Raw genomic sequence first — 72089 nt, 5'->3', positions numbered from 1 at the left:
CGGCCGGGTTGGAGATTTTCTCCGCTCGGGGACTGGGTGTTGTGTTGTCCTCATCATCTTTTCATCCTCATCACCGGCGCGCAGGTCGCCCAATGTGGCGTCGAATGAAATAAGACTTGCATTTGGCGGCCGAACTTCCCCGAATAGGGGCCTTCCGGTCAGCGATGCCATACGCCCATTTCCATTTTTGTTGCTTGAACGTTCACGCCATATGATCAGCTATCGACTGACATATTTATAAATAGATGAAGCTGTCACCGTGGAGGACCGATTTCAACATAACGGGGTCCAAATATCACTTACAGTCTAGAAAGGATCGCTGCGGAGGTAACAACCACCTACCTATCAAAGGGGTGGGACTATAAAGACAGTGTAGTCCTCAACACGACTGTACCCATACTTTATTCATCCAGTATTTGAGAATGAGAGCACTTAGTGACTTGCAACAAAAATTAAACATAACTTTGAAACCCTTACGATACTCTTTCTCTCTGACAAGCCCTTCAAACTAATGAAAGGAAAAAAAGCTAATCTCCTCCCACATTCTCGATGTTCAGGCAGTAAAACTGTCACACGAAGCACGACGCTTTAATTTCTTAATTCTTTACTACTAACTCTATTCGCAACACATTTCTTAGACATTATCGACATACACTATGTGATCAAAAGTATCCGCACGCCTCCAAAAACATATGTTTTTCATATCAGGCGCATTGTACTGCCACCTACTGCCAGGTACTCCATATCAGCGACATCAGCGGTCATTAGACATCGTGAGGGAGCATAGTGGGGCGCTCCGCGGAACTCACGGACTTCGGATGTGGTAAGGTGATTGGGTGTCACTTGTGTCATATGTCTGCACACAAGATTTACACATTCCTAAACACCCCTAGGTTCACTGGTTCCAATGTGATAGTGAAGTGGAAACGTGAAGGGACAAAAGCGTACAGGCCGACCTCGTCTGTTGACTGACAGAGCCTGCTGACAGTTGAAGAGGGTCGTAATGTGTAATAGGCAGACATCTATCGAGGCCATAACACAGGAATTTCAAACTGGATCAAGATACACTGCAGCTGCTATAACAGTTAGGAGGGCGGTGACAAAACTTGGATTTCATGGTTAAGCGGCTGCTCATAAGCCGCACATCACGCAGGTAAACGCCAAACGACGCCTCGCTTGGTGTAGGGAGCGTAAACATTGGACGATTGAACGGCGAAAAAAAACGTTATGTGGAGTGGCGAATCACGATACACAATGTTGCGATCCGATGGCAGGGAGTGGATATGGCGAATGCCCGGTGAACGTCATCTCCCAGCGTGTGTATTGCCAACAGTAAAATTCGGAGGCGGTGGTGTTATTGTGTGGTCGTATTCTTCATGGAGGGGGCTTGCACCCCATGTTGTTTTGCGTGGCACTACCACACTACAGGCCTACATTGATGTTTTGAGCATCTTCTTGCTTCCCACTGTTGAAGAGCAATTCAGGGATGGTGATTACATCTTTCAGCGCTATCGAGCACCTGTTCATAATGCACAGCCTGTGGCGGAGTGGTTACACGACAATAACATCCCTGTAATGGACTGACCTGCACCGAGTCCTGACCTGAATCGTATAAAACACCTTTGGGGTGTTTTGGAACGGCGACATCGTGCCAGGCCTCACCGACCGACATCGATACCTCTGCTCAGAGCAACACTCCGTGGAGAATGGGTTGCCATTCCCGAGGAACTATCCAGCACCTGATTGAATGTTTGCCTGCGAGGTGGAAGCTGTCATCAAGTCTAGGGTGGGCCAACACCACATTGCATTCCAGCGTTACCGATGGAGGGGGTCAAGGACTTGTAAGTCATTTTCAGCCAGGTGTCCGATTACTTTTGATCACTCAGTGTAAGTCGCTGAATGTAGCTACAAAAATATGTTGTACGACACTTATTTCACGAGATACGACCTCATAAACAATGAGCTGCGTGAAAATGAAACCATAGGTCGAAACTCCCTAGAGATACATGTAAAATGTTGTTGTTGTGGTCTTCAGTCCAGAGACTGGTTTGTTGCAGCTCTCCATGCTCCTCTATCCTGTGCAAGCTTCTTCATCTCCCAGTACCTAATGCAACCTACTTCCTTCTGAATCTGCTTAGTATATTCATCACTAGGCCTCTCTCTGCGATTTTTACCCTCCACGCTGCCCTCCTATACTAAATTGGTGATCCCATGATGCCTCACAATATGTCCTACCAAGCGATCCCTTCTTCTAGTCAAGTTGTGCCACAAATTTCCCTTCTCCCCATTTCTGTTCAATACCTATTCATTAGTTATGTGATCTACCCATCTAATCTTCAGCATTCTTCTGTAGCACCACATTTCGAAAGCTTCAATTCTCTTCTTGTCCAAACTATAAACGTCCACGTTTCAATTCCATACATGGCCACACTCAGTGCAAATTCTTTCAGAAACGACTTCCTTACGCTTAAATCTATACACGATGTTAACAAATTTCTCTTCTTCAGAAACGCTTTTCTTCCCATTGCTAGTCTACATTTTATGTCCTCTCTACTTCGACCATCATCAGTTATTTTGCTCCCCAAATAGCAAAGCTCATTTACCACTTTAAGCGTCTCATTTCCTAATCTAATACCCTCAGCATCACCCGATTTAATTCGACTACATTCCATTATTCTTGTTTTGCTTTTGTTGACGTTCATCTTATATCAACCTTTCAAGACACTGTCCATTCCGTTCAACTGCTCTTCCAAGTCCTTTGCTGTCTCTGACAGAATTACAATGTCATCGGCGAACCTCAAAGCCTTTATTTCTTCTCCACGGATTTTAATTCCGACTCCGATTTTTTCTTTTGTTTCCTTTACTGCATGCTCAATATACAGATCTAATAATATCGGGGATAGGCTACAACCCTGTCTCACTCCATCTCAACTACTTCCTTTTCATGCCCCTCAACTCTTATAACTGCCATCTGGTTTCTGTACAAACTATAAATAGCTTTTCGCTCCCTCTATTTTACTCCTGCCAGCTTCAGAATTTGAGAGAGAGTATTCCAGTCAGAGTTGTCAAAAGCTTTCACTAAGTCTGCAAATGCTAGAAATGTTGGTTTGCCTTTCCTTAATCTATTTTCTAAGATACGTCGTAGGGTCAGTATTGCCTCACGTGTTTCAACACTTCTACGGAATCGAAACCGATCTTCCCCGAGGTCGGCTTCTACCAATTTTTCCATTCGTCTGTAAAGAATTCGTATTAGTACACTACTGGCCATTAAAATTGCTACACCACGAAGATGACGTGCTGCAGACGCGAAATTTAACCGACAGGAAGAAGATTCTGTGATATGCAAATGATTAGCTTTTCAGAGCGTTCACACAAGGTTGGCACCTGTGGCGACATCTACAACGTGCTGACATGAGGAAAGTTTCCAACCGATTTCTCATACACAAACAGCAGTTGACCGGCGTTGCCTGGTGAAACGTTGTTGTGATGCCTTGTGTAAGGAGGAGAAATGCGTACGACCACGTTTCCGACTTTGATAAAGGTTGGATCGTAGCCTATCGCGATTGCGGTTTATCGTATCGCGACATTGCTGCTCGCGTTGGTCGAGATCCAATAACTGTTAGCAGAATATGGAATCGGTGGGTTCAGGAGAGTAATACCGAACGCCGTGCTGGATCCCAACGGCATCGTATCGCTAGCAGTCGAGATGACAGGCATCTTATCCGCCTGGCGGTAACGGATCGTGCAGCCACGTCTCGATCCCTGAGTCAACAGATGGAGACGTTTGCAAGACAACAACCTCTGCACGAACAGTTCGACGACGTTTGCAGCAGCATGGACTATCGGCTCGGAGACCATGGCTGCGGTTACCCTTGACGCTGCATCACAGACAGGAGCGCCTGCATCGGTGTACGACTGGGTGCACGAATGGGTAAACGTCATTTTTTCGGATGAATCCAGGTTCTGTTTACAGCATCATGATGGTCGCATCCGTGTTTTTGGCGACATTGCGGTGAGTGCACATTGGAAGCGTGTATTCGTTATCGCCATATTGGCGTGTCACCCGGCTTGATGGTATGGGGTGCCATTGGTTACACGTCTCGGTCACCTCTTGTTCGCATTGACGGCACTTTGAACAGTGGACGTTACATTTCAGATGTGTGACGACCTGTGGCTCTACCTTTCATTCGATCCCTGCAAAACCCTACATTTCAGCAGGATAATACACGACCGCATGTTGCAGGTCCTGCACGGGCCTTTCTGGATACAGAAAATGTTCGACTGATCTCCTGACCAGCACATTCTTCTGATCTCTCACCAATTTAAAACGTCTGGTCAATGGTGGCCGAGCAACTGGCTCGTCACAATACGCCAGTCACTACTCGTGATGAACTGTGGTATCGTGTTGAAGCTGCATGGGCAGGTGTACCTGTACACGCCATCCAAGCTCTGTTTGACTCAATGCCGAGGCGTATCAAGGCCGTAATTACGGCCAGAGGTGGTTGTTCTGGGTACTGATGTCTCAGGATCTATGCACCCAAATTGCGTGCAAATGTAATCACATGTCAGTTCTAGTATAATACAGGGTGATTCAAAAAGAATACCAAAACTTTAGGAATTTAAAACTCTGTAACGACAAAAGGCAGAGCTAAGCACTATCTGTCGGCGAATTAAGGGAGCTATAGAGTTTTTGGTCCCTTTTTCTTCGAAGGTGCTACGGTAACTGGGCTACAGTATCTGGAGATGTTAGAGAATTGGCTGTTCCCTCAGCTCGAACAAGAAGCACAACAATTCATATTTCAGCAGGATGGAGCGCCACCACATTGGCACTTATCTGTCCGTAACTACCTGAACGTCAACTACCCGAGGCGATGGATCGGCCGCCAGGCAGCCCATGACAGAGCACTTCATCACTGGCCTCCAAGAAGCCCTGATCTTACCCCCTGCGATTTTTTCTTATGGGGGTATGTTAAGGATATGGTGTTTCGGCCACCTCTCCCAGCCACCATTGATGATTTGTAACGAGAAATAACAGCAGCTATCCAAACTGTTACGCCTGATATGCTACAGAGAGTGTGGAACGAGTTGGAGTATCGGGTTGATATTGCTCGTGTGTCTGGAGGGGGCCATATTGAACATCTCTGAACTTGTTTTTGAGTGAAAGAAAACCTTTTTAAATACTCTTTGTAATGATGTATAACAGAAGGTTATATTATGTTTCTTTCATTAAATACACATTTTTAAAGTTGTGGTATTCTTTTTGAATCACCCTGTATATTTGTCCGATGAATAGCCGTTTATCATCTGCATTTCTTCTTGGTGTAGCAATTTTAATGGCCAGTAGTTTATTTTGCAGCCGTGGCTTATTAAACTGATAGTAATTTTCACATCTGTCGACCCCTGCTTTCTTTGGGATTGGAATTATTATATTCTTCTTGAAGTCTGAGGGCATTTCTCCTGTCTCATACATCTTGCTCTCCAGATGGTTGAGTTTTGTCACGACTGGCTCTCCCAAGGCTATCAGTAGTTCTAATGGAATGTTGTCTACTCCCGGGGCCTTGTTTCGGCTTAGGTCTTTCAGTGCTCTGTCAAACTCTTCACGCAGTATCATACCTCCCATTTCTCTTCATCTACATCCTCTTCCATTTCCATAATGTTGCCCTCAAGTACATCACCCTTGTACAGACTCTCTATATACTCCTTCCACAATTCTTTGCTGAGAACTGGGTTTCCATCTGAGCTCTTGATATTCATACAAGTGGTTCTCTTTTCTCCAAAAGTCTCTTTAATTTTTCTGTAGGCCGTATCTATCTCACCCCTAGTGAGATATGCCTCTACATCCTTACATTTGCCCTCTAACCATCCTTGCTTAGGCATTTTGCACTTCCTGTCGATCTCATTTTTGAGACGCTTGTATTCCTTTTTGCCTGCCTCATTTACTGCATTTTTATATTTTCTCTTTTCATCAATTTGATTCAATATATATTCTGTTACCCACGGATTTCTACTAGCCCTCGTCTTTTTACCTACATGATCCTCTGCTGCCTTCACTATTTCATCCCTCAAAGCTACCCATTCTTCTTCTACTGTATTTCTTTTCCCCATTCCTGTTAATTGTTCCCTAATGCCCTCCCTCACACTCTCTACAGTCTCTGGTTCTTTCAGTTTATCCAGATCCCATCTCCTTAAATTCCCACCTTTTTGCAGTTTCTTCAGTTTTAATCTACAGTTCATTACCAATAGATTGTGGTCAGAGTCCACATCTGCCCATGGAAATGTCTTACAATTTAAAATCTAGTTTCTAAATCTCTGTCTTACCATTATATAATTATCTGAAACCTTCGAGTATCTCCAAGCCTCTTGCATGTAACAACCTTCTTTTATGATTCTTGAACCAAGTGTTAGCTATGATTAAGTTATGCTCTGTGCAAAATTCTACCAGGCTGCTTCCTCTTTCATTTCTTGCCCCCATTCCATATTCACCTACTACGTTTGCTTCTCCTTTTCCTACTATCGATTTGCAGTCACCTATGACTATTAAATTTTCGTCTCCCTTCACTATCTGAATAATTTCTTTTATTTTATCATACATTTCATCAATCTCTTCGTCATCTGGGGACCTAGTTGGCATATAAAATTGTACTACCGTAGTAGGAGTGGGCTTCGTGTCTATCTTGGCCACAATAATGCGTTCGCTATGCTGTTTGTAGTAACTTAAGCGCACTCTTATTTTTTTATTCATTATTATACCTACTCCTGCATTACCCCTATTTGATTTTGTATTTATAACCCTGTACTCGCCTAGCCAGAAGACTTGTTCCTCCTGCCACCGAACTTCACTAATTCATACTGTATCTAATTTTATCCCATCCATTTCCCTTTTTAAATTTTCTAACCTACCTGCACGATTAAGGGACCTGACATTCCACGCTCCCATCCATAGAACCCCAGTTTTCTTTCTTCCGATAACGATGTCCTCTTCAGTAGTCCCCGCCCAGAGATCCGAATGGGTGATTATTTTACCTCCGGAATATTTTATCCAAGAGGACGCCATCATCATTTAACCATACAGTAAAGCTGCATGCCCTCAGGAAAAATTACGGCTGTAGTTTCCCCTTGCTTTCAGCCCTTCGCAGAACCAGCACTGAAAGGCCGTTTTGGTTATTGTTACAAGGCCAGATCACTCAATCATCCATACTGTTGCCCGTGCAACTGTTGAAAAGGCTGCTGCCCCTCTTCAGGAACCACACGTTTATCTGGCCTCTCAACAGATACCCCTCCGTTGTGGTTGCACCTACGGTACGGCTATCTGTATCGCTGAGGCACGCAAGCCTCCTAAGCAACGGCAAGGTCCATGGTTCATGGGGGGGACATGTAAAATATGTGTGCAAATATCTATGAAATATTTTAAATATATACGTGAAATAAATTCACTTGTGCATACGCGGCGAAGCATCGGGTGAAACGTTCATCCCAAACCCCTGGAACGACTTGAGTCAAGTTTGATACACGGATTGGTTACGATCTGCAAAGAAACACTGTTTGTGTAAGAACCACCAGCCTCCTATTGATGGGGGCGATAACAGAGAGAGAGAACAGAGAGGAGGAAATTGTCAGAGATGGACAAGATTCACACAGATATGTGGAGGAGGAGATGAACAAAGAGAGGGCAGGAGAAAATGGACAGAGAAAGGAAGGAGAAAAGAATGAGAGAAGAGGGGAGAAGGAGATGAACAGTAAAAGGAAAAAGGAAAGAGGAGGAGCCGGGCATACAGAGGAGTGACGAGGAGGTGAACAGTGAGAGGCGGGAGGAGGAGACGACAGGGACGGGAGAACGAGGAGATAGATTGGGAGGGGGGAGAAGGAGTTGACAAAGACACGGGGATGGGGAGTTGGAATTAGAGGAAGTGGGGAAATGGATAGAGGGGGAAGGAGCGGATTGACAAGGGGAGTGGGAGGGGGGGGGAGAGCAGACAGACAGACAGACAGGTGGACTAATAGAAGAGAATAATAAGTATATACTCGGGCAACGCCTGGTACTCAGCTAGTATGAAAAAAAAACCTCTGTTGTATACATGTAAACGCCTTAAAATACAAGTTTCTCCATTGATTATGTAACGACGTGTTTCGGTTTTATTTCGGATGTTGTTTGTTTCATACTTGCATTAACGATAACGACACTGTTATCGTGGAGTACTTACTAAGGTAATCTGAGGACACTTCATCTTCTCCGTCGTAGCTGCGTCAAGTTTTTCCTGCTGTTTCTGCGGTTCTGAGAATTGATAAATATACTTCTCGCGAGTGTACGTCCATTAGTTACAGATAAGGATATCGCAGAAGATAACAGTTCTCGATTTCTTGCAGTGAGGCACCTTCTGGGTAATAAAACGAGAAAACGCCCCACAGTCTCCATCCGTTTCACTACCGAGACTAGGGGGAAGGAGGAGTAGGAATTACCGTCGCTTCGACGATGAGAAACGACGCAGAAGCTCGGGTTGCGGAAGAAAATCAGTATATCATTAGCGAAGGAAACGTCCCGACATTCAACTTAATCGAATAGGAAAACTACGGTAAACATTGTATCAGTATGGTCAGAAGAGGATCGGAACCGCTGTCCTCCAGAATGCTAGTCTAAATTCTTATCACTATGTTGTTTCCCCCGACCTTTATCGAAGACTAATAACTTTCCCATTTACAAATAAAATCACACACGTCATTTCTAGCAGAGCAATGGACGAACATGCCACTAACACACTGTTCGGCTTTTGCAGTAGTGACAGAATGAAGCCTACAAAGGGAGCAACGTTTATGTGTAGTGTACCGTCAACTATATTGTCATTAGAGACAAATTAACGCACGATTTGGACCAAAAAATGTGGAAGTAATTGGCTGTGAGTTTTGTCTGTCCCAATTAATTTAGGAAACCCACGGAAAATCTAAAACAGAGCCACTATCCAAGAATTTTAGTTGCTCACTCCAACACACTTTCGGTCTATGCTCCTTGTCCCACTATCCAAGAATTTTAGTTGCTCACTCCAACACAATTTCGGTCTATGTTCCTTGTCCTCAATGGGGTCCGGCTAAAAGATGTCATATCAGAAATAAGACAACGCACGCTCTTTCTGGTCCACATACGACTATTTTTGCCAGCAGGTCCATTCAGCTTGACTACTTTTAGTTTTAATCTGTGTGCAGGTAATTGTCTGTTATTGCAACATCTGCTAATATACTGATACTACTTGCGGAGTTATTCACGATTGTTTGAGATCATGTTAAGTTTGCGGCTTCACACTGTTACGCAACATTTCTTCTTGCTTCCACGCAATTGTTGTTGTTGTGTACCGGGTTTCGTTGAATTCGGCTCATTGGGTTAGGAGGAGATGTGGAATGAACACACACACACACACACACACACACACACACACACACACAGACACACTCACACATCCATCCCGGCTGGGCTTATCAGAATATAATTACTTTGTTTACAAGCACCGATGTAATATTTTGTATGATTAGTGTGTGTGTGTGTGTGTGTGTGTGTGTGTGTGTGTGTGTATCTGTGTGTTACTGTATAAGAGGCGATTAAAAAGTTTACGTTCGGAGACCGTACAGTCCCCTTGGCTACATGTCGGTGCTAGTATACCCGAATCGCACTCAAACGGCAGCTTTTTAATCGCTTCTTACATATGTCGTTTGATTTGTAGCATTTCTTGTATCAAAGGCCGGCTGAATGTATCATTTGCGAAGGCTGCAAAAGAAAGGAAAGGTATGTGTACCATTCTTTATATTGTGAATTAGTGAGAAAAGTCTGATAAGATATACGAAACGGACTGAAGACCGTAAACTTGTCTGATGAAATCTATGTTATTGTAAATCCTAAACAAACCATTCTTTCTGTACTGGGTGAAACAATCGACACAGAAAATTTATTTAAATGATAGTATTAACTTTCAATATGTAATTGTATAGCATAGGTGCAGACCTGAAAATAATTGCTAAGCCATTGATTGAAGCTGTTCTGTTTGCGTGGGAATGCCGTGTTTGAGAAATATAGCTTAGTAAAGGAGGAGTCTCACTGAGGACGAAAACATTTCGTTAGATAAATTGTTTTTGTTCATTTTCTATAGTTTATTAGATATTCCAGTATCTCTGAGTTCACACTGATTGAATGTTCATTTATAATTTATGGCAGTGTCCAATAATTGTGGCTATTGGTGGTGCGTAACATGTGATACACCTCTTGATGTGTCCTGCGCGCGCTACATGTAAAATCAGTCTTCTACTCAGTGTGTACTTGAAGAAAAAAGTCTTAATGTTAAAACATTCTAAAATGTTTTATTGTCGTTTTTTATTAGTAAGTGCTTGTTGTATCTGGTGTAGACCAGAAAGTAATACAGATTTTTTACGTCTTTATCCAAGCTCCAATCGGAGAAACAGACACAACTGTACAGGTCTAACAAGGAACGGGATCACCTACAGGGTGTTCGGAAATTCCCGTTACAAACTTCTAGGCCTTGTAGAGAGGATTGATTTAACAATATTTTTAATGGGAACCTATATCCGATTCTGCAGCCGTTTGGAAACACGTTTGCAACAGGGTAGTTACGGTGAGGGATGCTTACGTCGGATCGGCTTATGTCATTTGACGTCTGTCCTACCTCTCTGACCTAGTTCGAACTTCATTCACTGTGTACGTGAATGTTAGAGCAACGCGGTTGAGTACACGTTTGTAGAACACACCGACATGACGCTTCTGTATGTCGAAGCTGACTGTAATGGAAGAGCTGCTCATTGCCTTCAACAAGGTCGTTATCTACAACGTCCGACCCGATCGCATAACCTTTCCGCCATAATTACGCAACGGCTTTGAGAAAGCGGTAACTTCACCTTCAGTAGGCGTGACTGAGGCTCTCCAAGGAGAGGCCGCACACCCGAATCGCACGAGGCCGTACTCTAAAACAAAAGTGTTTCTGACAACTGATTAAATTTCAGTTTGTTTCCTTCGGTTGTTAACGAGTGGCATTGTAGAAAGAGTGATGTACTGGGTCATGCTTAAGAAATATTTGTAAGAGTAGTCGCGTTACCAGCACATTTTCAAATGGCTGTAGTCCTGTTTCGGACATGTGTTCCACTTTAAAAACTGTATCTACTCAGTCCTCGAATTTGTAACGAGAATTTCCGAACACCCTGTGTAAATCGGGACTGACACTTAAGAGGAGTTTTAGTCTACCTCGAAGGCACGTAACACAGCACTTACCGCAGCGGAGTGATGTATTTTTTATGGATTCCTCTTTATTGCGTCCGTTTTAATTCTTCATTTGATTCTATTTACATTGCTGCCCAACTAGATTTACGTACTCCTCCCTAAATTCACCCAGGTTAACGAAACTGTAATGGCGAGGCTTATATTTGTCTGTGTATTACAGTTTGAGAACTGTAATGGGGTGTGTGTATCACAAGTGGATGGGCAGGATAGCGAATTTCGTCCCACAGTGATCTCAAATTGGAAGCAGGAAGGCGTACGTCTGGTCCACGCCCAGGAGTTTGCCAGTGGTCAGCCGGTTCGGGGATGTTCACTGGATGTGCGTAGCGTAGAGCGTGTAGTACTGGCTGGGCACGGTCCCGTGCACGGGGGCCGGCCGCTCGTAGAAGCAGATGCACGGCTGCGTGGGCACCGGCTCCGAGCACGAGAGGCACGTGCAGCGCTCTGGCTGGGCGGCCCGCGGCGGCAGCGACGCCGGCGACTCGTCCTCGTCGTACAGCCTGCGGTAGCCCTGGCCGCTGCCACTGGGAGCTTTTGCCGGCTGGCGCTGCAGCTGCTGGTAGGCGGGCAGGCTGGCCACGTGCCGGAAGGCCCTGTCCAGCGTGTCGCGCGGGCCCTGCGCCGCCTTTGTCGCAGACCGCCGCCGCACCACCAGCACGGTCGCCCAGTACGCCAGCGCCGCCGTCAGGCACGCGGTGCAGCCCAGCACCACCGAGTACAGCACCAGCTTCCAGGACGGGTGGCCCACCCAGCGCGGGGGCACTTCCACCTGTGAGGCACCTGCGGGCAGGCAGCAGCAGCGAATAAGACAGGTCGTCTTTTCACCCTTGGTGTTAGGGGTGGTTTTTACTATTGACTGAGGACTGAGCACTGACATTACATCGGAATTTACTTCATTTGCAAACTAAAAACTATAGCTACTAGGAGTAGTATGTTTTTAAGTTCATTAGTATCTCCAGGTACGAGGTTTGTCCGGAAAATACGTATAAAAGTTGAATAATGTCTTTATGTTACAAGTTGCAGTCACCACCAGGTGGGACTACCGCTGTAATCAATCCCGTCAACGCTCAGTTCGAGTCAGAGCACTCTGCGTGAAGGCAGCTTGTTGACAGTTACCCTTTTTCACCTGCCGTCGGCATGGAGCTCTCTCTGATTGAGGAACAGCGCGTCAACATCAAGTTTCTTGCAAAGCTAGGCAAGAATGGCTGTGAGATTTTTGAGTGTTTGAAACACGTTTACGGAGGCAATTCTCTGTAGGAACTTACCGTGAACAAGCGGTTAAAAAGATTCCGGGATGGCCGAGAAGAAGTGAACGATGACCCTCCCCCAGGACGCCCGTCGACATCGAGTTCCGATGCAAATGTTGAACGAATTCGAGCTTGTGTTCTTAAAGACCGTAGATTGACAGTCAGTATGATTGCTGACGAGCTGTCAATCCCCAAAACAATCGTTCACGAAATGCTGACACAAAAACTTGAAATGAAGAAATTGTGTGCGAAAATCGTACCGACGCTCTTGACGCCAGAACAGAAAGTAAAGAGGGTTGAGTGCTGTGAGGATTGGTTGGAAGCAGAGGAACGAGGGGACTTTCTCAACCGAGTCATCACTGGAGACGAGTCCTGATTTTACGAATTCGATGTGGAGCTCAAATCTCAAAGCAAGGAATGGAAACTAGCAGGAGAACCGAGAACAAAAAAGTAGCGAAAATCAAGGTCCAATGTGAAGACAATGTTGATTGTTTCTTTGATTCTAGGGGCATTGTTCAGAAGAAATTTGTCCCTCCCGGCCAGAGAGTGAATGGAAATTTGTACGTTGAAGTTCTGACACGTCTCAGAGCTCGTGTGGCTCGAGTTCGACCAGAGTTGGCAAAAGGGGGCAGGTGGATCCTTCATCACGACAATGCGGCCGCTCACACGTCGGTCGTTGTGCGCGAGTTTTTGGCCCGAAGCTCAATCACCGTGACAGACCACCCGCCTTATTCACCCGATTTAGCCCCGTGTGACTTCTTCATGTTGCCGAAATGCAAAATGGTACTTCGGGGGCGGCACTTGGGAGATGTGGAAGCCATCAAGGCGGAAACGACACGGCAACTGAACAACATCACAACTGAAGACTTTCAGCAATGTTATCAACAGTGGAAACGGCGTTGGCAGAAGTGTATCGCGTCTCACGGCGAGTATTTTGAAGGAGACCATATTGTAATACCTGAATAATTGTAAAATAAAGCTATTATTCAACTTTTATACGTATTTTCCGAACAAACCTCGTACAAGTGGCAAGAGCAAGCCGTTAATGCTTATTTTCCCCTGGTCATGTTGACAGGTACTGAAGTGTAGGTGCGTGGACGCAAAGCGGTTAGCCTAACCTGACCAACGCGCTCCACTTGGTGGTGCAGTTACGACCGTGCAGGAATCAGCATGCGTTTCGAAAAAGACGATCGTGTTCAAAAATGGTTCAAATGGCTCTGAGCACTATGGGACTCAACATCTTAGGTCATAAGTCCCCTAGAACTTAGAACTACTTAAACCTAACTTAAGGACATCACACACACCCATGCCCGAGGCAGGATTCGAACCTGCGACCGTAGGAGTCCTGCGGTTCCGGACTGCAGCGCCAGAACCGCTAGACCACCGCGGCCGGCCGCACGATCGTGTGAAACCCAGCTCGCGCTATTCGTCCACGAGACTCAGAGGACCATAGACACGGGTTCCCAGGTACATGCCGTGTTTCTTGGCTTCCGCAAGGCATTCGATGCAATTCCCCACAGTCGTTTAATGAGCAAAGTAAGAACATATGGACTATCAGAGCGATTGTGTGATTGGATTGAAGAGTTCCTAGATAACAGAACGCAACATGTCATTCTCAATGGAGAGAAGTCTTCCGAAGTAAGAGTGATTTCAGGTGTGCCACAGGGGAGTGTCGTAGGACCGTTGCTATTCACGATATACATAAATGACCTTGTTGATAACATCGGAAGTTCACCGAGGCTTTCTGCGGATGATTCTGTAGTATATCGAGAGGTTGTAACGACGGAAAATTGTACTGAAATGCGGGAGGATCTGCAACGAATTGACGCATGGTGCAGGCAATGGCAATAGAATCTCAAAGTAGACAAGTGTAATGTGATGCGAATACATAGAAAGAAAGATGCTTTATCGTTTAGATACAATGTAGCAGGTCAGCAACAGGAAGCAGTTAATTCCATAAATTATATGAGAGTAGGCATTAGGAGTGATTTAAAATGGAATGACCATATAAAATTAATCGTCGGTATAGCAGATGCGCCGGCCATAGTGGCCGAGCGGTTCTAGGCGCTTCAGCCTGGAACCGCGCGACTGCTACCTTCGCAGGTTCGAATCCTACCTCGGGCAAGGATGTGTGTGATGTCCTTAGGTTAGTTAGGTTTAAGCAGTTCTAAGTTCTAGGCGACTGATGACCTGAGATGTTAAGTCCCATAGTGCTCAGAGCCATTTGAGCCATTTGAACCTTAGCATATACATAATATACATTGAGGTGACAAAAGTAATAGGACACCTAATATCGTGTCGGACCTCGTTTTGCCCGACGTAGTACACCAACTCGATGTCTCACGGACACAGCAAGTCGTTAGAAGCCCCCTGCAGAAATTTTGAGCCATGCTGCCTCTATAGCAGTCCATAATCGGGAAAGTGTTGCCGGTACAGGATTTTGTGCATTAACTGACCTCTCGATTATGTCTCATAAATGTTCGATCAGACTAACGTTGGGAGGTCTTTGTGGCCATATCAAACGCTCGAATTGTCCAGAATATTCTTCAAAAGAAATGGACAGTGTCTTGAAAGGAGGATATAAGATGAACATCAACAAAAGCAAAACGAGGATAATGGAATGTAGTCGTATTAAATCGGATGATGCTGAGGGAATTAGATTAGGAAATGAGACGCTTAAAGTAGTAAATGAGTTATGCTATTTGGGGAGTAAAATAACTCATGATGGTCGAAGTAGAGAGGATTTAAAATGTAGACTGGCAATGGCAAGGAAAGCGTTTCTGAACAAGAGAAATTTGTTAACATCGGGTATAGATTTAAGTGTCAGGAAGTCGTTTCTGAAAGAAGTATTTGTATGGAGTATAGACATGTATGAAAGTGAAACGTGGACTATAAATAGTTTAGACAAGAAGCGAATAGAAGCTTTCGAAATGTGGTGCTAAAGAAGAATGCTGAAGGTTAGATGGATAGATCACATAACTAATGTGGAGGTATTGAATAGAATTGGGGAGAAGAGAAATTTGTGGCGCAACTTGACTAGAAGAAGGGATCGCTTGGTAGGACATATTCTCAGGCATCAAGGGATCACCAATTTAGTATTGGAGGGCAGCGTGGAGGGTAAAAATCGTAGAGGGAGACCAAAAGATGAATATACTGAACAGATTCAGAAGGATGTAGGTTGCAGTAGGTACTGAGAGATGAAGAAGCTTGCACAGGATAGAGCAGCATGGAGAGCTGCATCATACCAGCCTCTGGACTGAAGACCAGAACAACAAACATTCTTCAAACCAGTCACGAATAATTCTGGAGCAATGACACGGCGCATTGTTATCCACAAAAATTCTATCGTTGTTTAGGAACATGGAGTCTATGAACGGTTGCAAATGGTCTCCAAGAGGCCGAACATAACCGTTTCGTCAATGATCGGTTCAGTTTGACCAGAGGACGCAGTCCGTTCCATGCAGACGCAATTACGGGGCTGCCACCGGCTTGTGCAGTACCTTGTTGACAACTTGGGTCGATGCTTTCGTGAGGTCAGTCAGTGCCACATAAGAAGCCTACCATCAGCTCTTATCAACTAAAATCGGGACTCGTTTGACCAGGCCACGGTTTTCTAGTCGTCTAGGGTCCAGTCGATATGGTCACGGGCGCAGGAGAGGCGCTGCAGGCGATGTGTTGTTAGCGAAGACACTCGCCACGCTCCTCTACTGCCATCGCCTATTAAAGCCAAATTTCACTGCACTGTCCTACCGCATATATTCATCGCACTTGCCACATTGATTTCTGCAGTTTTTTTTTCGCGCAGTATTGCTTGTCTGTTAGCACTGACCACTGTACGATACGCCTCTGCTCTCGGTCGTTAAGTGAAGGTCGTCGACCAGTGCGTTGTCCGTAGTGAGAAGTAATGCCCGAAATTTGGTATTCTCGATACACTCTTGACGCTATTGATCTCGGAATACTGAATTCCCTAACGATATCCGAAATGGAATGTTCCATGGGTCTAGCTCCAACTACCATTCCGCGTTCAAAGTCTGTTAATTCCCTTCGTGCGGCTATAATCACGTGGGAAACCTTTGCACATGAATCACCTGAGTACAAATGACAACTTCGCTAACGTGCTGCCCTTTTATACCTCGTGTACATGATATTACCGCTATCTGTATATGTGCATATCGCTATCCCTAGACTTACCTCGCCGCAGTGTAAAGCTCACTTAATATCCTATCATTGCCGCGCGGGATTAGCCGAGCGGTCTTAAGGCGCTCCAGTCATGGACTGTGCGGCTGGTCCCAGCGGAGGTTCGAGTCCTCCCTTGGGCATGGGTGTGTGTGTTTGTCCTTAGGATAATTTAGGTTAAGTCCTATGTAAGCTTAGGGCTTGATGACCTTGGCAGTTAAGTCCCATAACATTTCACACACATTTGAACATTTTTGTATCCTATCATTCTAAAGAAGTTAAACAATGACGCACTTTTAAACCTTATTGAGCTTAAATGTAGTCAGGAAATAGAAAACCTTTAAATTAACAATATATATATGTGATAATAAGATAAATATAACATGACAGGAAAGAGTTTAGATTTATAGAATGCCACCATCGACTATCTAACTAAGCCTCTCTCTTCTGAGCAGCCACTGCCTGATATGTTACTGCTATCTGTCGTATCTGGCTGTCAGAATAGAGGGAGGAAAAAGTGCTGTTTTACACTAGTTCCCAGTTGTAAATAGGGTATCTCACTGTGTATAGTCATAGCGAGTAATATCTGATATTTTCAGTTTGATAGAATATAGTGAGGAACAACTGCTTTCTCGCTCTTGTCTCCAGTTGTGGTTAACGCGTTTGACTGTGTGTTGTTGGAACGAGTTACAGAACACTCTTCTCTGTTAGCCAAAGACAGGATGCAGGAATCGTGTGATGCTGGAAAGGAAAACAATCTAGTGCTAGGGAATAGTAGCTGATTCGCAAGGATTAACAGCTACTGTAGCACACCTCTGGTAAGAAGCTTAAACTATTGGGAAAATAAATGGGTTATGAGTTTAATTTTGAAGTGACTGCACCCTTAGTCACTTCCTAAAATCACAACTTCTCCTCTTCGTTCCAGAGTGATCTCTGTTAAGTGTCTTAGGATACTTTCTCCTCCTCACCCTGATGAAGTTTACTTAGTAGTCCCCACCTGAGCTAAAAGCATTGTCGTCAACGTCCTAATTACGCCTTACAGGCCACACATTTACCCAAGCAGTGATAGGCTCTGTACTGGGCCGCGACACGATATCTGTCTGACACAGAATCTGTCTGTCTTCTCTCTCGCTGTCGTCTTATCTGCTAGCAGTAAGAGTGTCATCTGTATCTGTGTAGTAATGTCTGTGGCTTGGTTTGTCTTCTGTTCTCGCTGCCGCCTTTTACTTTCGTTGCTTCAAGTACTCGTTATGCAGCGCAGAAGAGACTCTTCCTGCACACTTGTAATCCGTCTACAAAGTGATTGTATTATGTCGTCGTGTGACGATGTAAGTCGTCTCTCCTGCGGCCAACGGTCACAGTACAGAGGTGAGTGCTCTCAGGCCTCTCTCTCTCCACAGGCACAAGCAGCCATCTGACTAAAGTTTGCACGGAGCAAAACCGTTAAGAAGTGAGCTATGCCCCGGCTGGGATTGACATGTTTCAGCCTCAGTCACTCGCTGATGGAATATGTATACCCTGCGGTCCTTTACACAGTTGCCCCACTCTCTTTGCCAATAATTTATTTTCCAGGTTTTTAGTTCTCTCAAGGTCTCTATTTCCTCCCCTAAGAGGTCTCTCAGTGTGTCTGGTCTGCTCGTTTTCAGTCAATATGTTGCCGCACCTTACTTAATAGTTATATCTATCATGTCCCTTCCTTCTCCCGGTGGTAACCATCGAACTACAGCACGCCTAGCGCGAGTCGGGGAACAATACCAAGCAATAACAAAAGAATGTAGCGACTACAAATGACTATATTTACGATGGTGTGCTGCAAAATAATTCCTCTGAATTTTCTATGTGGAAACTATTGAAGTTTTTTAAATAAAACAAACGTTATTAACATTCTACATCTTTATTCTTCTAATCTGAATACTGATTTCTCGACGTAGCCACTCTGGTGACCAACACATTTCTCCCAACAACTGACCAGTTGGTTGATACTGTCACTGTACAATGATTTTGTTGACGGAGCCACAGCTACATCTTTGTTTACACCGCTTCATCACCGCTATAGTCAAACCCTCGAAGGTGATCAGTGACAGTGGAAACAAGGCGTCGGATTGTTGCAGCTCTCGCGGCACTCGCCTGTGTTCTGGCCTTCTCTTGCTGAAGCAGAGGGTGCTCTGTGTGTGGACTAACTCTTTGAATTCAAAACTCGATTACAGAACGCTGTTTCCCACACGCCGCACGGCGATATATCAGTAATAATTACAGAATGCATAAAAGAAACTACAAACTTTAGATCGTCGCGCAAAGGCAGCGAATCGGAAGCCGGTGCATGCGTCGTCATGTGTAAGTGAAAGGTTTTGTGTCATAAGCGAATATGGTGACCCCATGCAGTAGACAGTTTGTGTTCGAGTCCTCCCTCGGGCATGGGTGTGCGTGTTTGTCCTTAGGATAATTTAGTTTAAGTAGTGTGTAAGCATAGGGACTGATGACCTCAGCAGTCAAGTCCCATAAGATTTCACACACTTTTGAACATTTTGTGTATTAGAATTTAGCTATGGTCGATCTGTCATCATAGTGTGGAGAAGATTTCGTCGGTGATATAATCAAGCACCTGTATATGCCAGCAAGGTTGACCGATACCGAGGGAGGTAACGTAGTGGTTAGCACCCTGGACTAGCATTCGGGAGGACAACGGTTCAGAATCCGCGTCCAGCCATCCTGATTTAGGGTTTCCGTGATTTCCCTAAATTACCAGGTAAATACCAGGATGGTTCCTTTGAAAGGGAACAGCCGACTTCTTCCTCCATCCTTCCCTAAACCGATGGGACCGAAGACCTCGCTGTTTAGATCCCTCCACCAAATCAACCAACAAGGGTTTCCAGATGACATCGGCAGTTCGAAGAAACAAAGGTTGTACAGTTCGTTTTTGTTTACTGAGCTCTGTGTAAACAAACATTTATATGGACGTGCTTGAGCAATGGCTGGCAACATAGCTTAATGTGAATTCTACAGATTACGTGGTTCAGCAAAATGGTGCCCCGTCTCATTGGGGTATTGAGGTTCGCACATTTTAAAATCAACATCTTCTAAGTCGTTGTGTCGGTTGTACTGGACTTGACGACGCTGCCTTCTGCTCTTGGCAACCGAGATCTCCTGACCTCACACCCACTGCCAGAAACAATGCTAGGACATAAGGTGCGTTTTTATGCTTTCGCATCGGTGACTCCACTTATGCTTGAGAATGTGTGTCGCGAAATGGATTATCGCTTAGATGCTATCCATGTAGCAAAGGGGAATCATACAAGGCACCTTTAAAATGCGTATAACAATTTCAAGTTTCGTTTGTATTCCCTATAATTCTTGTCGATGTATTGCTATCCATGAAATAGTTACAGCCGTTTTTAATCGCTGCAATCATTTAGAGCTGGCCTGTGGTGTGGCTTAGGAATGCGAAGCATGCGGTTGCGTCGAAGTACGCAACCCGGCAAGTGATTGTCTGGAGTACGTTTGATATACTCATATATGACACGAGTGCAATAAGTCGCGAGTATTTTTTATAATCATTTGATCTTCATTGGAAGTTTATATTATGATGACATCAGGTATATCAAAATTCGTGATACCGCAACCTATTAAACATGGACGGAGTTTCTCTGGGTTTCCCGCCTCCATGGCTGAGTGATGAGCGCAGTAGAATGCTATGCGAAGGGTCCGGGTTCGATTCCCGGACTAAAACTACTAAAATCCGCCCGAACAGGCCACGAAGGCTCAACGGTACTGACCGGCCGCCGTGTCATCCTCAGCCCACAGGCGTCATTGGATGCGGATATAGATGTGATCAGCACACCGCTCCCCTGCCCGTATGTCAGTTTACGAGACCGGAACCGCTACTTTTGAATCAAGTAGCTCCTCAGTTTGGCTCACAATGGCTGAGTGCACCCCGCTTGCCAACAACGCTCGGCAGACCGGATGGTCACCCATCCAAGTGCTAGCCCAGCCCAGCAGCGCTTAACTTCGGTGGACGGGTCGGCAATTTTTCCGCTCGGTGACAGGGTGTTGTGTTATCTTCGTCATCATTTCATCCTCATCGACGCGAAAATCGCTGAAGAGCGTCAACTACAAAGACTTGCACCAGACGACCGGTCTATCCGACGGAAGGCCTCAGCCAAATGCGCATTTCTTTTATTTTCTGTGGGTTTAATTGAAATTTCTCATCGACGTGTGCACGCTTACCATGTCTGTTCAGCGACTCTTTGAGGTATTTAAATTCTGAGTATAAAGTTGTGCGACTGCAAATGACAGAAGCGGCGAACTTAACTCGCACTAGCCGGCCGCGGTGGCCGAGCGGTTCTAGACCCTTCAGTCCGGAACCGCGCGACTGCTACTGTCGCAGGTTAGAATCCTGCCTCGGGCATGGATGTGTGTGATGTCCTTAGGTTAGTTAGGTTTAAGTAGTTCTAAGTTCTAGGGGGACTGATGACCCCAGGTGTTAAGTCCCATAGTCCTCAGAGCCATTTGAACCATTTAACTAACACTAAATTAACTTTGAGAGAGCCATAGCTCAACTAATGGACTACTCAGGTACAAAGGTAGAGAGATCGAAACGTTTGATTAATGGACTACTGAGACAGAAAGATAGAAATGCGTAACAGTACAAATCAAAGTGTGTGATTTCAAGCGGACGAAACCAAAGAAAAAACTGGAAAGGCAATCAAACTTTATGAAGGAAAAAATAAAAAGTCTGATGATTATCGAAGACAGTTATTCAGTCAGAAATGGCAAAGGACTTGGAAGAGTTGTTGAACGGACTGTATAGTATCTTGAAAAGGGTTATGAATCTGTCAGAGACAGTACATGAATATAGTCGAATTAAATCAGCCGATCTGAAAGAATTAAATTAGAGAATGAGATGCTAAAAATAGTTGATGTGTGTTATTACGTGCATTGAAAAATAACTGACGATGGCAGAAGCAGAGACAATATAAACTGCAGACTGCCAATAGCAAACAAGGTGTTTCTGAAAAATTGAATCGTTAGGAATCTTTTGTCTGGATGTAGCATTGTCCAAGTGAGATGTAGACGATACACAGCTCAGACAAAAATAGAAGAGAAGCTTATGAAGTTTGTTATAAAAGGATGTTGAAGATTACATGGCCAGATCGGATAACTAGGTTGAGGTTGTGAACGGAATTGGAGAAAAAAGAAACTTATGGCACAGTTTGACTAAAAGAAAGGATTTGTCACTAGGATATACTCTGAGGCCTCAAAAAATCATTTTCGTACTAGAGAGAAGTGTGGCGCCAAGGTCTAAATATAGTACGCACGTTAAAATGGATGTATCTTGCAGTAGTTACGTAGAGATGAAGAGATTTTCAAAGAGTAGATAGAGTAGCTTGGAGAGCTACATGAAATCAATACTCGGACTGAAGGCCACGACAACGACTTATAGATAACGGGAGCACAACCACTACAGCCGCCTAGGTCTACCCCGTCCAGTGAGCTAGAGCAACACGCCTTTCTGGTTTCTTATGTCGTGGGGGGCTGTCTTCTGGCAAACTCGTGGTCGAGACGAAAGTGCTGCCACTTGAAACTGGTCAAACTCTGGACAGACCGAAGCACCTAGTCCGATGTACCATTAGGAGGAACATGACGCCTGAATTGCTCAGTTAACCCCTGGCAACGAGAAGTGCTTACCCGTTTGTAGCTGATCTGCAACCCACTGGGTCTGGCTATCTGAATCATAGGCGACGTCGACGTTCTTCAGCACCGCATAATCCTCGCCAATGCCGTCATCGTCGTAAGGGTAGTCCTTGTCCAGGAGGGCCAGGTACCTCGCTGTACACACAAAATAGCAAATACTTTTTATCTGTATTCGGCGTCGCTTCTGTGATCGGTAAGTAAATTAATAGCGAAGGAGACATTTAAGCCGAGTGACGAGTATGTCACTCGCCAGGAATTCGCATCAAGACAGCGCTGTAACTCAAAAGATTTAAATATTTTCCAATGTAAATACATTTAGTAGTAAACTAGTGAACCCGGTAATGCTTAGCATGTATGGGCATGGGATACACATCCCAACCTCCTTCTCTTCCCTCTCTCAGTTCTTCATCTCCTTGCCCCCTCTCAGTTCACCTACTCCTCCTCCTCCTTATGCCTTACCGCCTCCTCCCCCCTCATTCTCCACGTCTACAAGGTGAAGCGTCGCTTAGCAGTGACTGCAGAAGTGCGTGGCTTATGAGGCTCTTCTCGACCACTGTAAACCACTCTTAACTCTCCACGCACAATCACTACGCTAGTTAGGTTGCTGGTAGCACTTTAGACCTAAAGAGTGATTCCTTCTGCTGATTTCATACGATTTTGCACGACCACTCTCTGCAGTGACCAGCGGTCGTTAACCGTCAGTAGGTGAGGTCTGCCTGATCTTGTTTTTTCTGTGCTTGTCCCTTCGCGTTTCCAATTCAGTCACACCACCAACAGCCGACCAGGGCAGCTGTAGAAGGCTTTAGGTGTCCCTCATGGATTTTTTACCCAGGTGACACCCAATTACTACCGGTAGTCCACGTTCGAAGTCACTGAGTTCTCGTGACTGACCCGTACTGCTGTTATTCCTTCTCCGCTGATAACAAAATACTCCCCACTTTTTTTTTTATACTGGCAGGTTCGCCGCTCGTGACGTCTGGTGGTCGGTTCCGCTTTACATAGCAATGTCTCAGAGCTTTTGATCAAATACACTACTGGCCATTAAAATTGCTACACCAAGAGGAAATGCAGATGATGAACGGGTGTACATTGGACAACTAATTATACTAGAACTGACAAGTGATTACATTTTCACGCAATTTGGGTGCATAGATCCTGAGAAATCCGTACCCAGAACAACCACCTCTAGCCGTAATAACGTCCTTGATACGCCTGGGCATTGAGTCAAACAGAGCCTGGATGGCGTGTACAAGTACAGCTGCCCATGCAGCTTCAACACGATACCACAGTTCATCAAGAGAAGTGACTGGCGTATTATGACGAGCCAGTTGCTTGGCCACCATTGACCAGACGATTTCAATTGATGAGAGATCTGGAGAATGTGCTGGCCTGGGCAGCAGTCGAACATTTTCTGTATCCAGAAAGGCCCGTGCAGGACCTGCAACATGCGGTCGTGCATTATTCTGCTGAAATGTAGGGTTTTGCAGGGATCGAATGAAGGGCAGAGGCACGGGTCGTAACACATCTGAAATGTAACGTCACTTTTCAAAGTGCCGTCAATGCGAACAAGAGGTGACCGAGACGTGTAACTAATGGCACCCCATACCATCACGCCGGGTGATACGCCAATATGGCGATGACGAATAGACGCTTCCAATGTGCGTTCACCGCGATGTCGCCAAACACGGATGCGACCATCATGATGCTGTAAACAGAACCTGGATTCATCCGAAAAAATGACGTTTCGCCATTCGTGCACCCACGTTCGTCGTTGAGTACACCATCGCAGGCGCTTCTGTCTGTAATGCAGCGTCAAGGGTAACCGCAGCTATGGTCTCCGAGCTGATAGTCCATGCTGATGCAAACGCCCTCGAACTGTTCGTGAAGATGGTTGTTGGCTTGCAAACGTCCCCATCTGTTGACTCAGGGATCGAGACGTCGCTGCAGGATACGTTACAGCCATGCGGATAAGATGCCTGTCATCTCCACTGCTAGTGATACGAGGCCGTTGGGATCCAGCACGGCGTTCCGTATTACCCTCCTGAACGCACCGATTCCATATTCTGCTAACAGTCATTGGATCTCGACCAACGCGAGCAGCAATGTCGCGATACGATAAACCGCAATCGCGATAGGTTGCAATCCGACCTTTATCAAAGTCGGACACGTGATGGTACGCATTTCTCCTCCTTACACGAGGCATTACAACGTTTCACCAGGCAACGCCAGTCAACTGCTGCTTGTGTATGAGAAATCGGTTGGAAACTTTCCTTATGCCAACACGTTGTAGGTGTCGCCACCGGCACCAACATTGTGTGAATGCTCTGAAAAGCTAATTATTTGCATATCACAGCATCTTCTTCATGTCGGTTAACTTTCGCGTCTGTAGCACGTCATCTTCGTGGTGTAGCAATTTTAATGGCCAGTAGTGTAGTGTGCGCACGCAAGAAGATACGATTTTAAATCCACTCAGGAGCCGTGTTGGCGATAGCATCTCTGCCACAATGGCTAGTACAGTAATTCGGTTTGTCACATGACTGACAAGCCAGCAGGACTTGTACTGGCCCCAGGAGTGGCAGTCGAACAAAGTCTATGCAATGCGTGCGATGCTGGTGTACTGTATTCATTGAGTGAGTTCGACTAATTGCTGGGAGCACTGCAATTATGAGGACAGCAGTCACTGGCTTTTTCCATTTCGCCATTTCAATGGTGTCCTACGAATAACTCGTTGAAATTGCCTACTAAATTCCCTCTACCTTGACACATTGATTATATGAGTCTACCACAGCGGATTACAACAGCAAATAGAAGGGCCACAGTGCAGCAGACAGGTAGCCGAACTGTAATGAGTAGCCAAAAGTCACAGGAACGACTGTCCCATTTGAAGATGTGGCGTATATGATATTCGAATTTCGTGGTTAGAGCGTAATATGGTTTGTCCACGGTTAACAGACTGTGAGGTGGATATTTAATATTCCATAGACGATATTTCCGCAAGCGTAGATTGTCGTACGGGACGACCATAAGTGTTTGACGAGAGGACGTTACATCGCCTCTGAAGATCCGTACTGGCGATCGACGGTCTGCTTTTGATTAGAAAGCGCACAGTTTGAATCTGGGGCGTGAGGAACCTGTTTCTATCAAGGCAACGCATCGACTTTGGCAACTGACGACCGATCACGCATCCAGTGACATCCGATGACTACCCAATCTTGGGAGAGCCAGCCACGAAAAAGCCCTTGCATCTGGTGAACAAGATGTATGGGACGGGGGAAATACCCTCAGACTTCAAGAAAAATATCATAATCTCAATTCCAAAGAAAGTAAGTGCTGACAAGTGTGAAAATTACTGAACTATCAGCTTAATAAGCCACGACTGCAAAATGTTAACACGAATTCCTTACTGACAAATGGAAAACTGGTAGACGTCGACCTAGGGGAAGCTCAGTTTGCATTCCAGAGAAATATAGAAACACATGAGGCAATACTGATTCTACGATTTCTCCTAGAAGGTAGGTTAAGAAAGGCACCCACACGTTTATAGCATTTGTAGATCTAGAGAAAATTTTTGACAAGGTTGATTGGAATACCCTCTTTCAAATTTTAATGGTGGCAGGGGTAAAATAAACGGAGAGAAAGGCTATTTACAATTTGTACAGAAACCAGATGTCAGTTATAAGAGTTGATGGGCGCGAAAGGGAAGCAATGGTTGGAAAGGGAATTAGACAGGGTTGTAGCCTATCCCCGATGGTATTCAGTTTGTATATTGAGCAAGCAGTAAAGGAAACAAAAGAAAAATTTGGAGCAGGTATTAAAGTCCAGGGATGATAAATAAAAACTATGATGTTTGCGATGACATTGTAATTCAGTGACAGCGAAGGACTCTGAACGGCAGTTGAACAGAATGTACGGTGTAAGATAAACATCAACAAAAGCAAAACAAGGAAATTAGTATGTACTCGAATTAAATCAGGTGACGCTGAAGGAATTAGATTAGAAAATGAGATGTTTAAAGTAGTAGATGAGTTTTGCTATATGATAAGCAAAATAACTGTCGATCGTCGAAGTAGAGAGGATACAAAACGTAGGCAAGGCATCGTAAGCTTTTCTGAAGAAGAGAATTTTTTTAACACTGAGTTTAGATTGATGTGTCATGAAGCCTTTTCTGAAAGTATTTGTTTGGAGTGTAACCACGTATGGAAGTGAACCATAGACGATAAACAGTTTAGGCAAAAAGAGAATAGAAGCTTTTGAAATGAGGAGCTACAGAAGAATGCTGAAGATTAGATTGACGGATCACGTAACTCATGAGGAGCTACTGAACAGAATATGGAAGGAAAGAAATTTGTGGCACAACCTGACTGGAAGAAGTGATCAGTTTGTAGGACACATTCTGAGACGTCAAGGGATCACCAATTTAGTACTGGAGGGAGGCATGGGGGGGGGGGGGGAAATATCGTAGAGGGAGACCAAGAGATGAATATAGTATATAGTAAGCAGATTCAGAAGAATGTAGATTGCAATAGATACTTGGAGATGAAGAGGCTTGCACAGAATAGAGCAGCTTGGAGAGCTGCGTCGAACCACTCTTTGGACTGAAGACAACAACAACAACAACAACAACAACAACAGCAACATGTAATACTGGAAAATAACAACCGATGCCCTCATCTGTGACCGGCCAGTAGATGCAGAAACCCACTGTCCGCGTTCTCTTACAGCAGTCCTCCACGGGATCTGTTTCTTCAGAAAGGTATGCACCACTCTACCGCTTCTGAACTGGGTCAGCATGGGTTTACTGAACTGTGCAGGGATCAGGGTGCTTCAGTGGGTCTCAGGTCTCTAATGTTCGTGTTAGGGACATCGTGGAACAACTTGTGGATCAAACTTCCTCAAAGATGCATGACATTTGAGTGGTGATTGTAGGCTCGTTGATCAGGATTGTTTCCCGTTCAAAGACGTCTCCAGCGAGAGACAAGATAGCACCTGCCCTATATCACCGCTTAAAAAAGTTGGAAATCAGTATCGCCTCCTACTAGCTAGACAGACATGTCAGTTCACTATTAATTTCAAGAAAGCCGAGAACTGTAACGAAATTGTCTCTGTACAAGTGTACTCAAAGTCAGAGCCATTTCTCGTCAAATCTCAAAACTATTCCGTGATTCATCGTGGAAGTAACACGAGTTGCTACCCTTCCCTCTTCCATTCCCCCACCCCATCCATCGAAATCGCCGCATTTGTTAGGGTGACAGTTTCGTACATGCTACTACCTGGTTGTCTCTAACTGAAGTGTTCATAAGTGCATGTATATTTACATTAAAGCATGACAAAGCAGTTTGAGCCTTAACTAGTATTAGTATACGTCACAGATCATTATGTCTATCATTTGCGAAACATTATAACACACAAGACAAAAGATTATTCGCCGCCTTAGAAGAACACGCTAGTATCGTTGGAGGGCTATAAACTGTATAGGACAACAACCAGATGGCCATGGGACCATCTGGTCCTGCATACGTACTCACAACGGAGTTTTCTGTATGTGCTAGTCGGTTGTATGGAATTAGTGAAGTAATACGGCTCGACTTGGAGGCCTGACAGAATAGCCAAAATAGACTACCGTGTTTGGACGTGTCCAAGACCACCCCTGGAATGAAGCTGCCCGATTTGTTGGTGTACCAACCTGGATTGTCCAAAGTGTCTACAAGGAATGCTATACCACTCGCAATCGTGAAATATGGCGTAATAACGCTGGTTGTAAAAAGAACCTAGTCGACAGCGTTCAGAGACAAGTGACTCACCTTGTCGGTGACTATCGGTTCCAAAACCGGCCCAAATTGCTGCTGTCAGTGAATGTAGGCCCATCTCAACCAGTTTTCGAGTGAATACTGCGAAGGCAACTGCATGTAATAGGCATTCGTGGTAGGGCTCCTAGCAAAAGGACACTGCTTACAGTGGCAAAAACAATCTGCACGTCTTCAATGAGAGAAACATTACAGAAACTTTTCAAAATCTGGCTTGAGGCGTGTAGTGTGGTCTTACGAGTCGCAGTTTTGCCTCTTTTCAGGTAAAGCAAGGCGCCGAGTGCATTGGCGGCCCAATGAGGTGTTAAATATACAGTGTGCGGGTGGTTTAGTTCGTGCCAGATATGTTTCTGTAACGTTTTGGCATTGGTTTTATTGCCGTGATTTGGGTCCATTCATTCGGGCAACCGTAAACAAGAACGAAAATAATTTCAGTGTTCTTCAAGTGTTGTCATTTCTTCTACATCTTCACGATAACTATGCTATGGATGCTCCAGTCTTCCAAGACGATGATGGCTGTTTTCATAGGCCATAGTGTACTAGCTTGGACAATATTTAGGCTTTCATTCGCATTTCGGCTCACCAGTTAATCACCGTAACTTAATCGTAAGGAAATATCTGGGGCTGCCTGGTGCAGCGGGTGCAGCGTAGGTGTGTCAGTCCGTGTTAGTGTGATATTTCATTTGGATGACTAATTTTTTGTCCCACAGGCCCATATCGTTAACGTCGATATGCAGTAGGATTTTAGAACATATATTGTGTTCGAACATAATGAATTACCTCGAAGAAAACGGTCTATTGACACACAGTCAACATGGGATTAGAAAACATCGTTCTTGTGAAACACAACTAGCCCTTTATTGACATGAAGTGCTGAGTGCTATTGAGAAGGGATTTCAGATCGAGTACGTATTTCTGGATTTCCGGAAGGCTTTTGACACTGTTCCACACAAGCAGCTCGTAGTAAAATTGCGTGCTTATGGAATATCGTCTCAGCTATGTGACTGGATCTATGATTTCCTGCCAGAGAGGTCACAGTTCGTAGTAATTGACGGAAAGCCATCAAGTAAAACAGAAGTGATTTCTGGCGTTCCCCAAGGTAGTGTTATAGGCCCTTTGCTGCTCCTTATCTATATAAACGATTTGGGAGACAATCTGAGCAGCCGTCTTCAGTTGTTTGCAGATGACGCTGTCGCTTAACGACTAATAAAGTCATCAGAAGATCAAAACAAACTGCAAAACGATTTAGAAAAGATATCGGAATGGTGAGAAAAGTGGCAGTTGACCTTAAATAACGAAAAGTGTGAGGTCATCCACATGAGCGCCAAAAGGAACTCGTTAAACTTCGGTTACACGATAAATCAGTCTAATCTAAAAGCCGTAAATTCAACTAAATACCTGGGTATTATAATTACGAACTACTTAAATTGGAAGGAACATATAGAAAATGTTGTGGGGACGGCAAATCGAAGACTGCGTTTTATTTCCAGGACACTTAGAAAATGTAACAGGCCTACTAAGGAGACTGCCTACGCTACGCTTGTACGTCCTCTTTTAGAATACTGCTGCGCGGTGTGGGATCCTCACCAGATAGGACTGACGGAGTACACCTAAAAAGTTCAAAGAAAGTCAGCATGTTTTGTATTATCGCGAGATATGGGCGAGAGTGTCACAGAAACGATACAGGATTTGGGATGGAAATCATTAAAAGAAAGGCGTTTTTCGTTGCGACGGAATCTTCTCACGAAATTTCAATCACCAACTTTCTCCTCCAAATGCGGAAATATTTTGTTGACACCGACTTAATAGGGAGGAACGATCACCAAAATAAAATAAGGGAAATCAGAGCTCGTACGGAAAGATATAGGTGTTCATTCTTTCCGCGCGCTATACGAGAATGGAATAATAGAGAATTGTGAAGGTGGTTCGATGAACCCTCTGCCAGGCACTTACATGTGATTTGTAGAGTATGCATGTAGATGTAGATGTAGATGTGGATGTAGACGTGTATAGTTGTGTGATGTTCTACACTTTGCAGAGCTCTAAAGACATGGTATGCATCAGGACATGTGCTTACCTCCTCCGCCGTCATCCTGCTGTTCAGGCGGCGTAATGTCTCCTGTGCTGTTCATTAATTCGAACACATCTACTTCGACGCCGTTGGCTTGCAGGAAGGCCAGGGCGTCCTCGGAGAGAGCGTCGGCGTCCACGCTGAGCCAGCTGAGGTTGGCGAAGGGCTGCACGTCCTCCAGCGACAGCTGCGAGAAGGAGTTGAAGGAGATATCGAGGCTCCGCAGCGACGGCAGCTGCGTGAAGCTGTCCGGCGTGAAGCGGCGCAGGCTGCACACGGCGAGGTTCAGCTCGCGCAGAGACGAGGAGCGCAGGAACGGCCCGATGGAGGGCAGCACCAGCGGGTTGCTGGAGAGGTCCAGCGCCTCCAGCGCGGCGTTGGCTGCGATCGAGTTCGGCAGCAGGAACGTCAGCTCGTTGTTGGAAAGGCTCAGGGAGCGCAGCCGCGGCAGCGTCGACAAAGCGTCCTCCGCAACCTGTACGCGAGTAAAAGTGTGGCGCTGTTTACACAGAAAGGCCCCTTTTTCCTTGAAACAGCTTTATCAGGTAATGACCAGCTCCTTACCGCTTCCCTGGGTACTTAACAGGGTGACAGTTATTGAACTATATGAAATAAAATCGACGTAACTTCTGAACGGTTAGGACGTTCAGATTGCACAGTTTGTCGCAGGACGGGCGGGATTTAGTATCCGCATGCATTGTTTGGCTTAGCGACGAACCCCCCTTTCATTTGGATGGGTTCCTCAAAAAACAAAATCGGCGACAGAGAATCCGCATTTCTCGATCGAGAAGACTCTTCGTCCTCAACGGATGACTGTGTGGTGTGCAATGTCCAATCATGGAATAACTAGTGTGAATTCTTTGATGGTACAGTGACTATCAAACGGTACCGCAAGTCTCTAGAGGAACGGAAGGTTCCAAATGATTGGAAAAGAGCACAGGTAGTCCCAGTGTTCAAGAAGGGTCGTCGAGCAGATGCGAAAAACTATAGGCCTATATCCCTGACGTCGATCTGATGTAGAATTTTAGAACATGTTTTTTGCTCGCGTATCATGTCGTTTCTGGAAACCCAGAATCTACTCTGTAGGAATCAACATGGATTCCGGAAACAGCGATCGTGTGAGACCCAACTCCCTTTATTTGTTCATGAGACCCAGAAAATATTAGATACAGGCTCCCAGGTAGATGTCATTTTCCTTGACTTCCGGAAGGCGTTCGGTACAGTTCCGCACTGTCGCCTGATAAACAAAGTAAGAGCCTACGGAATATCAGACCAGCTGTGTGGCTGGATTGAAGAGTTTTTAGCAAACAGAACACAGCATGTTGTTCTCAATGGAGAGACGTCTACAGACGTAAAAGTAACCTGTGGCGTGCCACGGGGAATGTTATGGGACCATTGCTTTTCACAATATATATAAATGACCTAGTAGATAGTCTCGCAAGTTCCATGTGGCTTTTCGCGAATGATGCTGTAGTATACAGAGAAGTTGCAGCATTAGAAAACTGTAGCGAAATGCAGGAAGATCTGCAGCGGATAGGCACTTGGTGCAGGGAGTGGCAACTGACCCTTAACATAGACAAATGTAATGTATTGCGAATACATAGAAAGAAGGATCTTTTATTGTATGATTATATGATAGCGGAACAAACACTGGTAGCAGTTACTTCTGTAAAATATCTGGGAGTATGCGTACGGAACGATTTGAAGTGGAATGATCATATAAAATTACTTATTGGTAAGGCGGGTAACTGGTTGAGATTCATTGGGAGAGTCCGTAGAAAATGTAGTACATCAACAAAGGAGGTGGCTTACAAAACACTCGTTCGACCTATACTTGAGTATTGCTCATCAGTGTGGGATCCGTACCAGATCGGGTAGACGGATGAGATAGAGAAGATCCAAAGAAGAGTAGCGCGTTTCGTCACAGGGTTATATGGTAAGCGTGATAGCTTTACGGAGATGTTTAGCAAACTCAAGTGGCAGACTCTGCAAGAGAGGCGCTCTGCATCGCGGTGTAGCTTGCTGTACAGGTTTCGAGAGGATGAGGTATCTAATATATTGCTTCCCCCTACTTACACCTTCCGAGGAGATCACGAATGTAAAATTAGAGAGATTAGAGCGCGCACGGAGGCTTTCCGGCAGTCGTTCGTCCCGCGAACCATACGCGACTGGAACAGGAAAGGGAAGTAATGACAGTGGCACGTAAAGTGCCCTCCGCCACACACCGTTGGGTGGCTTGCGGAGTATAAATGTAGATGTAGATGGAGATGTAGATTTTGGAAGATCATTTCATCCCTATTATCCAAAGTGATTTCGACAAGATGTGGTTCAAGCAAGATGGAGCTCGATCCCACCGAAGCAAGAGAGTGTTTGATGTCCTGGAAGAGCACTTTTGGGACCACATTCTGACTCCGGGGTGCCCAGAGGCCACTGGCAAGGATTTTTGTTGGCCACCATATTCTCCAGTTGTGAACACATGTGACTCGTTTTTGTGGGGTATAGTAAAGACAAAGTGTACAGCAGTAACCCCAAAACCATTTCTGAGCTGAAAACAGCCATTCAGAAGGTCAGCGATAGCATCGATGTTCCGACACTTCAGTGGGTCACGCAGAACTTCGCTATTCGTTTTCACATCATCGCCACTGATGGAAGGCATATGGAACATGTCATAACTTAAATCCGAATATCTGTAGTGACATTTACATGTTGAATAAAGTGTGTGCACGCCATAGTTTGTGTCTAATTTACGTCTTTTTCACTTAGTTCAGTAACAGTTTGTCACCCTGTACAAATGAATTCCCCTCCCTGAACATGAAGTCATTTCTGAGATCCACCCATCCTATCAACTATAAACTACCGTATTTCTTTCATTCCAGACTATAAACCAACATTTATAACTGCAGCATCCTGTCACCTATATGCACTTTCTCGATCCTTCCCAGTATTACTCCCAAATCCTTTCTCCTTATCACCTCAGTCCCATTTATACTGATAAGTCAAGACATTATGACCACTGCCCACAGCGACGCTGGATGCGGCCTGTTGGAGTTGAGGGCACAAGACGCGGTAACAGTAGTATGCAAGCGGAGCAAATACGTACATGAGATCACTCTAGCGAAGATATGGGTTGCATATGAGGAAATCCATTGATGTGAGGGACTTTGCCGAAGGTGAGATTATTCTTATGCCGAACCTGTGAACGAATATCTCGAAAACTCGAAGCTGGTCGGATTTTCACGTGCTACTGTCGTGAGCATTTGTGAAAAGAGGTAGAAGGACAGTGAAACTATCACTAGGCGCTAAATGGTTGGACGTCCATAACTCTTCACAGAACGTGGGGTTCGGAGGCTTGTCTGCTCGATAAAGTAGGATAGATGGCGATCTGTGACATCTCTGCCGAAAGAGCACAATGCTGGTGCCCGCACAAGTTTTTAGGAGCACACCGTTAATTGTACATTGTTGACCATGGAGCTCCGCAGCAGACCACCCCTGTGTGTTCACATGTTGAGCCGATGACATCGTCAATTATGATTGCAGTGGGTACGGGTCCATCAGGATTCGACCTTCGATCAGTGGAAACGAGTCGGCTCTTCAGGTGAGTCACATTTCTGCTACACTAGGTCGACGATCTTCTCCACAAATGCCGTCAACGAGGTGAGTGGCGGATCGAAAGGTGCCGCGCGACTGACTCAGACTGATGGGAGAAGTATTATGCTATGGGAGTGACCCATCTGCCCTTCCATGGGGCCTGCGGTAGTAATCGAAGGCGCGACACCTGAGGTGATGTAAACGGCGGTGCCAATGGACGATGGATGACGTGAATCGAGTAGTTTGGAATAATGAATCACGCTATACCCTTCGGAAAACCGAAGGAAGTGGATTGGTTTGGCAAATTCTTGGATAGAGAATGTTACGTGCAATAATCTGTAGTGCCAACAGTGAAGTACGCAGCAGGTGGTATCGTGTGGGATGTTTTCTGCAGAACAGTTCGTAGACGATGACTGTATCAGCATAGCAATGCACTCTCTCAGACACTAACATCTTTGAGGCAGTGGTTTGTGGACAACAACATTCCTGAAGTGGTCTGGTTGCCCAGAGTCACGACCTGAGCCAAATGGAACGCCTTTGGGATGGGTTAGTACGTCGAATTCGCTGCAGGCCCCAGCGTCCAACATCAGTACTTCCTCTGGTTTCAGCTCCTGAGGAAGAATCTACTGTGTTTCTTCTTCAGACATGCACAGACCTCGATGAAAGCGTCCCCAGCAGAGTTCAAGTCATCGTACAAGCGAAGGGCTGCTGCGCCACATGTTAGTGTCCACGAACAGGTGTCCCGATCCTTACGATCATATACTGCAGGGTGCTGCCAACTCTTGTAAAAACAGTGCTTCTAATCTAGCTGGTGTCGAGTAGAACTGAGCTCAGGTGACATGTGTGGTCACGTCATTCCAGCTACTTCAACTCTATGTCACGAGTTCGTCAACCATAGAGCCTGCGAGTGGTGGTGTGCCATCTCTCGGCAATCCACGGCCAGATGTTTTCAATGGGTGACAGATCTGGAGAATGGGCTGGCCAGTGTATCGGTTGCACATCCTCTGCATCGAGATAGGTCAGGACAACATGGCGTCTTTTGTTAGCTAGTAGAAAGATAATGTCATGAAAAGATCCTATGAGCATGTGTCCAGAAATGGCCAACAAATTGTCCTGGAATACAGTACAAAACTAAGTGTTCTAAGTGACCTTCGTCCGCAGCTCGTGGTCGTGTGGTAGCGTTCTCGCTTCCCGCGCCCGGGTTCCCGGGTTCGATTCCCGGCGGGGTAGGGTTTTTCTGTGCCTCGTGATGACTGGGTGTTGTGTGATGTCCTTAGGTTAGTTAGGTTCAAGTAGTTCTAAGTGCTAGGGGACTGATGACCATAGATGTTAAGTCCCATAGTACTCAGAACCATTTGAACCATTTTTGAAATGACCTTCACTGGATGCCATGCACATTGCATCGTAGATTGCCGCACTCTTTCGCACGTTTCAGCCTTTCTCCGAATAGCGTCAGAAGCGTCGTGAACACGCTGCTGAAGGGTCTGCACATCAGGAACTGGTTCAGCCTACACAACGCTTTCCAAACCCCCTGTAGATAAAAATCAAAAGGGTTTAAGTGCGATAATCTAGCATTCCATGGTAAAGGGCCTTCGCGTTCTATCGAGCGTCCGGGAAAGATGGTGTTGAGGTGTCGGCGAACTGTAATGTGGAAGTGGGGTGGTGCTCATGTAGTATTGCCAAAGGTACATTCTCAACTAGCCCAGGTAGCGTATTTCACAGAGAGTCCAGGTACGTTCCACCGTCGAGGGGCTGTGGAATAATAACGGGTGCAAGTATGTGGTCGCCAAGAATCCCTGCCCACACTTTGATGCTGGAGAGACACCTCAACTACTACCCGAGGACTGTCTGTTGCCCATAGATAACGATTATGCAGCTTGATGAAGCCAGTTCTATTAAACGTAATGACGACGGATGACAGAATTTTCCTAACTGTGATGGTCTGGTGCAAAAACTATCGACAAAACCCTTCCAGCTGAGGGAAATCCGGCTGGCCGATATGGCCGAGCGGTTCTAGGTGCTTCAGTCTGTAACCGCTCGACTGCTACGGTGCCTCGGGCATGGATGTGTGTTATGTCCTTAGGTTAGTTAGGTTTAAGTAGTTCTGAGTTCTAGGGGACTGATGACATCAGATGTGAAGTCCCATAGTGCTCAGAGCCAGTTGAACCATTTTTTGAACGAAAACTGATGCACCACAAAGGAATTAGCCGAAGGAGTCGATAGATGTGATATACAAGTACAGAAAAACAGATGATTATAATTTCAGAAAAATTGGATGAGTTGTTCGATAGAAACTAAGCAGGTCATCTATCTCTGGCCCTTACGCAAGCAGTTATTTGGCTTGGTATTGATTGGTAATGTTGTTGGATATCGTCCTGTCCAATTCGGGAATTAGATCGTCATTGTCCTGAGCTGGTTGGAGGGCCCTGCGCATAATGCTCCAAATGTTCTCAACTGAGGAAATATCCGACAACATTGCTGGCCAAGGTTGGGCATGGCAATTACGAAGACAAGCAGTAGAGACACTCGTCGTATACGGGCAGGCATTGTCTTTCCTAAGTGTAAGCCCAGGATGGCTTGCCATGAAGAGTAACAAAACGGGGCATAGGATACGGCCGCTGTACCGCTGTACCGCTGTACCGTAAGCGTGCCATGGATGACAATCAAAGGGGTCGTGCTATGAAATAAAGAGCCACGCCAGACCATCAGTCCTGGTTGTCGGGCCGTATGACGGGTGGCAGCCTGGTTGGTATTTCACCGCTGTAAGGAGAGTCTCCAGAGACGTCTTCGGCCTGGAATCTGATTGACGAGTACAATTACCTTCAGTGATGACTCCTGCTTCGAACTGAGTTTGAATCATACACTCCTGGAAATTGAAATAAGAACACTGTGAATTCATTGTCCCAGATAGGGGAAACTTTATTGACACATTCCTGGGGTCAGATACATCACATGATCACATTGACAGAACCACAGGCACATAGACACAGGCAACAGAGCATGCACAATGTCGGCACTAGTACAGTGTATATCCACCTTTCGCAGCAATGCAGGCTGCTATTCTCCCATGGAGACGATCGTAGAGATGCTGGATGTAGTCCTGTGGAACGGCTTGCCATGCCATTTCCACCTGGCGCCTCAGTTGGACCAGCGTTCGTGCTGGACGTGCAGACCGCGTGAGACGACGCTTCATCCAGTCCCAAACATGCTCAATGGGGGACAGATCCGGAGATCTTGCTGGCCAGGGTAGTTGACGTACACCTTCTAGAGCACGTTGGGTGGCACGGGATACATGTGGATGTGCATTGTCCTGCTGGAACAGCAAGTTCTCTTGCCGGTCTAGGAATGGTAGAACGATGGGTTCGATGACGGTTTGGATGTACCGTGCACTATTCAGTGTCCCCTCGACGATCACCAGTGGTGTACGGCCAGTGTAGGAGATCGCTCCCCACACCATGATGCCGGGTGTTGGCCCTGTGTGCCTCGGTCGTATGCAGTCCTGATTGTGGCGCTCACCTGCACGGCGCCAAACACGCATACGACCATCATTGGCACCAAGGCAGAAGCGACTCTCATCGCTGAAGACGACACGTCTCCATTCGTCCCTCCATTCACGCCTGTCGCGACACCACTGGAGGCGGGCTGCACGATGTTGGGGCGTGAGCGGAAGACGGCCTAACGGTGTGCGGGACCGTAGCCCAGCTTCATGGAGACGGTTGCGAATGGTCCTCGCCGATACCCCAGGAGCAACAGTGTCCCTAATTTGCTGGGAAGTGGCGGTGCGGTCCCCTACGGCACTGCGTAGGATCCTACGGTCTTGGCGTGCATCCGTGCGTCGCTGCGGTCCGGTCCCAGGTCGACGGGCACGTGCACCTTCCGCCGACCACTGGCGACAACATCGATGTACTGTGGAGACCTCACGCCCCACGTGTTGAGCAATTCGGCGGTACGTCCACCCGGCCTCCCGCATGCCCACTATACGCCCTCGCTCAAAGTCCGTCAACTGCACATACGGTTCACGTCCACGCTGTCGCGGCATGCTACCAGTGTTAAAGACTACGATGGAGCTCCGTATGCCACGGCAAACTGGCTGACACTGACGGCGGCGGTGCACAAATGCTGCGCAGCTAGCGCCATTCGACGGCCAACACCGCGGTTCCTGGTGTGTCCGCTGTGACGTGCGTGTGATCATTGCTTGTACAGCCCTCTCGCAGTGTCCGGAGCAAGTATGGTGGGTCTGACACACCGGTGTCAATGTGTTCTTTTTTCCATTTCCAGGAGTGTATATGTGGCGCGAAAAGAATTCACAGAAAACATGCTTGTTGCACCTAAAACCCGAATGAGGCTAGATTTTTGAAAGTGAATTTTCAATTCTGTCGTAACAATGCGCGGCGAGATTTTCTACTGCTTGCACTTCTGTTAGCCAAGCCCTACCTTGGTTAGCAAAGTCGCCGGATCTCTCCCCATGTGGATACATTTGGAACATTATGTGCAGGACCAGCAGTGAAGGAAACAAAAGAAAAATTCGGAGTAGGTATTAAAATCCATGGAGAAGAAATAAAAACTTTGAGGTTCGCCGATGACATTGCAATTCTGTCAGAGACAGCAAAGGACTTGGAAGAGCAGTCGAATGGAATGGACACTGTCTTGAAAGGAGAATATAAGATGAACATCAACAAAAGCAAAACGAGGATAATGGAATGTAGTCGAATTAAGTCGGGTGATGCTGAGGGAATTAGATTAGGAAATGAGACACTTAAAGTAGTAAAGGAGTTTTGCTATTTGGGAGCAAAATAACTAATGATGGCCGCAGTAGAGAGGATATAAAATGTAGACTGGCAATGGCAAGGAAAGCGTTTCTGAAGAAGAGAAATTTGTTAACATCGAGTATAGATTTAGCCGGCCGCGGTGGCCGAGCGGATCTAGGCGCTTCAGTCCGGAACCGGGCGACTGCTACGGTCGCAAGTTCGAATCTTGCCTCGGGCATGGACGTGTGTGATGTCCTTAGGTTAGTTAGGTTTAAGTAGTTCTGAGTACTAGGGGATTGATGACCTCAAATGTTATGTCCCATAGTGCTCAGAGCCATTTGAACCATTTTTTGAGTATAGATTTAAGTGTCAGGAAGTCGTTTCTGAAAGTATTTGTTGGAGTGTAGCCATGTATGGAAGTGAAACGTGGACGATAAATAGTTTGGACAAGAAGAGAAATGTGGTGCTACAGAAGAATGGTTAGATCACATAACTAATGAGGAGGTATTGAACAGGACTAGAAGAAGTGATCGGTTGATAGGACATGTTCTGTTCTAAGGCCTCAAGGGATCACCAATTTAGTATCGGAGGGCGGCGTGGAGGGTAAAAATCGCAGAGGAAGGCCAAGAGATGAATACACTAAGCAGATTCAGAAGGATGTAGCTTGCAGTAGGTACTGGGAGATGAAGAAGCTTGCACAGGATAGAGCAGCATGGAGAGCTGCATCAAACCAATCTCAGGACTGAAGACCATAACAACAACATGTGCAGGACCCTCCAGCCAGCTAGCGATTTTGACGATCTGACACACCAGCTGGACAGAATTTGGCAGGCAGTCCCTCTGGAGGAAATTCGATAACTTTACCAAAAAATACCGTAAGAGTTCGGGCAATACGTGTCCATCCGCACACAAGAAGAAGGTCAATGGTCGGTTCGCCTTAACTTTATGAAGATAGAACAGATGCCATCTTCATATCAGTTACACTATGTCTGCGCCTGCTGCGCAAACACTGTCTCCACGTACACGTACACCACAGTTACTCTACCACGCAGACATTTGGGGTTACACACGTCTGGTCTGAGACGTTCCTAGGAGGTAGGTGAAGTGGGAAGGGGGGGGGGGGGGGTCCACTGGGAAACACCGCACAATAAACCTGGGTTCGGTGTGGGGCGGCGGTGGGGCGAGTGGACTGCTGTGGCCTGTTGTGGGGTTGTGAACCACTGAGGGCTATGCCGGGACGAAGTCTCTCCGTCGTTTCTAGGTCCCCGGTTCAATACACAGTATACAACTGTAACTAAATACGATATATACAGGATGTCCCTCCCACGAGTCGTCAGGTTAAATTTCTCTGACATTTAGGCAGATACCTGCAATTTCCTTTTTGCAACGTGTAACTGGAATCAGGCCAAAAAAATACTGTCCTTCACTTTATCATGCGACGGAGAGCGTCAGTTTGTTTTCCGTTACGAGCAACATGATTTTAAAGCGGAATTTAGTGTGCCCATTCGACAGAGCGGTCCCAGATTAGTCTGGTGCTATATTAGTTTTATCCATATGCATTAACAGTAACACTGAAACACGAGGAATGAGAAGCGACTCGGTAGCGCCCTGTCCCGCGCTTTCTGCTACCGCCATGCGGCAGCGCTGCTCAGTCGCTGCTGTAGTGCTGGGTATTCATTGTGATTTAATGTTCAAGTTAATACATATGGATGAAACGAACATCGCTGTAGACTAGTTTGGGGCCCCTTTATCGAATGAGCGCGTAAAATTCCCGTTTTAAAAATCGTTTTTCTTGTAAGGGGAAATAAACCGACGCTTTTGGACCACCCCTTGAAAGATGTGATGACATTATTTGTGCTGACCAAAATGGAAAACCACTTTTGTTGAAAAAGCTGATTACTATATGAACGCACAACAAATTACATTTCTATGGGACTCGATGGGACATGCGGTAGCCAAACTTTCAGGTACTGTATTTTGTGTGAAACAAGGCTCGTGTCTATCTGCATAAAATTCTGTGTCTCGTGCCTCTTATACAGTCCTGTACGAGACTTTTACAAATGGACTTTCTTGGAAAAGTTATACCTTGAGAATTAAGAGATAACAGAAAACTGGGTAGCATTTTATGCAAATGTATGAAAAATTCTGCAGGTTGCTGCAGTTTTTCTTTAAATGCGACAAGTAGGCTGAGACAACGTTTTCCTTTTCAGATATACGCTTTATCACGCGGTTTAGGCGTGACCACAGATAACACTTGTAATCTGTTGAGCTCAAGTGAGATAAAAAGCGGCTCAACGGGAAAAGTTTAACCTTGTCTCAATACGTCTAATATATTTCTTGAAATCTGTAACATTTAAGAACGGCAAAGTAATAACACCATCCTGTTAAAAAAAACTAGCATGGAACACTGAAGAAAATTTTTTTGGAAATAAGCTTAAGCGCAGTTCTCAACAGAACGCTTAGAATAATTAAGTTTTACCGCTTTTTCTTATGTAAAACTGCCGGCCGGTGTGGCCGAGCGGTTCTAGGCGCTTCAGTCTGGAACCGCGTGACCGCTACGGTCGCAGGTTCGAATCCTGCCTCGGGCATGGATGTGTGTGCTGTCCTTAGGTTGGTTAGGTTTAAGTAGTTCTAAGTTCTAGGGGACTGATGACCTCAGATGTTAAGTCCCATAGTGCTCAAAGCCACTTTTTTATATGTAAAACTGTCAAATCCTTTGTACAGAGATGTTTATTTCGTTTCTGTGTTATTTTCCTTCGAAGGACTTGTGTTAGAACTGGAACTGCCGAGAGTAAGACGTATCAGCGTATCAGCATTCCTGGTTGTAACCTGTGACGAATGGCAGAAAACCACGATGAAAGAAATGTTTTTGAACTTGCATATAGTATCCAGTAGTACACACAAAATGAATAATATTCCTTGTTCTATGGTACAATTATTTAATGATGATGACAGACGATCGATCAATTTGACAATGACATTCCGCTATGGTTTAAAATTGTCTTATGCGGATTAAATCATTAAAACAGGTACGGACATCTGGGCTAACAGTAATGTCATCTCTCTTGTGTTGTTGCTAGTGTCTCTTTAATGGGTTGAAAGTAGCAGAATAAACGGCCGAAGAAGTATTGTGTAGCAGTGGCCGACGTCTTTGCCACTTTTCCCTGTACTATGACACTAGAAGGTGGGAAGACTTTTACGTGCATTACTGCCGTTCGTCACTAACTCACCAATGGCTCCGTTAGTTAAACCATACCATACGCGGACATCATGTAAGAATACCGAAGAAGTATGTCGTGTATGGATTTCTTGAAGGTACACTACGTGATCAAAAGTATGCGGACATCCACAGAAACATACGTCTTTCACGTTAGGAGCATTGTGCTGTCACCTACTGCCAGGTACTCCACATCAGCGACCTCAGTAGTCATTAGACATGGTGAGAGAGCAGAATGGGGCGCTCTGCGGAACTCACGAACTTCGAACGTGGTCATGTGATTAGGTGCAACTTGTCATACGTCTGTACGCGAGATCTGCACACTCCTAAACATCCCTAGGTCCACTGACTGTTTCCGATACGATAGTAAAGTGGAAACGTGAAGGGACACGTACAGCACAAAAGCGTACAGGCCGACCTCGTCTGTTGACTGACAGAGACCGCCGACATTTGAAGAGGGTCGTAATGCGTAATAGGCAGACATCCATCCAGACCATCACACAGCAATTTCAAACTGCATCACGATCCACTGCAAGTACTATGACAGTTAGGCGGGAGATGAGAAAACCTGGATTTCATGTTCGAACGGCTGTTCATAAGCACGCCGGTACATGCAAAACTACGCCTCACTTGGTGTAAGGAGCGTAAACATTGGACGATTGAACAGTGGAAAAGCGTTGAGTGGGGTGACGAATCACGGTACACAATGTGGCGATCCAACGGAAGGGTGTGGGTATGGCGAATGCCCGGTGAAAGTTATCTGCCAGCGTGTGTAGTGCCAACAGTAAAATTCGGAGGCGGTGGTGTCATGGTGAGGCCGTGTTTTTCATGGAGGGGGCTTGCACCCCTTGTTGTTTTGCGTGGCACTATCGTAGCACAAGCCTACATTGATGTTATAAGCATCTTCTTGCTTCCCACTGTTGAAGAGCAATTCAGGGATGGCGATTGCATCTTTCAATACGATCAAGCACCTATTCATAATGCACGACCTGTGGCGGAAGGTTACACGACAATAACATCCCTGTAATGTACTGGCCTGAATCCTATAGAGCATCTTCGGGAAGGTTTGGGACGGCGACTTCTTGCCAGGCCTCACCGGCCGACATCGATACCTCTTCTCAGCGCAGCAATTTTCGAAGAATGGGCTCCTATTTCCAAAGAAACCTTCCAGCAGCTGACTGGACGTATGTCTGCAAGAGCGGAAGCTGTCATCAATGCAAAGGGTGGGCCAACACCATATTTAATTCCAGAATTACCGATGGAGGGCACCACGAACTAAGTCATTTTCAGCCAGGTGTACGGATACTTTTGATCACATAGTGTAGTTGGGCCTAACCAGTTAGAAGTTGTTTCAGATATGGGAGTTGTTTAAGGCAAACGGCTTTCACACCTAGTCAGTCTGTACACACTGTGGACGACAGTATTTTAATTGGCCACCGTGTATACTAGATGACAACTTGACACGTTACTTTCGTATCAAGATACTGTTTTTAAGATCACTCATTAGTGCTAAAACCGCTTTACTGTCATAAAAGAACAAAATGTGATCAGGCCAATTGTGATTGTTTGTGGCAGCATGCCGATGCACTCTGTCATAAAGCAGCATCCGTGAGGCAACAGCTTGTCGACGATAAAATTCATGAAATGGACTAACCTGCCCAGAGTTCCTACCTGAACCCAATGGAGGACCTTTGGGATAATTTAGAACGCTGACTTCACCACAGACCCCAATGTTAAACATTACTACCCTCTCTGGTTTCGACTTGATTCGGTGCTGTAAACACCTATTCCTCTCTCTCTCTCTCTCTCTCTCTCTCTCTCTCTCTCTCTCTCTCCATCCATCCATCCATCCATCCATCCATCCATCAATCTCTTACTAGGTCTCTCTAGTTCTCTCCGACCGTTGATTCATTATCTGTTTTCTGTCGTTCTGCCAACATGATACTTCCATTTCATTCTGTTCTCTCCTATCTTGTCATTAACTGAAAAGATTTTTATATCTCATCTTATTGTTTCATTCCTTATTTTATCAATTTCATTACACCCTCTTACATATTTCATGTACTTCATCTCTAGTGATTGTAAACGTGATTTTTCTTTTTCTGTTACTGTCCATGATTCCATATACAAGAGTAGGTACAGCCATAACTTTATAGAATTTCATTTGTGTTTCTTTTCTTGTTTTTCTTCCTGGAGTTCTTCCAATTGTTCCGCAAATAGCTTGATACTTAATAACCTTCTCTCAATGTCTTTGTCATAGTTAAAACTAATATCACATCCCAGATAACTGAAGTGGATTACTTGTCCTAATATTATCTCATCTTCATTATTTTCGATCTGACTGGATGGTTTCCTTTGAATACCATTACATTTGTTTTACTTGCAGGTATAGTTAAATTGTAATGTACTGCTGTTTGGCCCGATTTAGATACTGCTCTTTCTCAATTATGTCCTATTTCATGTATAATGATCTGGCCATCAGCATATAACAGAGTATTTAATGATACACTAGATCCTATTTTAATCCCTAAGAGAATTTCATCTTTCCACTCCATAACTAGATCGTCGATTTATGAATTAATGAATAAAATAGGTGACAGATTGCACATTTGCCAAACATTTTCATTTATTAAAATTTCACATGACACTCATTTTCGAACCAGAACTTACAACTGTTTTTTATTTACCTATAGACGCCTTATTATATTAATAAGATGTTTCGGAAAACTTTTTAGTTCCAGTATTTTCCACAAAAGAGATCGTTTTACCCTATCAAAGGCTTTCTCAAAATCAATAAACGCTAAATGCGTTTCCCGACGTTTTTCAATGATTTCTCTTCTTTTACTATGTTATCACTACACGAACGTCCCTTTCTGAAGCGCGATTGTTCTTCTAAGATTACTGCATCAGCGAGGAAGAATTTGCTGCCATTCCACCACAGACTTTCAGAAACATCATTGAAAGAGTCAGCAGCGAGTCCCAGGGTATTTTTGATCATATAGTGGACATTTAACTGACAGAGGCCCATTTGCATACGCCCACAGAGGACGACGGTGTAACATTACGACGATAGGGATAAGAAGTTGAAAATGGCACATTGCTGAATTCAGCTGATTGTGTGATATAAATAACAGCAATTGCATAGCAGCCAAGTTGGAAAATGAAACTGTCTTTTAACAAGATTGTGAGTGTGGCACCCCACATGAAGAAACTTATTAGAATGTCTAAAGGCATGTGCAAATAGTGACCGCCGTGGTTACTTGACCACTCATACACCAAAAGTTTTACAGCCCTCTGCTGTATCTCTGTTGGGTATTTAGTAGTATACTATTTGGCTGTAAAGTTCCATCAGCATACGCTAGATGCCATGTGGTGCAGATTTCCTTGTGCAACAGTTGGCGAACCAGTTGCGACTTATGATTGTAAACTAAAAATTCTATTAAAATGTGGTTGTGCAAAATCCACCGGCATCATTTAACTGCAAAGCCATCGGCTTTTTCAACTATATCATGTACATTACTTGATTAGTTCTCAAAACGAGTCACTGATTAGTTTTTTGTTGTCATGTATATATCTCCCAGTACATTACGATTTCTGAGGTCATGTGCAGCTTTCTTGGTTTCAGGGTTATTTTGACTATTGGTCATTGTTATCTCAGGATAATTTATTAACAAATGTTGATGCCAATGACAATTGGAACTACGGAATACAAACATTAACCACCGGTGTATAGACAGAGACTCATTTATAATTGTTAATGTATCTACAACTAAGGACGAACAAATGTCAGTCACATATTGCTCAAATTGCAAGTTTTGATGCGTACAGTGAATCAGGTATAACATATAATGTCAAATATCTCCAGGAAGAAGGAATGAACTTTGTTTGGCGACATGAGCCAGATATTTACTAAATAAATGAAGAAAAGATAACCTAAGTTCTAACTGCACCAGATATTTTGAAACGAGGATTGAGGTTTAAGATGGGTGAAACTGCAGTTATTGCCCGCAACGAAATTTGGAGCTATCTGTATGGTATTGCACACATGATGATCGAGCACACTAAAGACACGTACTGTACCAGCGTACCAGGTTTTTTTTTTTCTTTTATGAGGCTTCATAAAGCACTTAAGAAGAATTTAGATTAATGCCTTTATTTCTGAGTAGCCAAAGTTTCATTGTGTTTTTGAAACTTTGACCACAATGTGAATGATAGTTGACAGTTGTTGTAGAAGTAAAGGCCAGCCAATAGACCCCCAAATCCATGCTAACTTTGACCATCAACAATTTTTCCCATTATTTTCTAAGCATTTTAGAAAATGCACTGTACTGTTTAGTATGTCGTCCTTTCACAAAAGCACCTATGTTCACCAAAATAAATATCATAGAACTTAGAAAAAACAGTTGTGATAGTCACATCTGTATTTGAAAACCGGTCAAAGTATACCCGATTTATGGCACTGTAGTGGGGTGCAGTGCTTTGCTACAGACATGCAGTATACACGGCGTTCGGAAATTCCCGTTACAGATTTCTAGGAATTGTAGAGGGGAGAGAGTACGTAATGTTTTGAATAGGAATCCATAATGGCAGACGTCATCCGAGGTCAGTGCAGAGCGTCAAAATTGTAGGTGCCGGTGCCTTTAATATACAAGGTCGATCCGTGACGATGTTACAAACTTTCAAGGATGATGGAGACGGATACGCGTAAGAATCTGAGGTAAGGGTACTTGGCTCGGAAACGAACGAGTCGTTAAGTTACAATCAACAGTCATTCTGATATCTCTGACAGTGAAATACATGTATCTGTACTGTTGTTGCTTAGAACATAGGGCATTCAACTTTCAGAGGTTTCACATGTGCTCTAAAATGGATGATTTAGGAGTTATGAGCACTTGTTCATGTTCGCTAGTGTGAAACACATTTCCTCTACTGAACGAGTGCCCATCACTCCTCAAGCATGCATTTTAGACCGCATGATTATTGGCCATTCTTTTCTTGTTTTGGTCCGTACTACTAACTCTGAAAGTTGCATACTCTGCACAGAAAGGTTTTCGTTTATAAATTTCGACTTGGTCGTTTCCAATACAGGGACCCTCACCTCAAATTGATACATTTGTGCTTCACCATCATCACAGAATCACCCTGTATACATGGTGAACATTAATACAACCGACAAACTGCAGAGACAGATTCCTCACTGGAAATGGATGAAAAAAGATCCTCTGAACGTGTGTCCGGAAATGGACAGTGTGTGTGCAAACACAACAAATTGTCCCGGTACACAGTACAGAGCTACATCACATCTGCGTCACAACAGGTGTTCAAAGTGGCCTCCACAGGATGCAATGCACATTGCATCATAGATTGCCCCCCTCTTTCGCACGTTTCGGCCTCTCTCCGAATAGCGTCAAAAACGTCGTGAACATGCTGCTGAAGGGTCTGCACATCAGGAACTGATTCAGCATACACAATGCTTTCCAAAGCCCCCGGAGGTAAAAATCAAAACGGTTTAAGTGCGATAATCTAGCATTCCGCGGTAAGTGGGTTGGTGCTCTGTCATGCAGAAGCCACATAACCTGTCGTATTGCCAAAGGTACATTATGAACTAGTCCAGGCAGAGTATTTCGCAGGGAGTCCAGGTACGTTCCACCGTTGAGGCGCCGTGGAATAATAGCCGGTGCAAGTATGTGGTCGTCAACAACCCCTGTCCACACTTTGATGCTGAAGAGACGGCTCAACCACTCCCCGAGGAATGACAGTTGCCCATAGATAAAGGTTATGGAGCTTGATGAAGCCATTTTTATTAAACGTAATGCCGCCTCTCGACCGTTTCCATCTGCTTGGCCGTACACAAACACCATCTCGGCTCGTCTCCGACATGAATACTGGACGATTCTGCTGCTTACAGTACGCTGTGTCAACCACACAGCATGCAACACACGAGGAACACATGGCATGTTGTCAGCGGAGCTTTCATTCTTAAGTGCCACCTACTGCGGCCACAATGCATTTCCACACACATGTTAATAGGACTTTTTTCCTCAATTTACAGTCGGTAATGCGTCCCTGCAGTTTGTCGGTGTTATTAATGTTCATCATGTATACATACATTTACAAGCCCCGGCGCCTATAGCTTTGATGCTATTTAGCATTGATGGGAGACGTTTTTGGACATGGATTCCTACTCAAAATACAGGGTGTCCCAAAAAGAGTCCTGGCCATTAAAGTTGCTACACCAAGAAGAAATGCAGATGATAAACTGATATTCATTGGACAAATATACTACACTAGAACTGACATGTGATTACATTTTCACGCAGTTTGGGTGCATAGAACGTAAGAAATCAGTACCCAGTACAACCACCTCTGGCCGTAATAACGGTCCTGATACGCCTGGGCATTGAGTCGAGCAGAGCAGGGATGGCGTGTACAGGTACAGCTGTCCATGCAGCTTCAACACGATACCACAGTTCATCAAGAGTAGTGACTGGCGTATTGCGACAAGCCAGTTGCTCGGCCACCATTGACCAGACGTTTTCAATTGGTGAGAGATCTGGAGAATGTGCTGGCCAGGGCAGCAGTCGAACATTTTCTGTATCCAGAATGGCCCGTACAGGACCTACAACATGCAATCGTGCATTATCCTGCTGAAATGTAGGGTTTCGCAGGGATCGAATGAAGGGTAGAGCCACGGGTCGTAACACATCTGAAATGTAACGTCCACTGTTCAAAGTGCCGTCAATGCGAACATGAGGTGACCGAGACGTATAACTAGCCACACCCCATACCATCACGCCTGGTGACATGCCAGTATGGCGATGACGAATACATGCTTACAATGTGCATTCACCGCGATGTCGCCAAACACGGATGCGATCATCATGATGCTGTAAACAGAACCTGGGTTCATTCGAAAAAATGACGTTCTGCCATTCGTGCACCCAGGTTCGTCTGTTGATTCAGGGATCGAGACGTGGCTGTACGATCCGTTACAGCCGTGTGGATAAGATGCCTGTCATCTCGACTGATAGTGACACGAGGCCGTTGGGATCCAGCACGGCGTTCCGTATTACCCTGCTGAACCCACCGATTCCATATTCTGCTAACAGTCATTGGATCTCGACCAACGCGAGGATTAATGTCGCGATACGATAAACCGGAATCGTCATAGGCTACATTCCGACATTTATCAAAGTCGGAAACGTGATGGTACGCATTTCTCCTCCTGACACGAGGCACAACAACAACGTTTCACCAGGCAACGCCGGTCCACTGCTGTTTGTGTACGAGAAATCGGTTGGAAACTTTCCTCATGTCAGAACGATGTAGGTGTCGCCACAGGCACCAACCTTATGTGAATACTCTGAAAGGCTAATCATTTGCATATCACAGCATCTTCTTGCTATCGGTTAAATTTCGCTTCTGTAGCACGTCATCTTCGTGGTGCAGCAAATTTAAACAGTAGTGTATTTATTGGGAACAAGGGCTTAACACCAGCAAATTGCATACTAAATTACTCAGAAAAAACAGAAGTTTATAAAAATCCATCATAAATGTTCAATACTTCCTCCATTGGCGGCATGGACGACATCTAGCCGATAGCCGAATTCATCCAAAACTGAGTGTAAGGTGTCTTCTGTCACTGAAGCTAAAGCAGCTGATATTCTTGTTTTTAGTTCATCAACATCACGAGGTAAGGGAGCAACGTAAACACATTGTTTAACATATCCCCACAGGAAGAACTGCAATCACTGATTGAGTACGACTAAATTCAATAACACAATACGCTTTCTGTTGCGCGGACGCCATATTGCATGAGACTGGCTGCACGCTGCAGGTCAGCACTCGTAGCGACATCTAGCGGATTTTTTCTGAAACTCTAGACCATGCCGATTACATCTAGCGCTGTTTCAGTTACCTAGTGACATGTGTCAATATTATTACAAGTTAAAATTGGGTCATTCTGCCCGCTCCAGGTGAGCACCCGTAGCGACATCTAGCGGAATTTTTCTGAAACTCTAGACCATGCCGATTACATCTAGCGCTGTTTCAGTTACCAAGTGACATTTGTGTCAATATTATTACGCGTTAAAATCGTGTCATTATGCACGCTCCAGGTGAGCACCCGTAGCGACATCTAGCGGATTTTTTCTGAAACTCTAGACCATGCCGATTACATCTAGCGTTGTTTCAGTTACCTAGTGACATGTGTCAATATTATTACAAGTTAAAATCGGGTCATTCTGCCCGCTCCAGGTGAGCACCCGTAGCGACATCTAGCGGAGTTTTTCTGAAACTCTAGACCATGCCGATTACATCTAGCGCTGTTTCAGTTACCAAGTGACATTTGTGTCAATATTATTACACGTTAAAATCGTGTCATTATGCACGCTCCAGGTCAGCACCCGTAGCGACATCTAGCGGATTTTTTCTGAAACTCTAGACCGTGCCGATTACATCTAGCGTTGTTTCAGTTACCTAGTGACATGTGTCAATATTATTACAAGTTAAAATCGGGTCATTCTGCCCGCTCCAGGTGAGCACCCGTAGCGACATCTAGCGGAGTTTTTCTGAAACTCTAGACCATGCCGATTACATCTAGCGTTGTTTCTGTTACCAAGTGACATTTGTGTCAATATTATTACACGTTAAAATCGTGTCATTATGCACGCTCCAGGTCAGCACCCGTAGCGACATCTAGCGGATTTTTTCTGAAACTCTAGACCATGCCGATTACATCTAGCGTTGTTTCAGTTACCTAGTGACATGTGTCAATATTATTACAAGTTAAAATCGGGTCATTCTGCCCGCTCCAGGTGAGCACCCGTAGCGACATCTAGCGGAGTTTTTCTGAAACTCTAGACCATGCCGATTACATCTAGCGTTGTTTCTGTTACCAAGTGACATGTGTCAATATTATTACACGTTAAAATCGTGTCATTATGCACGCTCCAGGTCAGCACCCGTAGCGACATCTAGCGGATTTTTTCTGAAACTTAGACCATGCCGATTACATCTAGAGCTGTTTCAGTTACCAAGTGACATTTGTCTCAATGTTATTACGAGTTAAAATCGGGTCATTCTTTTTGGGACACCCTGTGTGTTCTCACTCCCTAGCAGTTTGTAACGGAAATTTCCGAACTCCGCGCATGCTGTATACTCACTTCAGAAATTCGGCCGTCCGAGAGGTCGAGCTGCTGCAGCATCGGCAGCGCCGCGAAGGTGTCGTTGCGCAGTTCGCGCAGCTGGTGCGCCCTGACGCTGAGAGCCAGCAGGCCCGCGGGCAGCGCCGACGGCTGCGGCGTCACCCCCAGGCATTCGGTCGACAGGCCGTCCCGCGAGCACCAGCATCCGGGCGCGCACAGCCACTGCTCGTCTATGGCGGCCGCCGCGGAAGGCGCCGCCGCCACAGGCCGCAGCGGGAGGTAGCACTGCCCCAACAGCAGCGTCACCACGCACGCCCTGCAACACGTGCCGTTCCACACACTCAGCTAACACGTCAATATTACTTTTCAATAAATCTGTTAGGCGCACGTCCATCCATTCGCCACTGTTTATTTCAGCCGGTGAGATACACCGAGCCGACAACAGTCATGAGATACCCCCTACCACACTACTGGCCATTAAAATTGCTACACCACGAAGATGACGTGCTACAGACGCGAAATTTAACCGACAGGAAGAAGATGCTGTGATATGCAAATGATAAGTTTTTCAGAGCATTCACATAAGGTTGGCATCGGTGGCGACACCTACAATGTGCTGACATGAGGAAAGTTACCAACCGATTTCTCATACACAAACAGCAGTTGACCGGCGTTGCCTGGTGAAACGTTGTTGTGATGCCTCGTGTGAGGAGGAGAAATCGCGATTGCGGTTTATCGTATCGCAACATTGCTGCTCGCGTTGGTCGAGATCCAATGACTGTTAGCAGAATATGGAATCGGTGCGTTCAGGAGGGTAATACGGAACGCCGTGCTGGATCCCAAGGTCCTCGTATCACTAGCAGTCAAGATGACAGGCATATTATCCGCATGGCTGTAACGAAGCGTGCGGCCACGTCTCGATCCCTGAGTCAACAGATGGGGACGTTTGCAAGACAACGACCATCTGCACGAACGGTTCGACGACGTTTGCAGCAGCACGGACTATCAGCCCGGAGACCGTGGCTGCGGTTACCTTTGACGCTGCATCACAGACAGGAGCACCTGCGATGGTGTACTCAACGACGAACGTGGGTGCACGAATGGCAAAACGTCATTTTTTCGGATGAATCCAGGTTCTGTTTACAGCATCATGATGGTCTCATTCGTGTTTGGCGACATGGCGGTGAACGTACATTGGAATTGTGTATTCGTCATCGCCATACTGGCGTATCACCCGGCGTGATGGTATGGGGTGTCACTGGTTACACGTCTCCGTCACCTCTTGTTCGCATTGACGGCACTTTGAACAGTGGACGTTACATTTCAGATGTGTTGCGACCCGTGGCTCTACCCTTCATTCGATCCCTGCGAAATCCTACATTTCAACAGGATAATGCACGACCCCGTGTTTCAGGTCCTGTACGGGCCTTCTGGATACAGAAAATGTTCGACTGCTGCCCTGGCCATGACGTTCTCCGGATCTCTCACCAACTGAAAACGTCTGGTCAATGGTGGCCTAGCAACTGGCTCGTGACAATACGCCAGTCACTACTCTTGATCAACTGTGGTATCGTGTTGAAGCTGCATGGACAGCTGTACCTGTACACGCCATCCCTGCTCTGTTTGACTCAATGCCCAGGCGTATCAAGGCCGTTATTACGGCCAGATGTGGTTGTTCGGAGTACTGATTTCTCAGGATCTATGCTCCGAAATTACGTGAAAATGTAATCACATGTGAGTTCTAGTATAATATATTTATCCAATGAATACCCGTTTATCATCTGCATTTCTTCTTGGTGTAGCAATTTTCATGGCCCATGTGTTCGCCTGCCTGCTCGTGGATTACATATGCTTCACACATCTCCACCTCCACCCTCCTGTTGCCCATCGCCACCTCCACCCTCTCCCTGTCCATCTACTGCCCTCCCTCCACCTGTCCATTTCTCCTCCCCCTCTCTCTGTAAACAAGTCCTCCCCCTTCGTTAGTCTATTTTGTCCTCCCCTCCCTCCCCTCTCTGTTCATCAAAAACTGTCATGTCAGCACATTCCAAAAGTCGAAGGCTGATGTGAAATAGTTTGTAGTGATCCTCCTGTTCTATCATCTTAATTTCTTATCGCTGAGGAGCAGACCACTGTACCTAACTGACAAAGATCGCATTTATTATGTTATGCATAGACTACACTTGTTGTCCTATTTCATGATACTACGTAGTAGGAAAGTTCCCTACAAGTTTTGATAAGTGGCTTTGCAAGTTTCAAAATATGGCCCTGTCTTTTGACGACATTGGCTTGGAAGCTTGCGTTCTTTACACCGTCAAGGGACCATAAACCCTATTATGTGGCATAATTTTTAATATGATACGCCTAACCGTTCCTGTGAAAAAGGGGTCTTAACAGATGGACGGACAGCCAGTCAGATAACAAATGACAATGTTTTTCGCAAATTAACGATTTTCGAACTTTTTGCTTTAGTTCTACCGTAAGCCCTGATTTTTACCCAATTGCATGATTCTAGATCAACGGGAACTACCCTATAGATTTTGATGACTGAGTTTGCGAGTATGAAAATATTTTACATAAATGGCGGTATCTTTTCACTGCATTGACTTAGGAGCTGCAGTGTCTTACAGCACCAAGGGACAGTAGACCTTAGCATGTTGCTTAAATTTCAACTGGATACGCGTACCTGTTCTTGAGGAAAAGTCTTTTTAACAGTCGGGCAATGAGACAGACGAACGGACAAGAAAGCGATCCTATAATGGTTCCTTTTCTCCGGTTTAGGAGCGGAATCCTAAAATTGGTGGTGATGCGTAATGGCTACTGGGAGCGTCAAAGATTACTGAAAGTTTTTATGTAGAGATATCAACAAAGGATGAGCAGAAGACGTGCAGATGTAGCTTTAGGACCCCGAGAAAGTTCGAATCATTGGCTTGTAGGAGGTGGAAGCATCATAACGGTAGATCGCACAGACAGTTGGCTGTAATTTAATGGCCGCAAAACGAATTGTAACGATATGGACTCAGGACAACTGTGGGACAGGAAGAATAGGTTCCTTCCAAAAGACTGCAAGATTGTGTGACAGACAAATAGACCGACAACTACCGCAGAAATCTGGTCAGAGGTTACAGGCGTAAGGTACGTACAGAAGGTTCGGAAATTTCCATTACAAACTAATAGGACTTTTAGAAGGGAGTAAGTACATAATATTTTGATCAGGAACCTATGTCCAGAGACGTGCCGTTTCCGTACTGCAGCCGTTGAAAACATATTTGCTAGGCAGGTATGAAACAGAATAGCCATGGTGGGGGGTGGTTACATCGGATCGGTTAAAGTCATTTGACGTCTACCCTACCTCTCTGACCTGGTTCTAGCCTCATTCAGGTGTCTGTGGGTGTTAGAGCAATATGGTTGAGTACGCGTTTGCAGAATACACTGACATGATCCTTCTGAAGCTGGAAGAGCTGATCGTCGCCTTTATCAAGATCGTTCTCCACAACGTCTAACTCCGTTGCATACCCTCCTCGCCATAGTTACGGAACGGCTTCGAGAAATGGTACCTTCACCGTCGACAGGCATGACTCTAATGTTCCAAGGAGACCCCTCACATCCATATTGGAAGAGGCCGTACTGCATTACGTCGAAAGGAACTCATCGACGACTACACGATCAATTTCTTTGACCATTAATGAGTGGAATCGAAAAACAAGTGATGTACTGGGTCGCGCCCAATCAGTCACTTGTGAAAGTGGTCGCGTTACCAACATGTTTTCAAATGGTTGTAGCACGGAAACGATGTGTTTCCGGACATGGGTTCCAGTTCAAAATATTATCTACTCACTCCCCTCTACAACTCCTAGAAGTGTGTAACAGAAATTTCCGAACACCCTGTATATTTACGGAGTGAGCATGGCCTACTCCGAATTTTTCAACATCAGCCCGAGCTAGTCACGTGATTTTGGGACAACGCTGCTTGTCTATAGTTTGCAGTAATAGCGAAACTTGTATATTACACATATTCACCTTGTTTTATATACGTTTCTGCAAGCTTTACTTTTGGTAACAGGTTTGGTGCAGTATTGTCATTGCTACTGACGTAAAGAGAAGTACGTGAGACGAAGACGAGTTACTTTTCATAGGTATGTACAACAAATGTATAATTTTGTAAATTTCATACTGATATAAGCCACTTTATAGGCTGAGAAACATCGAAGCGAGGTATTATAATGTCTTATATTGTAAAGAAAATTTCTGCCGATTTATGGCCGTGTTTTTACGAGACAAGTACTAAATAAGGTTGCAAGTGTGTTTGAGTAAACTGCCAGTCAGTGTGTACGTCCTGGTGTTATGTTAATGTGCAAATAAAATTTATACATGACAGTCCATTAATTTTCTCCACTTTATGCAGGTGCTCAAATCCTTGTGCGTATCTAAGTCTGTATGGACAGTTTCCTACACAATGTCCTTGAAGGTAAACTAATTAGAACAGATTCGTTAATATGAATCAGTGCAACAGAAAATGTAAAAAGAGGTATTGTTGGGTGCCACTTCTTTTATTACCCCAGAATTCAAGCATTGATGTTGAATTTTATTTTATTTTTTTCTTTTTGTCTGTAGTGTATGGTTTTTCTTTTCTGACGAACAGGCAAAAAAATGTTGTAGATAATTTACTTGCCTATAAAAACAGAAGGGTAAAAAATTGAAAATAATGATGGACAAGCATGTTATGCAAACCGCTTACCGTATTTAGTATATCAGTTTCATACTTTCAAATGAGTTGTTTCTTTTTTGTGGCCTTTCGGCGCCGTCTACAGTGTTATTGTAACGAAATTAATTAGAACAGATATTCGACAATATGAATAAGTGCAATAGAAAAACTAAAAGAATACTGCTGGCTGTTATTTCCTATACCATTACCGAAAAATCGTAAATAAAGTGAAATCTGTGGGGGAAAAGCAAAAAACCGTTACTCTTCACATCTTTAAGCCAATTTCAGTTCCAGGTATCAAATTGTTAAAACGCTTATACAAAATTTTACGGTACTTATGAAGAGGATTTATTTCTAGCAGCAAAGTAATAACAACATTACTGAAACTTCGAAAAGACAATATTACATGTCTCCGCATGAGTCTCTCTAGAGAGGCGTTCACTCAGGCGAACCAGTCAACAAACACAAGCTTAATATTGTAGAAGACAACTTAATAAAGTGAAGACACCTCTTTTCTACCCAGAGGTCACGGAAAGCTACTATAAAAGCAGTGAATATTGGCAACACAGTATGAAAACGCGATGAGAAACAGCAGCTTACCTGGTTGACATGCTGAGAGTCTGCATCACCTGCATTCTTGCAGGAATTTGCTGCTGCGTGCAGTTGAAAGTTACTGTCCTGTCCTAGGAGGTGCGGTGTTATTTGTTCGCTTACCTTATCTTCACTTGATAAGATAAGAAAAAACAGCTCTCAAAGGCTGATTGTTCACTTTGGTACGCCTCGATGGCAGTTCAGAGTAGGATGGAAATCTAAATCTAAATCTGAATCTGTTCTCTATAAACCACTGTGAAGCGCATGGAGGAGGGTACTTATATTTTCATGCCTTATTAGAATCTCCTCGTGTTCCGCTCGCGTGCAGAACGCGTGAAGAACGCTTAAGTGCTTCTGTTTGCTTAAATACGCTTGTGTAAGCTGCAGTTAGTCTTCTTAGTCTTCACCTCCCTTTCTTCAGTCCCTAAGACGGCGATACGAAGTGACTGTAGTACATGTCTCACTTACTGCTGGTTATTGTAACTTTTTAAGTAGTGTTTCGCGGAACACCTTTCATCAGTCTTGAAGCATCTGACACACTTCAGGTTTTTAACATCTCCATAACGCTCTCCCACAGGTGAAACGGAACTATGACAATTTATACGTTTCTTTACTCTTGATGTTCCTATTTGGTATGGATCGTACACATTTGAGTAATATTCTACGATGGGTTGCACTTTTTTTTTTTAAAAAAAAAGAATCTCTTTCGTAGACAGAGTGTAGTTTTCCAGTATCAGAGTCTGTCACATTGTTAACCTGCGTCTGGACCTATGTGATCACTCAGTTTTCCTACAAAGTGTTACACCAAGCTATTTGTATGAGTTGATTCAAGTTGTGATTCACTGATACTGAAGTTTTGTGAAACAGACAGTTTTACATTTACGAATATTTGAGATGAGTTGCCAATCGTCGCGCAACTTTGAAATCTTATCTAGATCTGTCTTATCCGTCAGTACTTTACTCTAGATTAATACGTCATCTGCGAAAAGAGTGACGTCATTGTATCTGTACGGCATTTGACTAATATTTAATTCTGCATCTGACTAATATTTAATACTGCATCTGACTAAAGGACTACTATCCTGGAACGCAAGAGGGATCCACTAAAAAAACTTCCCATCAAACAGCTAAGCGCAGTGGGATACATAATCCTACCTATAGAAATAATTAAACATCAAAGTCCAACTCATAATGTTACACACTACACAACTGAGCGCAACGCAGTCCAAACTCCTAACCACTGAAGAAACAGTTAATCATTAATGACCACCAGAAACGATTCAGGATAAAACTGAATTGATCCAACATTCTTGAACAAAAACAAATACCAGATAGTGTTCCTGGATGCCTGAAACTCTCCTCTATATCGGTTTCAATCGTTCCCTGCCAACCACGTTGGATAAGCAGCGTTTTAGTACCTGAATAGTGTAAATTCGCGTAGTCGTTTGTCTTCTGTTTTTGTTTTGAACGGCCAGTGTCGGTTGGTCACAGTCAGTGTGCTCCCTGCCGCCGTTGGATAAGCAGCTGCAGCAGCAAGTCGTATACTCCTAGCTCACTCATTTGTTACATAGTTTAATTCTTAATTTCTTTGCGTGTTTTTGGTACTTGCATTGTTTAATTCATAAATTTCGGGCGTATTATAGTATTTGAGAGTTGTAGCATCGCGTTTTAGTACCTGAATAGTGTAAAATCGCGTAGTCTCCTTCCGCCGCCGAGCAGTGTGTCAGCAGTGCGCAAGTAGCAGCATTACTGCATTTACTAGGCAATCTTGTATTTTAATAACCGTTTAAATTTTGTGTCGATTTGTTTGCGCTCTCTGTAAATTAGTTCAGACGTTCTTTGCACAACAGTTTTTAGAATGGATAGGGACTGCAACTGCTGTGTTCGGATGCAGGCTGAGTTGGCATCCCTTCGCTCCCAGCTTCAGGCAGTGTTGGCTTCGGTCACACAGCTTGAGGCTGTTGCCAATGGGCATCACTGAGGGGTTCCGGATGGCGGTTTGTCGGGGACGGCCAGCTCGTCCCACGCATCCCCCGATCGGACTACGACTGTGGTTACCCGGGATACTGCCCGCATTGAGGCTGATCCCTCACCTGTGGTAGAGTGGGAGGTCGTCTCAAGGTGTGGCAGGGGGCGAAAGACATTCCGGAGGGCTGAACGGAAGGCCTCTCCAGTTTGTCTGACGAACCAGTTTCAGCCTCTGTCTCAGGCTGATACTGATCTTCGGCCTGACATGGCTCTTGTCCTGTTCCAGAGGTTGCCCCTCTGTCTGCAAGATCCGGGCGGTCGCAGAGGTTGGGCTTACTGGTAGTTGGAAGCTCCAACGTCAGGCGCGTAATGGGGCCCCTTAGGGATATGGCAGCAAGAGAGGGGAAGAAAACCAATGTGCACTCCGTGTGCATACCGGGGGGAGTCATTCCAGATGTGGAAAGGGTCCTTCCGGATGCCATGAAGGGTACAGGGTGCACCCATCTGCAGGTGGTCGCTCATATCGGCACCAATGATGTGTGTCGCTATGGATCGGAGGAAATCCTCTCTGGCTTCCGGCGGCTATCTGATTTGGTGAAGACTGCCAGTCTCGCTAGCGGGATGAAAGCAGAGCTCACCATCTGCAGCATCGTCGACAGGACTGACTGCGGACCTTTGGTACAGAGCCGAGTGGAGGGTCTGAATCAGAGGCTGAGACGGTTCTGCGACCGTGTGGGCGGCAGATTCCTCGACTTGCGCCCTAGGGTGGTCGGGTTTCGGGTTCCGCTGGATAGGTCAGGAGTCCACTACACGCAACTAGCGGCTACACGGGTAGCAGGGGTTGTGTGGCGTGGGCTGGCCGGTTTTTTGGGTTAGATGGCCTTGGGCAAGTACAGAAAGGGCAACAGCCTCAACGGGTGCGGGGCAAAGTCAGGACATGCGGGGACCAAGCAGCAATCGGTATTATAATTGTAAACTGTCGAAGCTGCGTTGGTAAAGTACCGGAACTTCAAGCGCTGATAGAAAGCACCGAAGCTGAAATCGTTATAAGTACAGAAAGCTGGCTGAAGCCAGAAATAAATTCTGCCGAAATTTTTACAAAGGTACTGACGGTGTTTAGAAAGGATAGATTGCATGCAACCGGTGGTGGAGTGTTCGTCGCTGTTAGTAATAGCTTATCCTGTAGTGAAGTAGAAGTGGATAGCTCCTGTGAATTATTATGGGTGGAGGTTACACTCAACAACCGAGCTAGGTTAATAATTGGCTCCTTTTACCGACCTCCCGACTCACCAGCATTAGTGGCAGAACAACTGAGAGAAAATTTGGAATACATTTCACATAAATTTTCTCAGCATGTTATAGTCTTAGGTGGAGATTTCAATTTACCAGATATAGACTGGGACACTCAGATGTTTAGGACGGGTGGTAGGGACAGAGCATCGAGTGACATTATACTGAGTGCACTATCCGAAAATTACCTGGAGTAATTAAACAGAGAACCGACTCGTGGAGATAACATCTTGGACCTACTGATAACAAACAGACCCGAACTTTTCGACTCTGTATGTACAGAAAAAGGAATCAGTGATCATAAGGCCGTTGCAGCATCCCTGAATATGGAAGTTAGTAGGAATATAAAAAAAGGGAGGAAGGTTTATCTGTTTAGCAAGAGTAATAGAAGGCAGATTTCAGACTACCTAACAGATCAAAACGAAAATTTCTGTTCCGACACTGACAATGTTGAGTGTTTATGGAAAAAGTTCAAGGCAATCGTAAAATGCGTTTTAGACAGGTACGTGCCGAGTAAAACTGTGAGGGACGGGAAAAACCCACCGTGGTACAACAACAAAGTTAGGAAATTACTGCGAAAGCAAAGAGAGCTTCACTCTAAGTTTAAACGCAGCCAAAACCTCTCAGACAAACAGAAGCTAAAAGATGTCAAAATTAGCGTAAGGAGGGCTATGCGCGAAGCGTTCAGTGAATTCGAAAGTAAAATTCTATGTACCGACTTGACAGAAAATCCTAGGAAGTTCTGGTCTTACGTTAAATCAGTAAGTGGCTCGAAACAGCATATCCAGACACTTCGGGATGATGATGGCATTGAAACAGAGGATGACACGCGTAAAGCTGAAATACTAAACACCTTTTTCCAAAGCTGTTTCACACAGGAAGACCGCACTGCAGTTCCTTCTCTAAATCCTCGCACAAAAGAAAAAATGGCTGACATCGAAAAATAAGTGTCCAAGGAATAGAAAAGCAACTGGAATCACTCAACAGAGGAAAGTCCACTGGATCTGACGGGATACCAATTCGATTCTAAACAGAGTACGCGAAAGAACTTGCCCCCCTTCTAACAGCCGTGTACCGCAAGTCTCTAGAGGAACGGAAGGTTCCAAATGATTGGAAAAGAGCACAGGTAGTCCCAGTCTTCAAGAAGGGTCGTCGAGCAGATGCGCAAAACTATAGACCTATATCTCTGACGTCGATCTGTTGTAGAATTTTAGAACATGTTTTTTGCTCGAGTATCATGTCGTTTTTGGAAACCCAGAATCTACTCTGTAGGAATCAACATGGATTCTGGAAACAGCGATCGTGTGAGACCCAACTCGCTTTATTTGTTCATGAGACCCAGAAAATATTAGATACAGGCTCCCAGGTAGATGCTATTTTGCTTGACTTCCGGAAGGCGTTCGATACAGTTACGCACTGTCACCTGATAAACAGAGTAAGAGCCTACGGAATATCAGACCAGCTGTGTGGCTGGATTGAAGAGTTTTTAGCAAACAGAACACAGCATGTTGTTATCAATGGAGAGACGTCTGCAGACGTTAAAGTAACCTCTGGCGTGCCACGGGGAGTGTTATGGGACCATTTCACAATATATATAAATGACCTAGTAGATAGTCTCGCAAGTTCCATGCGGCTTTTCGCGAATGATGCTGTAGTATACAGAGAAGTTGCAGCATTAGAAAACTGTAGCGAAATGCAGGAAGATCTGCAGCGGATAGGGACTTGGTGCAGGGAGTGGCAACTGACCCTTAACGTAGACAAATGTAATGTATTGCGAATACATAGAAAGAAGGATCCTTTATTGTATGATTATATGATAGCGGAACAAACACTGGTAGCAGTTACTTCTGTAAAATATCTGGGAGTATGCGTGCGGAACGGTTTGAAGTGGAATGATCATATAAAATTAATTGTTGGTAAGGCGGGTACCAGGTTGAGATTCATTGGGAGAGTCCTTAGAAAATGTAGTCCATCAACAAAGGAGGTGGCTTACAAAACACTCGTTCGACCTATACTTGAGTATTGCTCATCAGTGTGGGATCCGTACCAGATCGGGTTGACGGAGGAGATAGAGAAGATCCAAAGAAGAGCGGCGCGTTTAGTCACAGGGTTTTTTGGTAACCGTGATAGCGTTACGGAGATGTTTAACAAACTCAAGTGGTAGACTCTGCAAGAGAGGCGCTCTGCATCGCGGTGTAGCTTGCTCGCCAGGTTTCGAGAGGGTACGTTTCTGGATGAGGTATCGAATATATTGCTTCCCCCTACTTATACCTCCCGAGGAGATCACGAATGTAAAATTAGAGAGATTAGAGCGCGCACGGAGGCTTTCAGACAGTCGTTCTTCCCGCGAACCATACGCGACTGGAACAGGAAAGGGAGGTAATGACAGTGGCACGTAAAGTGCCCTCCGCCACACACCGTTGGGTGACTTGCGGAGTATAAATGTAATGTAGATGTAGATGAACACCCATATAGAACAAGAGGATAATTTACGACATACGTGTAACATTTGTAACAGAGCGAACTTCGTTAGAACAGCACGGTGATAGAAGCGATATTTTATGATAAGTGGCCGTACTATGGACAAAGTCAATCCTAACCATATATGGCACACAGCGAAGCAGAGACATTCAGATACAAAGGGAACTGTAGCACTTCAAATAAAGTTCATGTAGGTATCATTCCATAAGGAATATTTATCCTAAAATTCCGTATAGGCTACCATACAAAGAATATAAATGGAGCAATACGTGACTGATAACTGAACAAATATCGCATCCAGTCATGAGAATACTTACGCTTAATGCAGGAGCCAGCTCCAGGGGTCTCACAAAATTTATTACTTGACAGGACGTAACGTTGCAGACTGCAGAAAGGTTTTGGTAAAGTAAGCGTTGATCAGGCGTGTTTTCGTAATTAACATTTTTGGCGTGTGTCTCCTTTAGAACAGGTAAAAAGGGTTCTATGCAAGAGCAACAAAATTTGGTAACAAATGAATCGATAGTCAGGACGAAAAGCTGCCCAATAAGACGCTAAGACACACTCAGGCCTAAATCTTCAGTAAAGAAGAGGGCACATGGAGCTGTACTCCTGCTGTACAATGCTTTGCTGCAACGCCTGCCTGTATATTCTTCATCGGCTGGGAGGACACTCAAGACTTTCATTGTGAGCATAATCTATGACAATCATCCATAGTCGTGGCTAATAAACAAAGAGCCCAATCTAACCGTTACCTTCATGCACGCGGCGACTGGCACTTTGAAATACTATCGTCTCATAATGGTTCAAATGCCTCAGAGCACTATGGGACTTAACATCTGAAGTCATCAGTCCCCTAGACTTAGAACTACTTAAACCTAACTAACCTAAGGACATCACACACATCCATGCCCGAGGCAGGATTCAAACTTGCGACCGTAGCAGCAGCGCGGTTCCAGACCGAAGCGCCTAGAACCGCTCGGCCACAGCGGCCTGCTATCGTCTCACACAAATATGAGTCCTCGGTATCACACACTGCCTGCGAATTCAGTCCATTAATGCACACGAGTAAAATTTCGCCAGCTATTCGTTTTCGATAGAGTACAACTATCACTTAGGAAAATCACCCTCTGTAAATATTAATACAATGAGTATATTATTGTTTTTCAAAACATGTGCGGTGGAGAGCTATTAATTACTACAGAATAAGACATTACATTGTTCTGTACAGAGTAATTCTATAAATTTAGTTATTGCCTAGAATTAATCAGTTTGTGGAGCCAAAAATAATTCTGTTGCACTCTATTCACGTAAATGCAGCTTATAAACCTAATCCGTTTATTTTTTACTGTAAGTGCTCCACTTGGCTGGATCGTGTGAAAATACATCCATCACCACATTAATCAGCTTCTCGACATGCATGCAACACACAAAATAATTTCCCAGTGAGTGGCTAACAGCAGCAGCGCGACCAAATCCAATATGTTTTCACCATACGTAGTCACTGTCTGCAACTAAACTATAGTTCATAAGAGGCTTAATACACTGATCTCCTGGCCTAGCATGTCGGCTCTTGCAAAACGGATCAGGTATTTCACGTTGAGGTACCTACCATATTCGCGCCAGGTTGAGAGCAACTCATTAGGTTTATTAGAAAAATTCAAATTTACGTAGTGCCAAACAACTTCTTCTACACTACTCTAGACACATAACATTTATTGGAGAAGATTAGTAAGTGAGTAGAAACAAATTTTTTTTTTCTTCAGTGTCTTTTTAAAAGTACTGTCAAAACAACCCTCATACGCATTGTATTCACTTGATATAAAGTTAGCTTATGGTCAACGAGTTTGCTGTTAGGTATCGCTGTCGACATTGTCTCTATGATCGATAATAGATTATGATATTATATCACAAACTTCCGCAAACTTCGTAGTACTACCACAGTCGCGACACACTAACTTGTTTTTGTTACCCACAGCGAAAGCAGCGACCCAAGCAGCTAGCAAGCTACACTTCTGAATACGATATAGAATAAGTACGAATACTAAAGTTTATAATGATTTCTAACGTAGTTTTTACAATAGGGAGTGTATGCGTCTGTGTGGTGCCATAAAAATTGACAATAACTAAAAATGACACCACATTTGTCATTTCTTAGTTTCCTCCGGATCCTGGGAGGAACGAAACGATACATTAAAGGAGAATTTATTTACGATTCTCCTGTAACTTACAGATATTTATTGAATAATGTCGTTTTCCTTTAATAACAAACAATTACTAGTAAATACCAGAATGCCCGTTCTTTTGTAGGAAGACGTCGTACATCCCACCCAGCAAAGGAGGGTTTTGTTCCCCATACTTTCAAATTAGTGGATGTGGAATGTAGGAAACCTATATGGAATGTAAGATCTACATGATTTAACGTATCAAATAAGCCACGATAACTGTAGCTGAAGGGAAAACCACAGAGACATGATAATAAAATGCCAAAAGCAATAAAACTCTTTCCCAGCACATAAGAAACCAGTTCCACAATTGTTGCTGAATCTGAGCCACAAACGGCAAGAATCTTCAACACATTGGCTTTCCAAGGAAAAGTAATTACATTTACAAAAATATTCGTGTGTTAGAAAGTCGAGTAAAGTGTAAGAACGGGGAAATCATTACACTCCATAAAATGGTTTTATGTGTCAAAGAAGATGCCTATGATAATAATAAGAGACAACAACAGAAACATATGCTTCTCACGCTGGAAATATGTTTTTATATTCTCTTGCTTTCATCGGAATAAGCTTGAATATATATATATATATATATATATATATATATATATATATATATATATATATATATATATATATATATATATGCTTCAGCTGTCAACCTGTAACAACTTTCACACCAGAGAGTGTCGAAACTGTATATATTAGACTGTTGTACAACGCCTGCTTAAATGCATGATAACAGCCAACCTGAAGGACAGGTATAAGACGAAGAAAATGTGCTTTCTAGATTTTTTATTAGTACTTTTGATAATGCTGACTTTGATATTTGGTTTGTCAAACCCAGCACTCCAGGCTTTTCTTTGCGTGAAGTGCAGCCGTTCCTCTACAATGCTTAATGTGTGTAACTACAAAGTCGTAATCGATACAGCGTCCAATATGATTCAGTATTAAGTCCTGTAGATTTATCATTGTTGGTCAGTCATGTGTCATTAGTTCCTCTAACTCTAAATACCACATGTATACGCAAAACCAATTAGCTTGAGAATAGCCATCAATCCAACAATCATGCGACTCTGATTGGGCTTTCTGTGTTCAACAACACAGAACGTAAGAAATCGCTCTTACATTTATCCATAAAAGGAGGAAACATAAATTTTTATTCCTCAGCGAGGAACCTAAAATGGACTGAACACACAGCTAAAACTTGAAAGAAGGAATCAGGCAGCCTGTCTCCATGCACTAAAAAGCAAGAAAAAGATAATTGTGTAGTACTTTTAGTTGTCTCTACCTTAGATATATCAAAAATTGTTCAAAATCATTCTCTTACTATTATTATTACTGTTATCATTGTTTTTTATAGTATGTCAATCAATTACAATTACACACATCCAAAAAAGTTTTGCATCACATCGGTTCCGAGAGTTCCGGAACCTGTACAGAAAATTGGAACAGAGATCAACATAAACATCATTTCCACCCTTTTTATTGCTCATGAAAACCACACATTACATGTTGTACCACCATGCAGCGAGACTTTCAGAGGTGGTGGTCCAGATTGCTGTACACGCCGGTACCTCTCATACCCAGTAGCACGTCCTCTTCCATTGATGCAAGTCTGTATTCGTCGTGGCATGCTATCCACAAGTTCATCAAGGCACTGTTGGTCCAGACTGTCCCACTCCTCAACGGCGATTCGGCGTAGATCCCTCAGAGAGGATGGTGGGTCACGTCGTCCATAAATAGTCCTTTTCGATCTGTCCCAGGCATTTCCGATAGGGTTCATGTCTGGAGAAAATGCTGCCACTCTAGTCGAACGATGTCATTATCCTGAAGGAAGTCATTCACAAGATGTGGACGATGGGGGCGCGAATTGTCATTCATGAAGACGAATGCCTCGCTAATATGCTGCCGATATGGTTGCACTATCGGTCGGCGGATGGCATTCACGTATCGTACAGCCGTTTCGGCGGCTTCCACGACCACCAGCGGCGTAGTCGGCCCCACATAATGCCACCCCAATACAGCAGGGAACCTTATCCTTGCTGCACTCGCTGGTCAGTGTGTCTAAGGTGTTCAGCCTGACCAGGTTGCCTCCAAACACGTCTCCGAAGATTGTCTGGTGGAAGGTATATGCGACATTCATCATCCTGAGCGGTCCTTTCGGCATGTTGTTGGGCACATCTGTATCGCGCTGCATGGTGTTGTGGTTGCAAAGATGGACCTCGCCATGGACGTCGCGGGTGAAGTTGTGCATCATGCAGCCTATTGCATACAGTTTGAGTCGTAACGCGGCGTCCTGTGGCTGCACGAAAAGCATTATTCAATATGATGGCGTTGCTGTCACGGTTCCTCCGAGCCATAATTCGTAGGTAGGGGTCATCCACTGCGGTAGTAGCTCTTGGTGGCCTGAGCGAGGCAGTTCCTGTCCCTCTGTATCTCCTGCATTTCCGAACAACATCGCTTTGGTTCATTCGGAGGCGCCTGGACACTTCCCTTGTTGAGAGCCCTTCCTGGCACAAATTAACAATGCGGACGCGATCGAACCGCGGTTTGACCGTCTAGGCATGATTGAACTACAGGCAACACAAGCCATGTACCTCCTTCCTGGTGGAATGACTGAAACTGATTTCCTGTCGGACCCCCAAAGGTCTAATAGGCGCTGGTCATGCATGGTTGTGTACATCTCTGGGCGGGTTTAGTGACATCTCTGAACATCCAAAGCGACTGTGTCTGTGATACGATATCCACAGTCAACGTGTATCTTCCGGGGTTGTGGGAAGCGGGGTGATTCAAAACTTTTTTTGGTGTGTGTATTTAATGAAACTGAAATTCATAAAGCACTATTTTTGTAAGACTACAGTCAGACGTAAGACTAGTTACGGCGACCCTGATCCGATCAGATTAAATACACAAATAGGTGTCATAAAGTAGAAGGAATAGAAATGTTGTCGGTGCGAAGACGAGAAAGTTATTTGCGGAAAAATACTAGACAGTCGTTTGCTTATACAGTAGTGGAAATCGGTATTAAGAAATGCATATTTATAGGAAAATTAACATTGTCCGCTGCAATACTTTTGCACAGTATATAAACAGTAGTATGAGATCCGGTATACTAACAAATGCAGTCAAATGGTACCGCATTTGATGTCAGTAGTACAGTATGTAACAAGACGTCAACGATTCAGGTGCTAGAGGGTGGAACTCAGTATAAAAGCAGTAGGCTCCAGATGGTGTTATTGGGTGCGTATGTGCCTCTACTGCTGACAGGAAACGGACACCATTAGTGACAGTGTGTTTCGTGTTCATTATCTATGATTGTGACAATGCCACGCGGAAAATAGATATCATGAAATGAAAAAGCTAAAATCGATGCATACAAGGAAATGGGACTCTCTAATCGTCAGATCGCCAAGACGTTGAACCGTTCAAGTACAGTCATTGATAATTTCGTTAGACTGGGCGCATGATATGGACAGAACAGAAGATATGGGCAGGGCAGAAAATAATTTGAGGCACCGAAAAGGTTCTTTTTGCGCAAAGCAAGCGCCGCGAACCGTTATTCTTCTCAACTTGTTGCTGATTTACAGTTATCACTGACTGCCAGACTTCTGCAACAAATTTTGTCAAATGACAAACAACTTACATTCAGGAAACTGCTGTAGAAACCTGCTCTAGCACTCGAACTTAAACAGGCTACATTGGAGTTTGCTGAAAAACATATGCCGTGGACTTCAGAATGGGTTAAATTGATCTTCAGTGATGAGAAGAAGTTCAGTTTAAATGGACTGGATGGATTTCATTATTATTGGCATTATTTGGGAACAGAGCAGCAGGCATGAATGAGCAAACATTTTGGTGGTGGAAGTCTTCTGACTTGGGCAGCTTCCTGCGCTAAAGGTAAATCATGCATTGCTTGGCTGAACACTGCAACGAACTCTGGCTTGTACACTGAGATACTAGAGACAAAATTGATTAGCATGTAAGAGGACCTGTGGAACGAAAGTGTAATATTTCAACAAGCATCTGCACATGTTCTGCTGCAACCGAAATGCGATTTGAAGATTAAGATATCGATGTCTCGCCCTGACGTGCAAGTAGCCCAGATATGAACCCCATGGAAAACATTTGGGAATTACTTGCAAGCTTGTTTATCGCAATGGAAGGCAAATTGAGGCCGTATGTGAGCTGAAAATTGCGGTGCGAGAAGAGTGGGAAGCTATTTCTCTGCCCCGAATTTTTGAGATAATTAGGAAGAACAATGATTGGACAAAGTATTAACAATGCAATAGCACAACATGATAGCGAATGCCTTTGTACCAATTTACGCCCAGAAAAGCAAACACTTTATTTTGTTATTCGTGTTATGAAAGAATTTATGCAATTCTGTCATGACTGTTTATATCTTATATGTACCTGCTACTTTCGTAATAAATTCGATTCAGTGTGCTACAGACCTTGAACTATTACTCTCGTAAGAACTCTGCCTTCATACTGATTTCCACGGCTGGAGAATACCTTTGCTGCCTTTCAGTGACTGATTAGCTATTTGCACATATCAATTTTCAAAGTTTATTATGTTGTTATAGCTAGTTAAAATCTATTTGAGTTATTTATTTCTATATTAAATATTACGTCCACTGACTGGCATACAAGGGCCCCAGTTACTTGAAAAGAGCAAATCAGGCGTGATCAGACTGTACCTCTCATAAATTAATAATAACTTGCTAAGTTAAGTGGTGAATGCTGTTTCCTCAACTGGTCCTGTACAAATTCTACCTCCGACAAGGCTACTCGTTTACCCTTACTGCGCTGGGTTTCATTCATAATAGAACAGATTTTTCTCATAAAAAAGTTGTCGGAAAATTGCGAACGAGAAAAAATTCGTAACACAAAGGCAAAGTAAAGTTTCCCGTGCTCCGGCACGGCAAGCTGTGAGGAGGAGGAGATTGAGCTTCGAGCCAAGAGGGGTTGGGATCGGCAAACCGTCGCCAACTCCAGTAACTTGTCAGCAAGGATGGTCAGCTGTCGGCAGCCAGTGACACGAAGAAATCATCTAGTGGAGCATCTAGACAAGGCGCTTGTTCCGTAGCTCTTTCTCTTATCACTAAAGCCTGGTGTGTACTGTAGCTTGCGTACTGAAGTCATTGGCGCGCCAACAGCAAAGCTGTAATGTACAGTGTTAAATTCCTCTGCTTTTAATTTAACTGTAGATCCCTGCCGACTCTTAAATGGAGGAGTCCCAAACATGGTCTTTTTTCCTTGATTTAATTCTCTCGTTTGAACATCTTGCGTAGCATATTGAGCTCTACCTATGTTTACGTTCTGGCTTCGTTAGTAGTTTCCCATATTCACAACTCCCATAGACATACTTATTGCCCAAGGCTGCACATTCACAGATTTATACGACGCCTGAGGTGATATTAAAGGTCAGGATAGAAAGTAAAACTTTAGATGACTTTTTTTTATTATTAACTTCCATCAAAAATAAAAATGTAACTTCTCATCCTCTGAGCTAAGGTAGCTCCTTCCACAATGGTACCTTGTTCGGCCTTGTAATTCCGTGTCTTTGGGACTTTATAAGAAACATTTGGCTCTAAGGGTTATGAGTGTCGAGGGAGACGAGAGTGGAGGAGTCCGCTTTCGCTTTCATGTCCGCCGAAAACTAACAAAGTCAACAATTATCACTATAGCGATGCTTTAATTAATAAAAATATATTGACAGAGAGCTTTAAATGAAACAGTAAATAAAGACCATTACATTTATTAGTTACTCAGCACAATAACACAATGCGAATATCATATTGTTTCAATGGCAACTAACCAACGTACAGAAGTGTGATTTGCTGCCCTGTCCCCGCTACATATGAAAAATTCTTAGTCTAGACTTCGAAATATTTTAAAATCCAAAACTGCCTACAAACAATCAAAGTGCTCACATGTTTGCATAGTTGTTCGAGGGGTAAGACTCATTTCACAACACTTCCTACAAACGTGACGTCATTTTGACGTCACGCGTTATCGACGACCGCATGGTCGGCTATCGGCTTTGTGACAAAGAAGAATTTGAATGCTAATGCCCCTCGATTCATTAGCAGCAATTTAAACTAGGAAATTGCTAAATATCTATTTCATCCTTCATACCTGCATTATATTCATAAGAAAGTCTCAGGATATCTTAACAACGTTAACGCGAAAAAAATGTATATATTTACATGTGGCGAGATGAGACCTTCATTTGTCGACAGCCGTATCCAGGACGTTATCCACTACTTTAGCACTTAATCGTGTGATATTTATCTACTGTCCTGGTTATCATAGCATCTCTTGAAGCCTCATTTCGTTGATGCGTTATCAACTGATATTTAGTGATACTGGTCACGTGTTTGTGATAAATTTTCTGTGCTCCGTTACCTTAAACGGCATGTCGCAAATTATAATACAAGCGTATTTCATGATTAATTAGTAAATTATTGATTATGATAACTCACTCCTGATAGAGCACTCTTATATAAACGCATTAACCGTCAACAAAGCATTATATGACGTTTAATTGTACCGATAATTACAATCAATCCTTCCTAGAATCACTTGTTTTTATAAATCCCCGATTCGCGTGCGTGAAATATTGTGAGAGGCTCGTATGGAATTCTAACAAATGTCGATAACAGTTCCTGCCGTCGTCGATACTGCGCATGACGTCAAAAAGACGTCATGTTTGCAGGAAGTAGTAAGAAATGACTGTTACCCGAGGACTGCTACGCCAGAGATGCAGCGTGGTAATTGTGTCAGTCAATTTTAGTCGCTGACTCTAATACGACAGAAAAAGAAAAATAATTTTCACTTATTATTCAGATATTTGCTTGTATAGATGCAAACGTCTATTGCGAGCTAGAGAGCCGCCATTTCTATGAGCTGAGATTATGGTAAATAAACCTAATTGTGCTGTGGTGAGCATTACGACATATACTGATTTTCTTTTAATATTAAGTAACACTACTATCAACTAGAATGAGTGTCGCAGATGCGCTAGAGTGAACGTCAATCTAATTTGCTATATTTTTAAAACAGTTTGTGACTATTGGAATAGAATTTTAGTAACTTCCATTTCTGTGTACGTAACGATTTATTTGCTTCTTTCGCTTTCGTCAAACAGCGAATTTCGTGTTTGAATTGATTGCGTACACAAGGAACAGAATCTAATAGAAAAAGATAAGACAGTGAGAATAATTCTGTATCCCAAGATATAACGAACTAGTAGTTTTTTCGAAGTCAACACACGCCCGTTTCACTTCTCACCTCGCGATACTCACTAGCACGACCACCCGAAACCGTGCCAAGAAAAAGACTTTTTATGTTACATTCCTTTACATTATGTGCGACAGTTGAACGCATTAATGACTTAGTCATGTTTTCATAGTGCAGTTTTGATTCCTTAGCGTATCTTACATGATTCCTTGTGTCTCTTTTTATTTGAGCTTTTGTATGGCCTTCTTGGAATGGGTTATTATTTAACTACCCTAATTATTTCCCACATTTTAGTATTTTCTTTTACGTTTCTTTGTGTTGGCTTATTTTGTCTTGTGTGAGGAATTTTACAGCCATGACCTTTGCTTTAATACGTAAGGATTGGGTGGTGTGTTGCGTGCTTAATTTCGTTTTCTGACTCTGTGGTACAGTTCTCTTCTGTGTCTCCTTCATTTATCTCACTTGCGAGTTGATGTATGATTGGTGGATCTTTATGCAGCGTCTTTGTGTGTCTTCTATGCTTTTTGCCACTATTGTTGTTTGAGTTGGGACTGCATCTTAACTGATACGTTCCGATTCGTGAAGTTAGTTTTATTAGCCTCTGGCCTTGCGTTCATACGCTACGGTCTCGCT

The 72089-nt window shown here is 44.4% G+C and overlaps 1 protein-coding gene across 1 annotated transcript; it reads right to left on the bottom strand.

Annotated features, from left to right (window-relative positions):
- Nucleotides 1-11576: 11576 nt before the first annotated feature.
- LOC126412973 (uncharacterized) lies at nucleotides 11577-56294 on the bottom strand. Its single transcript, XM_050082865.1, has 5 exons — nucleotides 56260-56294; nucleotides 50973-51270; nucleotides 30262-30730; nucleotides 22375-22515; nucleotides 11577-12046 (listed from the first exon to the last, which is right to left on the bottom strand). Exons 1-5 carry the CDS (start codon nucleotides 56292-56294, stop codon nucleotides 11577-11579), a joined length of 1413 nt encoding a protein of 470 aa, XP_049938822.1.
- Nucleotides 56295-72089: the final 15795 nt, after the last annotated feature.

The sequence above is a fragment of the Schistocerca serialis genome, chromosome 7, assembly GCF_023864345.2.
Source record: "Schistocerca serialis cubense isolate TAMUIC-IGC-003099 chromosome 7, iqSchSeri2.2, whole genome shotgun sequence".
Taxonomy (NCBI): Eukaryota; Metazoa; Arthropoda; class Insecta; order Orthoptera; family Acrididae; genus Schistocerca; species Schistocerca serialis.
Note: the sequence above shows the minus strand (reverse complement) of the source record. Positions and strands in the feature narration are given on the sequence as shown.

Bases quoted from the DNA above. Each gene is read 5' to 3' on its own strand.
- LOC126412973 (XM_050082865.1), bottom strand. From the start codon at position 56,294: ATGCAGGTGATGCAGACTCTCAGCATGTCAACCAG. The intron at 30,731-50,972 runs GTGAGTATACAG...ACTCGCGTACAG, and splicing joins CGGACGGCCGAATTTCTGAA to GTTGCGGAGGACGCTTTGTC. The intron at 12,047-22,374 runs GTAAGCACTTCT...GCCTGCCCGCAG, and splicing joins TGCAGATCAGCTACAAACGG to GTGCCTCACAGGTGGAAGTG.